At 41.6% G+C, this 72,089-nt stretch overlaps 4 protein-coding genes across 5 annotated transcripts; 2 read left to right on the forward strand and 2 right to left on the reverse strand.

Annotated features, from left to right (window-relative positions):
* The first annotated feature begins 19,817 nt into the window (after positions 1–19,817).
* Positions 19,818–21,392, forward strand: LOC134630259 (nuclear factor 7, ovary-like). Its single transcript, XM_063477416.1, has 2 exons — positions 19,818–20,073; positions 20,356–21,392. The coding sequence occupies exons 1-2, from the start codon at positions 19,818–19,820 to the stop codon at positions 21,390–21,392; spliced, it is 1,293 nt and encodes a 430-aa protein (XP_063333486.1).
* Positions 21,393–37,168: 15,776 nt separating this feature from the next.
* Positions 37,169–59,412, reverse strand: LOC134630365 (E3 ubiquitin/ISG15 ligase TRIM25-like). Of its 2 annotated transcripts, none has more exons than XM_063477585.1 (2): positions 59,331–59,412; positions 37,169–41,516 (listed from the first exon to the last, which is right to left on the reverse strand). In XM_063477585.1, the coding sequence occupies exon 2, from the start codon at positions 41,507–41,509 to the stop codon at positions 39,956–39,958; it is 1,554 nt and encodes a 517-aa protein (XP_063333655.1). In that variant the 5' UTR covers positions 41,510–41,516; positions 59,331–59,412; the 3' UTR covers positions 37,169–39,955. The 2 variants fall into 2 exon arrangements, with proteins under 2 accessions (XP_063333655.1, XP_063333654.1); XM_063477584.1 differs by lacking the exon at positions 59,331–59,412 and adding an exon at positions 56,357–56,665.
* On the reverse strand, positions 53,988–55,393 carry LOC134631915 (zinc finger BED domain-containing protein 4-like). Its single transcript, XM_063480486.1, has 2 exons — positions 54,846–55,393; positions 53,988–54,599 (listed from the first exon to the last, which is right to left on the reverse strand). Exons 1-2 carry the CDS (start codon positions 55,088–55,090, stop codon positions 54,101–54,103), a joined length of 744 nt encoding a protein of 247 aa, XP_063336556.1. The 5' UTR covers positions 55,091–55,393; the 3' UTR covers positions 53,988–54,100.
* A 9,438-nt stretch (positions 59,413–68,850) lies between the features above and the next one.
* Positions 68,851–70,425, forward strand: LOC134630329 (nuclear factor 7, ovary-like). Its single transcript, XM_063477531.1, has 2 exons — positions 68,851–69,112; positions 69,395–70,425. Exons 1-2 carry the CDS (start codon positions 68,851–68,853, stop codon positions 70,423–70,425), a joined length of 1,293 nt encoding a protein of 430 aa, XP_063333601.1.
* Positions 70,426–72,089: the final 1,664 nt, after the last annotated feature.

Here is a 72,089-nt window from a genome sequence, read left to right on the forward strand (position 1 = left end):
TAGAACAAAGACAATGACAATCTCAAACAAACAGTGAATCATTGAATCTTTCACAACAGTATATCACAACTCCTTTTTTTCTTAATCAGAGGATTATTGCAGCATTGTAGTTGGTATGTCACAGTCAAACTAACAATAATTGTAATATAAAAAAGTAAAAGTAAGTAAATAAGTAAATAAATTAGAAAAAGATTAAAGAGCAAAAATAAAGGAGATAAGGGGGAGCATGAAAATCATTAAAAGTGAGGTCTTATAAATAAGACATATAGCTTAAATAAGGAGCAAAGAGAGAAACGTTCTTCTAAAGATTTATGCAATTTACTTGCCCGGGGCTTATTTATTAGCTTCAGAGATTTACGCAACAGGGAAAGTTCATTTTTAAGAGCAAGCCATGAAGAGGGGATTTGGCATATCAGCATTTATGAATGTAATATTTTGTTGTAATAATGAGATCGTTTACTAAAAACTCAATATTTTTGTCCTTGAGGATTACTCCTATTTGAATATTCTGAAAAGACCAAAAACCAACATTTGTAGACCAGGACGATATTAAGTCACGGAGAGATTTCCACACATTTTGGATAGTTACACACTCATAAAACATGTGCTGTGTTGTTTCCAAAGTTGTTTTACAAATATAACAATTGCCTGACACAAATTTGAATTTTTCTTTCATGAATTCATCAGAGGGGTCGATGTTTTTTGTAGTTTTAAAATGAACTTTTTTAAATTTGGGGGGTTGGGAATTTTAAATATTTCGTTCTGATCAAAGAAATCTCAGATTTGTTATAATATTTAAGAATGAGTGAGTATTTTGTCCTGCTTGAATATAAGGTGTTAACCAAATACTTCCTCAAAAACTGATTATTGCATTTTTCATTAACAAGGTCTGGACCACCTAATTTAATTTTATGTAAATTTGGAGTTGGTATATTTAAAATATTGTTCTTTATCGCGTTGATAAAAACTTTTGGGATATTCTGTGAAACTTTTTTGTTGAGCTCAATTGAGCAACTCGTGCTATGTTTCTCATTAAACCTGTTTAATCCAAGTATATTTCTGTTTTCATCCATTATATGTGTGACAGACCAAATTTGTTTTGTCATTCATTCTTCCACAAACACAGATTTCCCCCGATTCAATATCACCCTGTTATTCCACAGTGGAACTTTGTGAGGACTAAAGATATGTTTGAACATTAATTTCCAGTTTAACAAAACTTGTTGATGAACTTTGGAGAGTTTTATGAGAATTTGATATCCCCAACTTTGTTGAAAATAAGAGATGGTATCAAGAACCAGATCTCATCATCATTGTTTAGCCAATTAATCTTTAACATTCCCTTCATTATTTCAAAATCACTTGCTTTTAAACCCCCCTCTTCATAGTCTTTTATAAAGTCCCTGCTTCTGATATAGTGATGTTTATTTTTCCATATGAAAGTACAATTAATTCAAAGATTCAACCTTGGTTAACATTATCCTGCCGAACAACGTTAAATCTCTGTAGCCAATTGTTTAAAGTGTTTTTGCATTTGTCAGTTGTATTCTGAATATTCTTTTCTTCACTGTCAGCCATGCATTTAGTTATCCAAATTCCAAGATATTTGATTTCATTTTTGACAGGTATATCATACAAGGAGGAGTGAGAACAATTATGGATACTCATGAGTTCACATTTGTCCAGGTTCAGGCGTAGGCCAGAAGCATCAGAGAAAATCTTTATTGTATCTAAGGCCAATGGAATTTGTTCTTTATTTTTTAGAAAGATTGTTGTATCATCAGCAAGCTGACTTATGATTAACTTGTGGTTATTTGTGTCTAATCATTTGATGTTAGAATTCATAAGAGTAATAGCATTCACGGAATAAAAGAGGTGAGATGCTGCAGCCCTGCCTGATGCCTCTTTCCACCCTGAACCTGGGACATCTGCCTTCTGAAAGAGAAACACAACTATTAATATCAGTGTATAACACAGTGATCATATCCAGAAATGCATTTCCAAACCCAAAATGTTTAAAAGTCTTAATAATAGAAGTGTGTTAGACAATCAAATGCTTTATGGAAGTCCAAGAACAACATCAAACCGTCATCCTTAATTAGGTGATTGTAATCAATCTTATAAACAGTACATTTGCATAATGACTGAAACCAGCCCACTGAAGGAACAATGGGCTGGGAGGTCAGTTCCTTCATCATAATTATGCAAATTCTCATGACCATTGATCAACAACCACTGACCAAAACCCACTGATCAAAGCCCACTGATCAATGGCCATGAGTACCATCCACGCTACGTCCAGATGAACAGATTCAACTTTTGGAGATTTACTTACCTGGATGATTGAGAATGCATCAAGACGTTTTAACCCACTTTGGCAAGGACTGCCTAAAGCTTGTATGTCAGTATGAGCAAACAGCACGTAAGATGGCGGACTACAGGAACCACCTGAGACTCAGCCTCAGATGCAGACAAAACAGGATTACTCCTAAAAGTCTGCAAATGTGCTCTTCAGTTAAAGGCTTAAAGGCAACAAAAACCCTCCAGAAGGCACAGCATCAGCTGCTTAATGAACGGGTGAGGCAAACAAATTTTACCATCGACATGCTAAAATCTCAAGAAGAGCGGATCCAACGGAGACTGACAATGCTTTTAGATGAGAATACTCTTAAAAAGGTGTTTGACTAACTGAGAAGGCTCATCTAGCACAGCACAAGAAGTCTAAGACCAGGCAACAAAGGAAGTTTGACTTACTTGTTGTACGTCGGAAACCACCACAAAATACGGAGAGTGTCCTCAGTGGCCAGAAGAGACAAGGATGCGACACAGAGGATGTGGACAAGTGGGTGAAGAATTTGCCTGACAGACAGCTCACCCAAACAGAGAAAAACATCCTTGCTAAAGGGTTGAATTTTGCTGTCACACCGAGACAAATCCCGCTAGTGGAGCTGATCACAGCCACAGAAACAGCAATTCGTAACAACAATATTGCAGAAGTGGAAGCAGAGCAACTACGGACGAAAGTTTCGGCCTGTCTCAGCAATGCAAAGCCCCCAGCATCCAACATCACCATGGAGGAGAGGAAGGCACTCACATCACTTAGTGATGACAACAACATTATCATCCTTCTGGCAGACAAGGGTAGGTGCACAGTATTGCTAAACCAGAAAGACTATCATGAGAAGATTTTGTCACTACTCAGTGATGAAAATACTTTTGAGCTCCTGAAACGAGACCCAGGAAGTGGCTACAGGAAGAGGGTGATAGACTGTCTGAAGCAGTTAGAACAAGACAAGGCTATTGACCGGACCTCATACCACAGGCTGTACCCAGGGGAGTCTACACCAAGTCTGTATGGTTTACCGAAAATACATAAACAGGGTGCACCTTTAAGACCGATTGTCTGCATGATCAACTCTGTCACCTATAACATCTCCAAGTTTCTGGCTTGAATCCTCAACCCGCTGGTGGGCAGCTGGATTTTGTTGAGAAGGTGGGAGATGTCATTATGGAGGCAGATGAAACCATGGTCTCGTACGACGTTACATCTCTCTTCACTTGCATCCCAGTCACGGAAGCGTTGGAGGTAGTCCATAAGAGATTACAGGATGACACCAACCTCAGCAACAGGACCACTCTCAGCATCGACCAAGTGTGTTTGCTTTTGGAACTGTGTCTTCATTCCACCTACTTCACATACAAGGGCCAGTTCTACAGGCAGAAACATGGGTGTGCCGTGGGCTCCCCAGTTTCACCCATCGTGGCCAATTTGTACATGGAAGAAGTGGAAAAGAGGGCTTTGTTATCCTACCCTTGAACACCACCAAGTCATTGGTTCAGGTATGTTAATGACACCCGGGTAAAAATCAAATCTCAGGACGTACTACACTTCACGGATCACATTAACTCGGTGGACCGACACATCAAATTCACCAGGGAGGATATGAAAAGTGGCAGGTTAGCCTTCTTAGACTGTGAGATTTCCATCAGTAATGGGGGACATCTAAAAGCTGACGTGTACCGTAAACCTACACATACGGATCAGTATCTAAGGTTTGACTCTCATCATCCACTGGAGCACAAACTGGGTGTCATCAGGACGCTACAACACAGAGCGAACACCATCCCCACTGACACAGCGGCCAGGGAGGCAGAAGAACAGCACATCAAGAATATCCTGAGTAAATGTGGTTATCCCAGCTGCACTTTTGTCAAAGCTGGAAAGGCACCTAAAGAAAGCTCCAGCCGATCCAGGAGAGAAGGACAACAGCTGCCCAAGCGAAAACCTGTAGTGATCCCATATGTGTCAGGAGTATCGGAGCAGTTGAGACGCATTTTTTCTAAACACCGGGTCTCTGTGGCTTTTAAACCCAAAACACGCTGCGCCAAAAATTGGTCCACCCCAAGGATCGGGTCCCCCGACACAAACAGAGTAACATAGTGTACGCTGTTAAGTGCCAGGAGGATTGCCAGGATTTCTACATCGGGGAAACCAAACAACCTCTGGCGAAGCGGATGGCACAACACAGAAGAGCTACCTCGTCAGGCCAGGACTCTGCAGTCTATTTACACCTACAGGCCAGTGGACACTCTTTCAGTGATGAGGATGTACACATCCTGGACAGGGAGGAACGCTGGTTTGAGGGCGGAGTCAAGGAGGCCATTTACGTGAAAAGGGAAAGACCATCTCTGAATCGAGGAGGGGGCCTAAGGGTACATCTGTCACCATCTTACAATGCTGTGATTGCAGCCATTCCCCAACTCTCTGTGAATGGTACTCATGGCCATTGATCAGTGGTTATTGATCAGTGGGTTTTGGTCAGTGGTTGTTGACCAATAGTCATGAGAATTTGCATTTTAACGATCATCATAATTATGATGAAGGAACTGACCTCCCAGCCCATTGTTCCTTCAGTGGGCTGGTTTCAGTCATTATGCAAATGTACTGTTTATAAGATTGGGGAAACCTGCAGTCAGCTGAGACGGAAGAAGTCACTTGGATGAGTGATGAAACGTTTCTCCCACAAAACGCTACGTCCAGATGAACAGAATCAACTTTTGGAGAGTAATTTTAGATCTTCCCAGAAGTGCTTATAGAAATTAGTTATTATTCCATCTGGCCCTGGTGAGCGATCAGATGTCATGTTCTTAATAGCAGAATCAAATTCTTCTATAGATAGGTCTTCATTGCAAATTTCCCTAAAATTATCATCAATTACTAGAATCCAATTACTGATTTTGTCAAAGAAGGAGGTGACATTTTGTTCTGAGTATGAGGACTTGTAAAATCTTTAAGGATGAGTGAGTATTTTGTCCTACCTGGATATAAGGTGTTAACCAAATACTTCCTCAAAAACTGATTATTGCATTTTTCATTAACAAGGTCAAGACCATCTAATTTTATTTTTATGTAAATTTGGAGCTGGTATATTTAAAATATTGTTCTTTATCGCGTTGATAAAAACTATTGGGATATTCTGTGATGAGGACTTGTAAAGGTTACTGTAAAAAGTAAATACTTCATTTGAAATGTGTTTATTGTCTGTACATTCCTCTCCATTGATTATTAGATTACATATAACGTTATATTCTTGTCTACGTTTTTCTAGATTGCAAAAATAGGCAGTGTTTTTTTCACCCTCTTCTATCCACTTGACTTTGGATCGCACATAAGCGCCCTTGGCTCAATAAAGGTACATTTCGTACAATTTAGATTGTAAGTTGTTAATTTTTTCTTTTTCTTCCTCAGTCCAATTCAATTTGCCATAAAGGTTCACAAGTTCTTTTACTACATTCGTTTCCTCTTCTTTCCTTTGCTTAATTTTTTACCGAATGCGATTGAGGATTTTCTGATTCTGCATTTAATTCTGCAGACACCAGTTAAAGGTTCCGGGAGAGACCATGGGTTAAGAGAGAGTGGTGAATCTTTTTGTGCTTGAGTTTTGGGGGTTTATAATATTGGGTTTAGTGTAAAATTAAAGTGTGAAATATTTATTAATATAAAAATGTGACGTGTATTTATTTATTCAAATTGGTATGTTGTATACTGTGGTGGAAGGTTGGGATTTAAGAATTTACCTGAGAGTGGAATAATGGTTTAGTCTGTGACAGCTGAACATATTTAAGGCTGCCAGTTGTCATTAGAGAGGGTTGATTGTGCTGTGAAGAAGCTCGACGAGTGAATTCTTTGTAAAGAGAGCTGTATGGCAAATAAATACTTTTTGTTCCACTACAGTTGCCTTGGTCCATCTCAATGTGTTTCCAGCCGCTAAGGGCTGCCCTGTTACACCCCTCCACTAAATAATATTCCTTTTTTTCTGCAGTGCATCAAACATATTGTCGTATAGATTATTTTTTTGTTGACAAAAAATTGCTTCCTAATATCAAGACTTGTAAATACAAAAGTACAGTAATATCTGATCACAGTCCACTTGTTTTGGAACTCAGCTTTCCGGATGAACCTTTTGTGTACTCCTGGAGACACAATCCTGCTCTTTTGTCAGATAAAGAGTTTGTGGAATATCTTTCCAAACAAATTGATATCTTTAGAAGAACAAACATTACGCCTGGCATGGCCTACAGTATAGTTTGGGGAAGCTTAAAAGCATTCTTACGGGGCCATATTATATCATAGTGTTCATATACTAGAAAACAGAAACAGAAACTCGTAATTGGATGAGCAATACTCTACAACCCCCTCTCCAGATCTGTATAAACAAAGATTAACTTTACAAACTGAATTTAATTTAATCTCAACCCAGTGGTCAGAGTCTATGAGTCTCAAATCTAGGGGAAGATGGTATGAGCACGGAGAAAAAGCATCCAAAATTTTAGCACATCAGCTCCGCAAATCAGAAGCAACTCGTATAATCCCGGAAATTAGGACCAAATCTGGACATGTCACCACTACCCCACAAAAAATGAATGAGAGTTTCAGAATATTCTTTTCCAGTCTCTATGATTCTGAATCTTTAAACACACCTGAACTGTTTGAGACTTTATTTTGATGGAATGACAGTTCCGACTTTAACCTCGGCATTCAGAGACCATTTGGAGGAGCAAACAAGAGTGGAAGCAGGGGCGATTTTAGCCCATTTTTGGGGGTGATGAAGCACCCCAAAACGAATCAAAGCACCCCCAAAGATTTCTTACTTTTTTTTTGGCAATATTTGCTGTTTGTGGGACACACTACTAAAAATATAAAAAGCATACAGTACGTAATTGAGATGGAACATTTTAACAACAAAATTTAGATACCCCCCCCCCCCCCCCCCCCTCCCAAAATGGTTTGTTCCAGCTCAGCTCTAGCTCCGTTGCTGCCAGAGCGATGGTGGCTGAGATGCAGCGGAGCGGAGGTGGAAGCGCCTGGCTTAAAACAGGACATATTAGCTGCATTTAACCTTCAGTTACTCTTTATATAGTTAGGTAGGAGTCAGGCCATGTTTCCTTTTAGCTGAAAAACATTACATCCAGGCAGGGGCGATTTTAGCCCATTTTTGGGGGTGCTTCAGCACCCCCAAAATGAATCAAAGCACCCCCAAACATTTCTTACTTTTTTTGACAATATTTGCTGTTTGTGGGACACACTACTAAAAATATAAAAAAAAAAAGCATACAGTACTTAATTGAGATGGAACATTTTAACAACAAAAGTATAGATAACCCCTCCCCCCTCTCAAAATGGTTTGTTCCAGCTCGGCTCTCCCCTGCTCTGGCTCTAGCGCCGTTGCTGCCAGAGCGATAGTGGCTGAGACGCAGCGGAGCGGAGGTGGAAGTGCCTGGCTTAAACAGCTGCATTTAACCTTCAGTTACTCTTTATATATTTAGGTAGGAGACAGGCCATGTTTCTTTTTAGCTGAAAAACATTACACCAGGTAACCTGCTGGGTTGAAAACGTGTTTCCCGACTATGTTTGCTACCCTACAATCCGTCTTGCTCTGTAGTAAAATCAGCAATATTTGACCTTCCTGTTGCTCCCATTGAAATTTATACAGCCTATTTAAAATCTAAAACTTAACATTGTCCGTAGCCTGCTGCTGTTACCACTGTCCTGTTTGAAATGGAATGAAAGAAACTGGTTATTTTCTCATATGTGCCGATATTGAACCCAAGGTACTAACTGACTGGATGCCCATTAACCTTATAACTCCTGGTGTGTGTGTGTGTGTGTGTGTGTGTGTGTGTGTGTGTGTGTGTGTGTATGTGTGTACGGGTTCGTACTATCCTGGTGGGGACCAAAATCTGACTTTTACTATCCTGGTGGGGACTTTCTGCACCGTGGGGACCAAAATCCAGGTCCCCTCGGGGTTGAAAGCAATTTTCACACTCAAAATGCGGTTTTACTGTCAGGGTTACAATTAGGTTATGGTTAGGTTTAGGGTAAGGGTTAGGGTTAGGCATTCATTTTTAATGGTTAGGGTTAGGGTAAGGGGCTAGGGAAAGCATTATGTCAATGGGATGTCCCCACGAGGATAGCAAACCAGACATGTGTGTGTGTGTGTGTGTGTACAGAGAGACAGCCAGGTTCATAATGGATATGAGGAAGTTTTTTCAAAAACAGGAGCCACATTCAGGTAAAAGTGTAAGATCAAATGATCCATCAATAAAGGATAATGTTGGATCAGTGTTTCAATATTTACATCATTTATTAGATGTACATGTGGTTTGTTTATTTGCCTTTTGGTTGAAAGTACACTGAAAGAGGACTTTTTTTATTAGTGATCTTAATAGTATTGTTTTTTAAATCTAATTGAATACAATCTATTTGTGTATGATTGTCAGTCCAAAGAGGGAGAGAGGAAAGAGGGGAACGTGAGGAGAAAGTACAAGGTCAGGAAGAACCAGGTAAGAAAACAGACAGGGAATACTAACAGGCAAAATAGAAACTGTTAAACTGGCAAAGAAAAACAAACAAACAACTAATTTTACTCATAATCTGGAAGTTGTGTTCTCCCTATATTAAAGCTGCTATACAGAATCTGCAAAACAAACTGGGTTGTCAGCCCTGGCACTGCATTACCATATTGAACTTCAGTCAGAGGAAGTCACGGTTGCCAAAAACTTTTTGAAGCTCAAGAGTGAGGCTGGTGCCATTCCAGATATGCTAACATTGTACAATCTTCTGGATAATCAGATCTTCCCCACACTGAAAACTGTTATTCAGGTTGCCCTAACAAACCCAGTTAGCAGCTGTAGCTGTGAAAGGTCTTTTAGTGTCTTTTAGTGTTTAGAGTCAGCTCCATACCTGGCTGAGAAGGACCATGGGTCAAAGCAGACTCCAGCACCTGGCCTTGATGTCAGTTGAGAAAGAGATGCTTGAGAGAGTTGACCACCAAAATGTGATAGACAGATTTGCCAACCTCAAGGTGAGGCGACATGGGTTAAAAGAAAAGAAAAAATCTGCAGAGCCATAGTAGTATCTGCACTAAAGATCTTTTCGTACATTGTATACATTGTACCATAGGCCAAGGTGTCTCAATTTTTAAAATTTTTAATAATATTTTGTACATTTCAAGGACTCTTCTATTTTTGGAGTGTATTTTTTATGTATCTGTATTATATTATACAAACACTTTAAAAGTGAATCTCTGTCCAAAAAATGCACTCAGTTTACTTTTTACTCACTATGAGCATCATTCATTATTCTCCCGCAGTAATTAAGGTTAGGATATGTATTTTTTTAAAAATTCCAATCCATTCTTCTTTAGCAGCATTTAAATAACCTTTATCAGATTTGATGGTTTTGTTACAGACTTTTCAAAAAAGTGTTTTGCTTTTCTTTCACAAATGTGGGGATTCAATTGTGTTAAAATGTACAAAACAGTCATGTCATGTTTTGTGACGAGGACCCAGGCACAGAGAGACTTGATGAATTTAAGAATCTTATGATTTAATAAAGAAATTTGCAGACTTGCACAGAGATGGTAAAATTATGATGACTGATAATGGAGATGAAGACAACAGACGATGAGGACAGGGAGGAACAGGGGTTTAAATGCACCAAGGAGACAGTCAGAGGGAACTCGGGACAACTGGAGACATTTAAGGATGCAAGGACTGACAGAGACAGGGAAGAAGTCTCATTGTGACGAGTAAAGTTTACCTTGCCTGGATGGGCAGCTCTCTGGGTGCTTAGCACCCCCAAAGCTCTGATCCTAGAATCGCCCCTGAGTGGAAGAAATTAAATTGGCGATTAGTTCAATGCAGAGGGGCAAATCCCCGGGTCCGGATGGTTATCCGGTTGAATTTTTCAAGACCTTTAAAGACAGTTTATCACCTTTATTACGAGACATGTTCATTGAGTCATTTGCTTCAAAATGTCTTCCCCTAACGCTTCGACAAGCGACTATCTCACTCATACTGAAGCCAAATAAGGACCCACTAGTGTTCGTCATATCGTCCTATGTCACTCTTAAAGGTAGATTTAAAAATACTGTCAAAAACACTTGCTCTCAGGTTAGAGCAATATCTACCGTTGTTAATTTCTCCAGATCAGACAGGATTTGTGAAGGGTAGGCATGGTTTTTTCAACCTGCGCAGGTTTTTGAACATATTACACACCGAGTCAACTACAGCCCCTGAAATTGCCTTATTACTCGATGCTGAGAAGGCATTTGACCGGTCGGAGTGGGAGTACCAGTTTTATACTCTAAATAAATTTGGATTTGGCCCTAATTTCATTTCGTGGATTCAGTTACTTTAATCCTCACCTATGGCACGTGTTAGAACAAATTTGTTGTTCTCTTCTTATTTCCCACTTCTCCGTGGTACGAGACAAGGATGTCCCTTATCCCCTCTTCTTTTTGTGTTATCAATTGAAGCATTAGCGATTAAGCTGCGAGCTGGCAATTGCATTAAGGACAAAATATCCTTATATGCTGATGATCTCCTGTTGTATATGTCAGAGCCTTTATGCTCTCTTCCCCGTGCTCTTGTCATTTTTGAATGTTTTGGCAATATTTCAGGTTACAAGTTGAACCTGCATAAAAGTGAGCTTGAACTTCTCTTTATAGCCAGGGAGATTTAATTTTCAAATTTTCAATTTAAAGTTAAATAAGATAACTCTTTATTGTCATTGCACAGTCATACATAGTACAATAGTACAATGAAATTGGAAAACTGTCCTACATCGGCACTACATGTAACACAACACGACACGATACGACACAACGCAACACAAACAACGCAACCAACACAACACAACACAGTATAATAACTTAGTAATAAAAAAGAATAAGTGTATTTGTATTGCACACTGTTATTATTGCACATTAATTATTATTGCACCTTGTTATAAATATAAATATTATTATTATTACTGTTTTTACCGTTGTTAACCCCCCCCCCCAAAAAAGTCCAGGTAGGTAGCCAGTCAGGTCAGCTATTTGCATTGATCAGGGCTATTGCCCTGTTGTAAAAGCTGTCCTTGAGTCTATTTGTTCGGGACCTCAGCAGCCTGAACCTCCTGCCAGACGGCAGCAGCTTAAACACCCGGTGTCCTGGGTGTGTACCATCCCGTAGGATGCTGCGTGCCCTCTTGAGACAGCGAGTGCTGTACAGGTCCTTCAGGGAGGGAAGAGGATGTCCAATGATTTTTTGGGCCATATTGATGACCCTCTGGAGTGCCTTTCTGTGTGCTGTGGTGCAGCTGGAGAACCACACACCGATGCAATATGTCAGCACACTTTCAATGGAGCAGCGGTAGAAGACGGTCAGCAGCTCCTTCTTCAGGTCCATTTTTCTGAGGATTCTCAGAAAGTGGAGACGCTGTTGGGCCTTCTTTAAAACCGCAGAGGTGTTAGAGCTCCATTGGAGGTCTGTGTCTATGTGCACACCCAGAACCTTGAAACTGGAGACCCTTTCCACACACTCCCCGTTGATGCCGACAGGCTGCAGCTCAGACTTCCTCCTTCTGAAATCAACTACCAGTTCTTTTGTCTTGGTGGTATTGAGGTCCAGGTTGTTATCTACACACCAATCTGACAGCCTCTGAACTTCAGCTCTGTACGCCGTCTCATCTCCCCCAGAGATGAGCCCCACCACGGTGGTATCATCTGCAAACTTGATGACTGCGTTGTCTGGGTGGGTACTAACACAGTCATGTGTGTACAGAGTGTACAGTAGGGGACTCAGTACACAGCCTTGTGGAGAGCCGGTGTTAAGCCTGAGGGCTGAGGAAAGATGAGGCCCCACTCTAACTCTCTGTACACGGTCTGAGAGGAAGTCTCTGATCCAGCGGCAGGTGGTAGAAGGAAGTCCAATTTCCAGCAGTTCAACTATTAGTCTGTCTGGGAGTATCGTATTGAAAGCAGAGCTAAAGTCAACAGAGTCAAATCAGAGTATGTGACCCATCTGGGGGTTAATGTTACCCATTTATATAAAGATCTTTACGAAAGAAGCTTTGTCCCGCTGCTTAAGAATACTGAGACAGATCTTCAGACATGGAACAGTCTACCACTGTCATTAATTGGCCGCATCAATTCGTCCTGCCATTAATTAATACTTCAATCTTAAATATGATCAACCTATCTCTAATAATCGGCTATGTACCACAGGCCTTCAAGCTGGCTGTAGTTAAACCTTTACTTAAAAAGCATCTCTAGACCCAGCTGTCTTAGCTAATTATAGGCCAATCTCCAACCTTCCTTTCATATCAAACATCCTTGAAAGAGCAGTTGTCAAACAGCTAACAGATCATCTGCAGAGGAATGGCTTATTTGAAGAGTTTCAGTCAGGTTTCAGAGCTCATCACAGCACAGAAACAGCTTTAGTGAAGGTTACAAATGATCTTCTTATGGCCTCTGACAGTGGACTCATCTCTGTGCTTGTCCTGCTAGACCTCAGTGCAGCGTTAGATATTGTCGACCATAATATCCTCTTAGAGTGATTAGAGCACGCTGTAGGTATTACAGGTACTGTGCTGCAGTGGTTTGTATCATATCTGACTGACTCCACAGACAAGGTACGCGAAGATATGGGAATAGGACAACGGTGGTAGGCTGTCTGGGTTTCCACTCCACTGCCTTTTTTCATACGGGTCCACATTACCGATGCACGCTATTTTTTCCATGTACCGTCTCTTGGCGTATGGGCGCAATCGTTCGCGATACAGCCCTTTGTCTTTTGCGCTGATTTTAAGCGTGGTTCTGGCAGTCCTGCTTCCAACACAGTGTGTTTGTTTTGATTTGTGGCCTTCTGACATGGCGCCGCGATCCCACAATGCACTGCGGCGTGACGTCAACTCCAAAGCCCTATTGTGGCAAAACGTGCCTATCAGCTTTGTTGAGTTCAGCTCTACCACCATAGAACTGTACACCTATAAACGTAACCCTTTGTTGTATGACTCGCTCAGAATCTGGGTGCAATGTAGGAAAAGGTTTGGGTTACACTTAATGTCAATTAAAGCACCTATCAGCTCAAATCATATGTTCCCACCCTTCATGATCAAGTCTGCTTTTAAAATATGGGAAAGTAGTGGACTTAGAAATATCAAAGACCTTTTTGTAGATGGAATTTTTGCCTCATTCACGCAGCTCCTGAAGCAGTTTAATGTTCCTCGGCAACATTTTTTCCACTATTTACAAATTCACCACTTTGTAAAGAGTCGATTTCCTTCTTTTCTGGAAGTACCTGAGGAAACGTCTTTGGATAAAATTATTAATATAAACATTCATAAGAGAGGGGCGATTAAAGAAATCTATGCTATATTACTAGATCTTCAATCTCCTTCTCTCTCCATCCTTAAAGCACAGTGGGAGAAAGACTTTGGGATGATTATAACAGATGAACTCTGGCAATCTTTTCTCCATAGGGTACACTCTTCTTCTATATGTGCCAGGCATGGACTCCTCCAATCTAATGTCCTACACCGATTACATATCTCCCAGGAAAAGTTAGCCAAGTTCTATCCAGGAGCTGGCCCCCTGTGTAACAGATGTAAAGCAGAAACAGGTTCACTCCTTCATACTTTTTGGACATGCCCCAATCTTCATAACTATTGGGTGTCTATATTTAATACCTTTTCAGAGATATATAACGTTAAATATGATCCTTCTGCTCCAAGGGCTATCTTTGGGATGATACCTCAAAACATCACTCTGCCAAAATACTATTCGAATTCTACTGCCTTTGCTTCACTCATTGCAAGGCGCCTTATACTTTGAAGATGGAAGCAGGAAGCTCCTCCCACACATGAACAGTGGCTTGCAGAGCTCATGAGGTTTGTGCATTTGGAAAAGATGAGATATACACTGGCACGTTCAACCACCAAATTTCTTAAGGCATGGCAGCCATTCCTGATGTACATGGAAACATTTAAAATGACCACCTTATCATGACCGGATACTGTATCTCACTATCGTAGTTAACTGTACACTGAATGTCCCTTATACATTTTATTTTTATATTTGTGTTTGTTGTTGTTGTTGTTTGTTTGTTTTTGTTTTTTGTTTTGGAGGGGTTTCTTTGGTTGGTTTGTTTGTTTTCCTTCTCTCTTTCTGTTATCTTTTGGGGGTATTGTAAATACTGAACAGCAAAGTACTGTATGTTCAAAGTTTTGCTATTAACATGCTGCTGTGACTGAAAATTCAATTATTTTTTAAACAGAAAAAGAAAAAAAATCACCTCGAACTACTATATAATCAGTGGGGAATTTGGTACTAAGTTCTTTTATAATTGTAGACATTTGATGCAACAAGTAATGCGTTACTTGTGCTTGCCCATCTCTGATGACTACACAGAAAACAAAAGGAACCACTGTGTTGAAATAACCTACGCAAAGCTCTGTTGTTATTTAAAAATAAGTCTTCCTGAGTTAAAGACCCTTAAAGTTCATTGGTTGGAAATTTTTTTTAACATATTTTATCTTTTTTGGGCGGCATTGTGGAGCCCTCACACCTCACAGGTACAGGAGTAATCCTCATGGAATTTTCAGGGCTTAAAACCATATTTAAGCTTTTTTAAAAACTGCTGCCAAATCAGTTTCAACAACTATCCCATGTGTTACAATCTAAAGACCAAATTTTTTGTGATGATTTTTTTCTATATGAGCAATTTTATATGAACAATGAGCTTTGTTCTTTAGATTGTGCAAACTATTATCTATACTTTTTAGTGGTCAACTAAACTGCAATGAGGTCAACATTAAAAGTGAAACATAAAATCAGTCTTAGAGCAGACTCAAACTCCAGTCCAGTTTTTAAAGGATACGTGGATTGTGTCAGGTTAGAAGGTGAATGAGGATCCCATATGTAGACTCATAAGGCAGCATGAACTGCATGTCAATCCTTTCATCTCTGAGATGGCTGCTCAGTTCAAGCTGTCAGCTCAGCAAGAAGCCAGCAGCAGCAGCAGGAGATCAGAGCAACAGTCTGCTAAACCAGGAGATGTTGCCTGTGATGTTTGTACTGGGACCAAACTGAAGGCTCTGAAGTCCTGTCTGGTGTGTCTGACCTCCTACTGTGAGACTCACCTGCAGCCTCATCAGACTGTTCCAAATAAGTGATAATAAGAAGTGTTTTACATAAATCTACACAGTTTATGAAAATGTGAAAATGTTTAATATAATCTAAAATAGAAGACTTTTGTAGTATAGTATTTTATTTAAAAGTAGAGTAATTCTGCCCTCCAAGAAGACGCCTTCTAGTGGAGATGATCCCAAACAGCAGCCTGCAGCCACAGAAGGGCATGATAGAATCTGACAGTGAAGCACAGTTGAACTTGTTTTTAAACCTTAAATATACATGTCGAGTTCTCCAGAATCAGAATGTGATGATTACAGATGGCTGTCCTCCATGATGCTCTGCTCCAGTGTAAATGACTGCGGCTCATGTTTTTCATTTTCATGCATAGACGGAATACAAAAATGACATGAAACTGGAACGTGTGTGTTTGATTCAAAATGCTTGCTTGGAAAAACTTTGAGAAAAACTTTTTGTAGTTTTACTCTGTGTTAGAGATCAGTCAATATGATAAATTCATTAGATATTCATTTGATCTTTCTGAGTTCACTTCAATAATTACTTCCTCCAAACCATCAACGTGTCTTTTAGACCCCATTCCTACAAAACTGCTCAAAGTTGTCCTGCCATTAATTAATACTTCAATCTTAAATATGATCAACCTATCTCTAATAATCGGCTATGTACCACAGGCCTTCAAGCTGGCTGTAGTTAAACCTTTACTTAAAAAGCCATCTCTAGACCCAGTTGTCTTAGCTAATTATAGGCCAATCTCCAACCTTCCTTTCATATCAAACATCCTTGAAAGAGTAGTTGTCAAACAGCTAACAGATCATCTGCAGAGGAATGGCTTATTTGAAGAGTTTCAGTCAGGTTTCAGAGCTCATCACAGCACAGAAACAGCTTTAGTGAAGGTTACAAATGATCTTCTTATGGCCTCTGACAGTGGACTCATCTCTGTGCTTGTCCTGCTAGACCTCAGTGCAGCGTTAGATATTGTCGACCATAATATCCTCTTAGAGTGATTAGAGCACGCTGTAGGTATTACAGGTACTGTGCTGCAGTGGTTTGTATCATATCTATCTAATAGACTCCAATTTGTTCATGTAAATGGAGAGTCCTCTTCACATGCTGAGGTTAATTATGAAGTCCTACAGGGTTCAGTGCTAGGACCAATTCTGTTTACATTATACATGCTTCCCTTAGGCAGTACATTAGAAGACATAGCATACATTTTCACTGCTATGCTGATGACACCCAGCTCTATCTGTCCATGAAGCCAGATAACACACACCAATTAGTTAAACTGCAGGAATGTCTTAAAGACATAAAGACCTGGATGGCCACTAACTTTCTGCTTCTTAATTCAGATCAAACTGAGGTTATTGTACTCGGCCCTGAAAATCTTAGAATTATGGTATCTAAGCAGATTCTTACTCTGGATGGCATTAACTAGAAATATCCTGTCTCAGAGTGATGCTGAAAAACTATTTCCAGGCTGAATTCACTATTATCAGGAAGTCCTAAAAACTCCCTGAAAAGCCTTCAGTTAATCCAAAATGCTGCAGCAAGAGTCCTGACAGGGACTAGAAAGAGAGAGCAGATTTCTTCTGTATTGGCTTCCCTTCATTGGCTCCCTATTAAATCACATGTCAGGTGTGTAACATTATTGGCTGTTCACAAGGGTGCAGGCAGACCATATTGACAAAGCACTTTCACATTACTGAACAAATGAAGTGCTGATTAATAAAAATTGACTCTGGTGGGACTCGAACCCACAATCTTTGAATCTCTCTGTACTTCTAAAAGTCCAATGCGCTCTCCATTGCACCACAGAGGCCCCTTAGCGCAATAGGAAGGTCAGCCAGTGCAGGTGGATTCAGGTTAGCAAAACTGGATGTGTGTCAGTCTCTGGCCTTTGGTTTGTAAAGTAACAGGGGCTTTGTCAGCATGTAATCATAACTGCACTATCAATGTTTATCAACAGCTTGTTGATTTCGGGAAGTCATATCTGCTAACAAGTAGTCACTCCTTGTAGGTGTGGACAGACTACAGAGGGCTGTTCACACTCATGTTAATGCCAGGTATGAACAGGGACTTTTTCACTATACATTTCTGCAGTGTGACATTGTGACATGTCTGCATTTGACCTGGAGAAAATCTCACCAATATTGAGCAAATGAAATGCTCATTAACAGAACTTGAGCCGTAAATCTCCAAAAAGTTGATTCTGTTCATCTGGACGTAGCGTTTTGTGGGAGAAACGTTTCATCACTCATCCAAGTGACTTCTTCAGTCTCAGCTGACTGCAGGTTTCCCCAATCTTATAAACAGTACATTTGCATAATGACTAAAACCAGCCCACTGAAGGAACAATGGGATGGGAGGTCAGTTCCTTCATCATAATTATGATGATCGTTAAAATGCAAATTCTCATGACTATTGGTCAACAACCACTGATCAAAGACCACTGATCAATGGCCATGAGTCCCATTCACAGAGAGTTGGGGAATGGCTGCAATCACAGCATTGTAAGATGGTGACAGATGTACCCTTAGGCCCCCTCCTCGATTCAGAGATGGTCTTTCCCTTTTCATGTAAATGGCCTCCTTGACTCCGCCCTCAAACCAGCGTTCCTCCCTGTCCAGGATGTGTACATCCTCATCACTGAAAGAGTGTCCACTGGCCTGTAGGTGTAAATAGACTGCAGAGTCCTGGCCTGACGAGGTAGCTCTTCTGTGTTGTGCCATCCGCTTCGCCAGAGGTTGTTTGGTTTCCCCGATGTATAAATCCTGGCAATCCTCCTGGCACTTAACACCGTACACTATGTTACTCTGTTTGTGTCGGGGGACCCGATCCTTGGGGTGGACCAGTTTTTGGCGCAGCGTGTTTTGGGGTTTAAAAGCCACAGAGACGCGGTGTTTAGAAAAAAATGTGTCTCAACTGCTCCGATACTCCTGACACATATGGGATCATTACAGGTTTTCGCTTGGGCAGCGGTTGTCCTTCTCTCCTGGATCGGCTGGAGCTTTCTTTAGGTGCCTTTCCAGCTTTGACAAAAGTCCAGCTGGGATAACCACATTTACTCAGGATATTCTTGATGTGCTGTTCTTCTGCCTCCCTGGCCACTGTGTCAGTGGGGATAGTGTTCGCTCTGTGTTGTAGCGTCCTGATGACACCCAGTTTGTGCTCCAGTGGATGATGAGAGACAAACCTTAAATACTGATCCGTATGTGTAGGTTTACGGTACACGTCAGCTTTTAGATGTCCCCCATTACTGATGGAAATCTCACAGTCTAAGAAGGCTAACCTACCACTTTTCATATCCTCCCTGGTGAATTTGATGTGTCGGTCCACCGAGTTAATGTGATCCGTGAATTGTGGTACGTCCTGAGATTTGATTTTCACCCGGGTGTCATTAACATACCTGAACCAATGACTTGGTGGTGTTCAAGGGTAGGATAGCAAAGCCCTCTTTTCCACTTCTTCCATGTACAAATTGGCCACAATGGGTGAAAATAGGGAACCCATGGCACACCCATGTTTCTGCCTGTAGAACTGACCCTTGTATGTGAAATAGATGGAATTAAGACACAGTTCCAAAAGCACACTGTTATCCTGTTGCTGAGGTTGGTGTCATCCTGTAATTTTTTCCGAACTACCTCCAACGCTTCCGTGACTGGGATTTAAGTGAAGAGACATGTAACATCGTATGAAACCATTGTTTCATCTGCCTCCATCTCTCAGGCAATGGCTAACTGGAAAACATAGTCGTATTTCTTTCTCTGAAGGGAAAGTTTCAAGGATGAATCGAAATGAAGGTGTCGACCGATGTAATGTGCTGTGTAATGCCTTTTGTCTGTGTTTTTGTCAGTTCGTACATAAGATATGAGGGCGGCGGTCATCGTTAGAGACCACTTTGTCGTTTGACCAAACTGCGCTCTCTCCATGCTGCAGCATCTGATTAAACCACTTCAAAAGACACTCATCGAGTGCTTGCAGTTTAACTTTTATGACATTACCTTAAGAACATTTCAGTCTGTACTTTTTTATATTTACTTGAGTAAAAAAGTTGAAACAATACTTAAACCTTTACTAGAGTATGTTTTAACAATAGTATTTCTATTCAGTACAGAATGTCTGTACTTTTGCCAACATTGGTCAAAAGTTCAAATCAGTAAGCGGTGCTTAATTTTCAGACAACTGGTCCAAAATTAGAGGTGAATAGGAGGAAGAAAACATAACAAAGAAATAAAATAAATTATAGCCTCCACACATTGTCTCGCTGTTTATTGAATTATTGAACAATAATGCATTTACAGTTTTTCTTTTCTCTCCATTTATCCTCCCAGTGTGGACATGTCTGCTGCCAGCTGTCTGCTGTCTGAAGACCAGTTTCTGTGCTGCATTTGTCTGGAAGTGTTCACAGATCCAGTCAGTACACCATGTGGACACAACTTCTGCAAGAACTGCATCACTCAGCACTGGAACAGCAGTCCTCTGTGTGAGTGCCCCATCTGTAAAAGGAAGTACTACACAAGACCCGAGCTCCATGTCAATACTTTCATCTCTGAGATGGCTGCTCAGTTCAAGCTGTCAGCTCAGCAAGAAGCCAGCAGCAGCAGCAGGAGATCAGAGCAACAGTCTGCTAAACCAGGAGAAGTTCTCTGTGATGTTTGTACTGGGACCAAACTGAAGGCTCTGAAGTCCTGTCTGGTGTGTCTGACCTCCTACTGTGAGACTCACCTGCAGCCTCATCAGACTGTTTCAGGCCTGAAGAGACATCAGCTGATCGACCCTGTTAAGAGCCTGGAACGAAGGATATGTTCAAAACATGATAAACCGCTGGAGATGTTCTGCAAGTCCGATCAGATGTGTGTCTGTGTTGTGTGCTCAGTTTCAGACCACAAGCGCCATGATGTTGTTCCTCTGAAAGAGGAATACAAAGTGAAGAAGGCAGGGCTGGAGAAGAAACAGGCTGAAATTCAAGGAATGATCCTGAAGAGACTGGAGAAGATTCAGGAGGTTAAACGCTCTGTGCAGCTCAGTAAGGAAGAGGCAGACAGAGAGCTGGAGGGGGGTGTTCAGTTCTTTGGTGATTTGATGGAGTCTATAGAGAGAGGTCTGAATGAGCTGACAGAGGCGGTCAAAGAGAAGCAGAGAACAGCAGAGAAACAGGCTGCAGACTTCATCAAGGAGCTCGAGCAGGAAATCTTTGAGCTGATGAAGAGAAGCTCTGAGATGGAGCAGCTCTCAAACTCAGAAGACCACCTCCAGTTCATCCACAACTTCTCTTCTGTGAAAGCTGTTCCACCCACTAAAGACTGGCCCAACACCAGTATCCATCTACCTTCATATGAAGGGATGGTGGTGAGAGCTGTGAGTCAGGTGGAGAAGAAGCTAAATGACCAGATGAAGAGTCTGTTTGAGGACGAGCTGAAGAGAGTCCAGTGGTACAGATGTTATGCCATGCTTGATCCTGATACGGTTCACCCCAGACCCCCCCAGTATAAAGGGAATGATTGTAGATGTGTGTTATCAAATCTGGGTTACTCTTCTGGAAGATTTTATTTTGAGGTCAAGGTTGACAAGTGGTCTGCGTGGACTTTAGGAGTGACCAGAAAGGATAATGTGAAAGGACAAGTCCAGCTGAGTTCCAGCAACGGTTTCTGGACTTTATGTTTGTGCTCTGATGGGTATGTAGTTTCCACGGAGCCGGCAGTCCACCTGTCCCTGAGGTCGAAGCCTGAGAAGGTGGGCGTGTACGTCCACTACGACGAGGGTCTGGTCTGCTTTTATGACGTCAGCACTGCAGCTCTTATCTACTCCTTCTCTGACTGCTCCTTCACTGAGAAGCTCTACCTGTTCTTCAGTCCCTGTTCCAATGATGGTAATAACATCCACACTGGTGGGTTCGGCTGCGTAATACAATAACCAGAATGATAATGATGTGCACACCTTTTTTATATTTATCAACTTTTTTCAAGATTTTGTGTCATAATCTTTTTTTTTGTGATGTACAAGCACTTCCTTTAAGCTCCTAAGACCCAAACTCTTTCATGGCATGCATTTTGAATTTCTCTTTGCTATTTGGGCTGATTGGGACCTGATGAATGTAAAAGAAAGAATTATGTGATTTTTTTTTAGCCTGATTTTTGTTTTTGAGGAAAATGAGATCCACATATGAGGACATTTAAATTTCGATAGAACAGTTGCAGTATCACGGCCTCGTAAGTGGACATCTGGCCCTTGTAGAGCAAAATTAAGTATTTTGAATGGTAAATGGTAAATGGCCTGTATTTGTATAATTCAATTCAATTTTATTTATATAGCGCCAAATCACAACAAAAGTCTCCTCAAGGCGCTTTTACACATTCAGTCATTCACCCATTCACACACACGTTCACACACTGGTGATGGCAAGCTACATTGTAGCCACAGCTGCCCTGGGGCGCACTGATAGAGGCGAGGCTGCCGGACACTGGCGCCACCGGACCCTAGACAACCCAAAATGTGATGTCCACATATGTGGACACCAGGTCCTAGGAAGTTAAAACTGTTTAAACATCACAGAAAAGGGAAAAGTGGAAAAAATATGGATTCTTTTTGTGTGTGTGTGTAAAGAATCGTCTATATATGGTATATCCTGGGTCATGAAGCCAGAGTTTTGAGTTTCTGTGGAATTTGAATCTTTGATTATTATTCTATGTTCTGTTTGGTTCTTAGTTTATTATTTACTTAATTGTCCCGTCCTGTTCATTTATATGTTGAGGTTTCTGATCTGGGAGAAGCAAATAAAAAGAATTGCTTTGTTTCAGCAACTCTTGATGAAGTTTCTTGACCAAATAACTGCAAATAAAATGTCCTTTTGCAAGGGAAGAAGTCGTAAGGAAGTCTGTTTGCAGCATTTCTGTTCCAGCCATCACAGATAAATAAATTCAGTGGTGATCAAGAAATAGAACTGGAAGCACAAAAGTGGTTAAGCTCCAAACCAGAACACAAATAACATTTACCAGCATCCACAGTGTCCTCTGAACCAGCACATTACAAACACTAAACGAAAAGCAAACTGTCAGAAACTTTGTTCCAAAGATTTTAGTGCTTTAAAATGGTTTTTATGACAAGTTTGTGTTTTTCTGAAAATGTGTACAATTAAAATTCTATAACAGTCATGATAGTTTTATTACTGTTAGTTTTGATTATGTACAGTGCTTAGGAACTTTATCAGACCAAGTGTTTTTAAATCTGCCAAAAAAAATCTGTTTAAAAGAAGAAAACTGTTTGGTAGGCAAATAAACAGAATTCACATTTTTATACCAAAATTTGAGCCATCACTCACCGTACACCGTCATCATTTTTGTATAAGTAGATGGGTTCTTTGGCCAACTGAATGACCATGAACCTAAAAGTATTTCATGTATTTATTTGTAAACATTGTTTTGTCTTTGCTGCTGTTGTGTCATTTTTCCTTTCACATAATTTGCGTGAAGACATCCTGTAAACGGAACCCAGTGGTGATGTCAGGAGGATTGGTTATCCACAGGAACACCACACACTTCACCATCAGTTGATCAAAAGGAAGAAGACGTTCAAAGAACACAAAGGTGTCCCAAAGACTCACAGGATTTATCTGTACAGTGAACTTGAGATGACCACCAACACTGGCATACACATTCACAGTGTGTATCAGTGTTGTTGTAGTGTGAAGATGTGGTTCAAGGGTCAATATTTACCAATAAACTTAATAAGTTTTAATCAAAGAATCATGTTGTCATAAAACCTTGAGGCAGAGATATTTGTAAGGAGAAAGGATTTCTTCATGTTTTGAGGAAGTGCTGAAGACTGAAGTGACACAACTTCAACTTTATGAATGACGCTGATTGATTTTATTACTTTGATATGATGTTGCATTTATTAATGATGGCTGCTGCTCCTGTCTCTTCCATCAGGTGAAGAATGCTGCTCATGCTCGTCTGGCAGGTCCTGCTTCTCCGGTCGCATCTCCAGCCGCTACTGCTCCTCCTGCAGTTCCTGTTGCTCCTGTGGGGACAGGAAAAACGCGTGGGAGCAGCGCCCTCTCGCATATGCGCGAAAGGGCGCTGCTCCCACGCCATCACATAAAATCCAGGCCCGTCCTCGCACGGGAACAAAATTACCCACTCTGAGCCCTTCCTGCACGCGTGCAAGAGCGCGCCACGCCCACGCCACCACGCAATCCAGTCCACCTCTCAGACACGCACCACATTACACCACTCCGAGCTCCTCGTGCACGCGCGCGAGAGTGCGCCACAACCAGCCACCACTCAATCCGGGCCACCTCTCGCACGCGCACTGAGGAAAGATCCATAACCTGGTCCGGGAGGGGGGATTCAGGAGGTTCAACGCTGGAACGTTGAACCTCACACTCTGAGCTACTCCTGCACGCGCGCAAGAGGGCGCCACACCCAGCCCACCACTCAATCCGGGCCACCTCTTGCACGCGCACAAGATTACGCCACTCGGAGCTCGTCCTGCAAATGGGCGAGAGGGGGCCACACCCAGCCCACTCCTCAATCCGGGCCACCTCTCACAAACCCACTGAGGAACGATCCATAACCTGGTCCGGGAGGGGGGGGAGGAGGTTCAACGTTCCAGCGTTGAACCTCATACTCCGAGCTCCTCCTGCACGCGCGCAAGAGAGTGCCACACTGGCCCATCTCTAGCACACGCAACAAGATCACGCCACTCCAAGCCCCTCCTACACGCGCGCGAGAGGGGGCCACACCCAGCCCACCACTCAATCCGGGCCACCTCTCGCACGCGCAGCAGATTACAACTCCGAGCTGCTCCTGCACGCGCACAGGATCACACCACTCCCACGCCACAAAAACACTCCGGTCCCCTCCACACTGTGTTTAGAAAAGTTTAACATTAACGTGGACACTGCATGTCCCCTTAACATTTCCACTTTAGCAAATGTCACTTGCTGAGCGGTCCTTACTGCACTCTTCAAAAGGTTTCAATCTGTTAATAATATGACGACATTCATTTGAACAAATTACATTCTAATTAAAATAATCGACCTGGTTTATGGCACAAATCTCACTTTTTTTCAGGAAAGAGAAGCATTAAACTGTCAGTGTGGGTTTTCACTGATGGATGACACAAATTCAAGTGTGCTTTTAATTATGAAATAAAATTAAAACACACACACACACACACACACACACACACACACACACACACACACACACACACACACGCATAGTTTCTGCAGCCAAACAACAAAAGATAACAGATCCTAAGAAACAAACATTTTCATTCCTCTTTGTTCGATTTTAGCAGTTACTCAGAGTCTAGCAGTAGGCAGGAAAATGAAAACAAACATGGTTTGTGTAAGAACGGGCTGTAAGATAGTACTTGCTTTGTCATATGACACTAAAGGGATTACAGAATGTGAGCACCCAAGTACAAATGCCTCTATCTACTAAGCCAAACGTATTTACTTCAGTAAAATTATTAATAATCCAGTAAGATAATACACGCAATGCAAAAGTTGTATTTTGTAACCGTTGTGTAAAAACCTGTACAAGTCCCTACTGTGTTTAGAAAAGTTTAACATTAACGTGGACACTGCATGTCCCCTTAAAATTTCCACTTCAGCAATTGTCACTTGCCGAGCGGTCCTTACCTGAGAAAATGATCATTTTTTCCTTTTCTCTCCTCTCTTTTTCTCCACTGTAATCCACAGCAACGTGTATGTAAATCCTGCAAGCACTTTTCAAAATGTTTCATTCTATTAATGTTGCGATGACAACATTCATTTGAACAAAAAGCATTCTAAAGGCGTCTGACACATTTGCTAAGCTCCACCCCCGGTTGATGTTGAGAAGCAATAATCAACCTGGTTTCTAGATTTCAAAATGTCATGTTCTTGTCATCTAAAGCTAAAGCCTACTATTGTCACAAGGGGGCGCTCTGATGCAGTTTTGCGTTACAACGTCCTTATGTCTCGTGCGCGGAAGCATTGTTTTTTTTTTCACTTTTAAAAACTTTATTTAGAACAAAGACAATGACAATCTCAAACAAACAGTGAATCATTGAATCTTTCACAACAGTATATCACAACTCCTTTTTTTCTTAATCAGAGGATTATTGCAGCATTGTAGTTGGTATGTCACAGTCAAACTAACAATAATTGTAATATAAAAAAGTAAAAGTAAGTAAATAAGTAAATAAATTAGAAAAAGATTAAAGAGCAAAAATAAAGGAGATAAGGGGGAGCATGAAAATCATTAAAAGTGAGGTCTTATAAATAAGACATATAGCTTAAATAAGGGGCAAAGAGAGAAACGTTCTTCTAAAGATTTATGCAATTTAATTGCCCGGGGCTTATTTATTAGCTTCAGAGATTTACGCAACAGGGAAAGTTCATTTTTAAGAGCAAGCCATGAAGAGGGGATTTGGCATATCAGCATTTATGAATGTAATATTTTGTTGTAATAATGAGATCGTTTACTAAAAACTCAATATTTTTGTCCTTGAGGATTACTCCTATTTGAATATTCTGAAAAGACCAAAAACCAACATTTGTAGACCAGGACGATATTAAGTCACGGAGAGATTTCCACACATTTTGGATAGTTACACACTCATAAAACATGTGCTGTGTTGTTTCCAAGTTGTTTTACAAATATAACAATTGTCTGACACAAATTTGAATTTTTCTTTCATGAATTCATCAGAGGGGTCGATGTTTTTTGTAGTTTTAAAATGAACTTTTTTAAATTTGGGGGGTTGGGAATTTTAAATATTTCGTTCTGATCAAAGAAATCTCAGATTTGTTATAATATTTAAGAATGAGTGAGTATTTTGTCCTGCTTGAATATAAGGTGTTAACCAAATACTTCTTCAAAAACTGATTATTGCATTTTTCATTAACAAGGTCAAGACCACCTAATTTAATTTTATGTAAATTTGGAGTTGCTATATTTAAAATATTGTTCTTTATCGCGTTGATAAAAACTTTTGGGATATTCTGTGAAACTTTTTTGTTGAGCTCAATTGAGCAACTCGTGCTATGTTTCTCATTAAACCTGTTTAATCCAAGTATATTTCTGTTTTCATCCATTATATGTGTGACAGACCAAATTTGTTTTGTCATTCATTCTTCCACAAACACAGATTTCCCCCGATTCAATATCACCCTGTTATTCCACAGTGGAACTTTGTGAGGACTAAAGATATGTTTGAACATTAATTTCCAGTTTAACAAAACTTGTTGATGAACTTTGGAGAGTTTTATCCCTCTACTGCATGACTTTTTAATTTTGGGGGAAAAAAATATTTTTCCCTATTTTGGGGGAGCGTTAGGGTCACTAACAATATATCAATCATAAAATTTGACGCCCTGCCCCCCCCCAAAAAGATATTGGTTTGTTGCCTCAAGGCAACACTGTGCGACAAGGGTAGTAAAATGTCAAGTTATTCTATAATAAGTTGTATTAGTACAACAAGGATGAACAAATAAATAAACAACAAATAAACAATGTAAACATTTTACAGAACATAAAACACCAAAATACATCCAACATTTGACCCTAACCCCATGTACGCGCGCGCACGCGCACACACACTCACACACATACACACCCACACACGTGTTGTGTTTCCATCACTTTAGGGGACATTACATTAACTTACATTAATTTCCTGGAGATTTATCCTGACTCTACCTATCACAAGTCCCTGCCTGAATCCTACCCTAACCCTGACTCAAGCCTTCACCCTAAAATTGATGATTTACCTTGCAATTTGTGCCCATAAAGTAGGCGAGACCTCAAAATGTGAGTGTGTAAAGAAATTTGTGTCCCCACAACAAGTAATACATGACCACACACACACACATACCCACACAGCAAAATTGGTATGGCCCAGATCAGGCCCACACAATGTGCTTACACATGGCCCACATACCGCAAAGAATGACGGCCCTTTGGTGGCCCAGACCTGGTTTGCCAGAGGTGGCCCACACATGGGCCAGCACAAGGCCAGTTTCAGACACACTGGTGGTCCTGTGCTGGCCCATGTGTAGATTCCCTTTGGCAAACCTGATCTGGGCCACCAAAGGGCCGTCATTCATTGCAGTATGTGGGCCATCTGTAGGTGGTGTGCAGCCACGGGCCAGTTGTAGACACACTGCTGGCCCTGTGCTGGCCCAGAACGGTTTCAGCTCTGGCCCCAAATGTCGGCCTAATGTGGACCTTAATCAATCCATGCAATAACAACATGTGCCAGAACATGCAAAACAGTGCACAAGTAACATGCCGAAACTCTGTTCAGACAGTGAATGGACTGATAGCACTTTTCTACTCTCCCAGATTACTCAAAGTGCAACATGCCACATTCACCCACTTTCGCTTAACTGAGTGCTTCCTAACTACATTCATACACATTCACACTCTTGACATGCAGACTGGAGGAGCCAGGGATCGAATCACTAACCTTCCGATCAGTTTGTAACCTGCTCTACAATCTGAGATATGGCATGCCATCGCATAAACAGTGGCGTCATTGCCAGACCTGGCACATATCTGGTTGACATACGTCTTGTCATGCCAGAAGTCAGCCAGCAGTGACGACTTGATACCAGATCCGGGCCAGACCTGCTTGCTATGTGGGCACTAACACAAACACAGGCACAGTTACTTTACCAACTGACCCCTGACCCCTGAGCTCCTAAGTGTCCCTCAAACCTCATTTAGGGATCCACTCCTCTACTTCACTGTCACTCCCTGAAAGCTCACTGTGCTCACTTTCTGAGGACCAAAAGTGCACATTCCCTTGGTTTCCTTCCATAAAAGGTACTTACATCCATGTCCTGTAATTATGAGTAGATTGTAAAGTAAAAAACATATACTATGATCATATAAATGCACACAAACACATCTGTACACACATATGCAAATGCATTATATTGCCTGAAAAAAATTGGGCTAACTGCGCAGTGTTGCCTTGAGGCAACGAATGAAAATTAACAGTTTTCCTGTATAAATAAATTTTAAAAAGTAGAACAAACAATCAAATATGCTTCTTAACATATTCATGCACATACAAGTATTTTTTAATATACATTTATTTCACTATAAACATGTAAAATAGTGATCTTTATCTTGCCTCCTAATCGAGATGTCTCTCATGTAGTGCAGCTTGCAGAAAGGGGTCCTCCCCCCCCAAAATGAAAGTCACACCACCTTCAACTCATCATTTTATTGGAAAGAGATGTGTCTGGTAGCATTATTTGAAAAAAAAAAGTTGGTTTTTTTTGAAGGGCCAGTGTAAGGCATGAAAATGTGGTTTGTTGCCTCAGGGCAACGCTATGCTGTAGAGGGTTAAGAGAATTTGATATCCCCAACTTTGTTGAAAATAAGAGATGGTATCAAGAACCAGATCTCATCATCATTGTTTAGCCAATTAATCTTTAACATTCCCTTCATTATTTCAAAATCACTTGCTTTTAAACCCCCCTCTTCATAGTCTTTTATAAAGTCCCTGCTTCTGATATAGTGATGTTTATTTTTCCATATGAAAGTAAAATTAATCTTATTGATTTCTTTTAATATCACTGGTGGGATGGCTAGGGAACAAGCTGGACAGATTAATCTGGACAAAGATTCAACCTTGGTTAACATTATCCTGCTGAACAACGTTAAATCTCTCTGTAGCCAATTGTTTAAAGTGTTTTTGCATTTGTCAGTTGTATTCTGAATATTCCTTTCTTCACTGTCAGCCATGCATTTAGTTATCCAAATTCCAAGATATTTGATTTCATTTTTGACAGGTATATCATACAAGGAGGAGTGAGAACAATTATGGATACTCATGAGTTTGCATTTGTCCAGGTTCAGGCGTAGGCCAGAAGCATCAGAGAAAATCTTTATTGTATCTAAGGCCAATGGAATTTGTTCTTTATTTTTTAGAAAGATTGTTGTATCATCAGCAAGCTGACTTATGATTAACTTGTGGTTATTTGTGTCTAATCATTTGATGTTAGAATTCATAAGAGTAATAGCATTCACGGAATAAAAGAGGTGAGATGCTGCAGCCCTGCCTGATGCCTCTTTCCACCCTGAACCTGGGACATCTGCCTTCTGAAAGAGAAACACAACTATTAATATCAGTGTATAACACAGTGATCATATCCAGAAATGCATTTCCAAATCCAAAATGTTTAAAAGTCTTAGTAATAAAAGTATGTTAGACAATCAAATGCTTTATGGAAGTCCAAGAACAACATCAAACCGTCATCCTTAATTAGGTGATTGTAATCAATCTTATAAACAGTACATTTGCATAATGACTGAAACCAGCCCACTGAAGGAACAATGGGCTGGGAGGTCAGTTCCTTCATCATAATTATGCAAATTCTCATGACCATTGATCAACAACCACTGACCAAAACCCACTGATCAAAGCCCACTGATCAATGGCCATGAGTACCATCCACGCTACGTCCAGATGAACAGATTCAACTTTTGGAGATTTACTTACCTGGATGATTGAGAATGCATCAAGACGTTTTAACCCACTTTGGCAAGGACTGCCTAAAGCTTGTATGTCAGTATGAGCAAACAGCACGTAAGATGGCGGACTACAGGAACCACCTGAGACTCAGCCTCAGATGCAGACAAAACAGGATTACTCCTAAAAGTCTGCAAATGTGCTCTTCAGTTAAAGGCTTAAAGGCAACAAAAACCCTCCAGAAGGCACAGCATCAGCTGCTTAATGAACGGGTGAGGCAAACAAATTTTACCATCGACATGCTAAAATCTCAAGAAGAGCGGATCCAACGGAGACTGACAATGCTTTTAGATGAGAATACTCTTAAAAAGGTGTTTGACTAACTGAGAAGGCTCATCTAGCACAGCACAAGAAGTCTAAGACCAGGCAACAAAGGAAGTTTGACTTACTTGTTGTACGTCGGAAACCACCACAAAATACGGAGAGTGTCCTCAGTGGCCAGAAGAGACAAGGATGCGACACAGAGGATGTGGACAAGTGGGTGAAGAATTTGCCTGACAGACAGCTCACCCAAACAGAGAAAAACATCCTTGCTAAAGGGTTGAATTTTGCTGTCACACCGAGACAAATCCCGCTAGTGGAGCTGATCACAGCCACAGAAACAGCAATTCGTAACAACAATATTGCAGAAGTGGAAGCAGAGCAACTACGGACGAAAGTTTCGGCCTGTCTCAGCAATGCAAAGCCCCCAGCATCCAACATCACCATGGAGGAGAGGAAGGCACTCACATCACTTAGTGATGACAACAACATTATCATCCTTCTGGCAGACAAGGGTAGGTGCACAGTATTGCTAAACCAGAAAGACTATCATGAGAAGATTTTGTCACTACTCAGTGATGAAAATACTTTTGAGCTCCTGAAACGAGACCCAGGAAGTGGCTACAGGAAGAGGGTGATAGACTGTCTGAAGCAGTTAGAACAAGACAAGGCTCTCGACCGGACCTCATACCACAGGCTGTACCCAGGGGAGTCTACACCAAGTCTGTATGGTTTACCGAAAATACATAAACAGGGTGCACCTTTAAGACAGATTGGCCGAATGATCAACTCTGTCACCTATAACATCTCCAAGTTTCTGGCTTCGATCCTCAACCTGCTGGTGGGCAGCTCTGAACACCACATCCAGAACACAATGGATTTTGTTGAGAAGGTGAGAGATGTCATTATGGAGGCAGATGAAACCATGGTCTCGTACGACGTTACATCTCTCTTCACTTGCATCCCAGTCACGGAAGCGTTGGAGGTAGTCCGTAAGAGATTACAGGATGACACCAACCTCAGCAACAGGACCACTCTCAGCATCGACCAAGTGTGTTTGCTTTTGGAACTGTGTCTTCATTCCACCTACTTCACATACAAGGGCCAGTTCTACAGGCAGAAACATGGGTGTGCCATGGGCCCCCCAGTTTCACCCATCGTGGCCAATTTGTACATGGAAGAAGTGGAAAAGAGGGCTTTGTTATCCTACCCTTGAACACCACCAAGCCATTGGTTCAGGTATGTTAATGACACCCGGGTGAAAATCAAATCTCAGGACGTACTACAATTCACAGATCACATTAACTCGGTGGACCGACACATCAAATTCACCAGGGATGATATGAAAAGTGGCAGGTTAGCCTTCTTAGACTGTGAGATTTCCATCAGTAATGGGGGACATCTAAAAGCTGACGTGTACCGTAAACCTACACATACGGATCAGTATCTAAGGTTTGTCTCTCATCATCCACTGGAGCACAAACTGGGTGTCATCAGGACGCTACAACACAGAGCGAACACCATCCCCACTGACACAGCGGCCAGGGAGGCAGAAGAACAGCACATCAAGAATATCCTGAGTAAATGTGGTTATCCCAGCTGGACTTTTGTCAAAGCTGGAAAGGCACCTAAAGAAAGCTCCAGCCGATCCAGGAGAGAAGGACAACAGCTGCCCAAGCGAAAACCTGTAGTGATCCCATATGTGTCAGGAGTATCGGAGCAGTTGAGACACATTTTTTCTAAACACCGGGTCTCTGTGGCTTTTAAACCCCAAAACACGCTGCGCCAAAAACTGGTCCACCCCAAGGATCGGGTCCCCCAACACAAACAGAGTAACATAGTGTACGGTGTTAAGTGCCAGGAGAATTGCCAGGATTTATACATCGGGGAAACCAAACAACCTCTGGCGAAGCGGATGGCACAACACAGAAGAGCTACCTCGTCAGGCCAGGACTCTGCAGTCTATTTACACCAACAGGCCAGTGGACACTCTTTCAATGATGAGGATGTACACATCCTGGACAGGGAGGAACGCTGGTTTGAGGGCGGAGTCAAGGAGGCCATTTACATGAAAAGGGAAAGACCATCTCTGAATCGAGGAGGGGGCCTAAGGGTACATCTGTCACCATCTTACAATGCTGTGATTGCAGCCATTCCCCAACTCTCTGTGAATGGGACTCATGGCCATTGATCAGTGGTCTTTGATCAGTGGTTGTTGACCAATAGTCATGAGAATTTGCATTTTAATGATCATCATAATTATGATGAAGGAACTGACCTCCCAGCCCATTGTTCCTTCAGTGGGCTGGTTTCAGTCATTATGCAAATGTACTGTTTATAAGATTGGGGAAACCTGCAGTCAGCTGAGACTGAAGAAGTCACTTGGATGAGTGACGAAACGTTTCTCCCACAAAACGCTACGTCCAGATGAACAGAATCAACTTTTGGAGAGTAATTTTAGATCTTCCCAGAAGTGCTTATAGAAATTAGTTATTATTCCATCTGGCCCTGGTGAGCGATCAGATGTCATGTTCTTAATAGCAGAATCAAATTCTTCTATAGATAGGTCTTCATTGCAAATTTCCCTAAAATTATCATCAATTACTAGAATCCAATTACTGATTTTGTCAAAGAAGGAGGTGACATTTTGTTCTGAGTATGAGGACTTGTAAAATCTTTAAGGATGAGTGAGTATTTTGTCCTACCTGGATATAAGGTGTTAACCAAATACTTCCTCAAAAACTGATTATTGCATTTTTCATTAACAAGGTCAAGACCATCTAATTTAATTTTATGTAAATTTGGAGCTGGTATATTTAAAATATTGTTCTTTATCGCGTTGATAAAAACTATTGGGATATTCTGTGACGAGGACTTGTAAAGGTTACTGTAAAAAGTAAATACTTCATTTGAAATGTGTTTATTGTCTGTACAATCCTCTCCATTGATTATTAGATTACATATAACGTTATATTCTTGTCTACGTTTTTCTAGATTGCAAAAATAGGCAGTGTTTTTTTCACCCTCTTCTATCCACTTGACTTTGGATCGCACATAAGCGCCCTTGGCTCAATAAAGGTACATTTCGTACAATTTAGATTGTAAGTTGTTAATTTTTTCTTTTTCTTCCTCAGTCCAATTCAATTTGCCATAAAGGTTCACAAGTTCTTTTACTACATTCGTTTCCTCTTCTTTCCTTTGCTTAATTTTTTACCGAATGCGATTGAGGATTTTCTGATTCTGCATTTAATTCTGCAGACACCAGTTAAAGGTTCCGGGAGAGACCATGGGTTAAGAGAGAGTGGTGAATCTTTTTGTGCTTGAGTTTTGGGGGTTTATAATATTGGGTTTAGTGTAAAATTAAAGTGTGAAATATTTATTAATATAAAAATGTGACGTGTATTTATTTATTCAAATCGGTATGTTGTATACTGTGGTGGAAGGTTGGGATTTAAGAATTTACCTGAGAGTGGAATAATGGTTTAGTCTGTGACAGCTGAACATATTTAAGGCTGCCAGTTGTCATTAGAGAGGGTTGATTGTGCTGTGAAGAAGCTCAACGAGTGAATTCTTTGTAAAGAGAGCTGTATGGCAAATAAATACTTTTTGTTCCAGCCATCACAGATAAATAAATTCAGTGGTGATCAAGAAATGGAACTGGAAGCACAAAAGTGGTTAAGCTCCAAACCAGAACACAAATAACATTTACCAGCATCCACAGTGTCCTCTGAACCAGCACATTACAAACACTAAATGAAAAGCAAACTGTCAGAAACTTTGTTCCAAAGATTTTAGTGCTTTAAAATGGTTTTTATGACAAGTTTGTGTTTTTCTGAAAATGTGTACAATTAAATTTTTATAACAGTCATGATAGTTTTATTACTGTTAGTTTTGATTATGTACAGTGCTTAGGAACTTTATCAGACCAAGTGTTTTTAAATCTGCCAAAAAAAACCTGTTTAAAAGAAGAAAACTGTTTGGTAGGCAAATAAACAGAATTCACATTTTTATACCAAAATTTGAGCCATCACTCACCGTACACCGTCATCATTTTTGTATAAGTAGATGGGTTCTTTGGCCAACTGAATGACCATGAACCTAAAAGTATTTCATGTATTTAATTGTAAACATTGTTTTGTCTTTGCTGCTGTTGTGTCATTTTTCCTTTCACATAATTTGCGTGAAGACATCCTGTAAACGGAACGTGGTGGTGATGTCAGGAGGATTGGTTATCCACAGGAACACCACACACTTCACCATCAGTTGATCAAAAGGAAGAAGACGTTCAATGAACACAAAGGTGTCCCAAAGACTCACAGGATTTATCTGTACAGTGAACTTGAGATGACCACCAACACTGGCATACACATTCACAGTGTGTATCAGTGTTGTTGTAGTGTGAAGATGTGGTTCAAGGGTCAATATTTACCAATAAACTTAATAAGTTTTAATCAAAGAATCATGTTGTCATAAAACCTTGAGGCAGAGATATTTGTAAGGAGAAAGGATTTCTTCATGTTTTGAGGAAGTGCTGAAGACTGAAGTGACATAACTTCAACTTTATGAATGACGCTGATTGATTTTATTACTTTGATATGATGTTGCATTTATTAATGATGACTGCTGCTCCTGTCTCTTCCATCAGGTGAAGAATGCTGCTCATGCTCGTCCGGCAGGTCCTGCTTCTCCGGTCGCATCTCCAGCCGCTCCTGCTCCTCCTGCAGTTCCTGTTGCTCCTGTGGGGACAGGAAAAACGCGTGGGAGCAGCGCCCTCTCGCATATGCGCGAAAGGGCGCTGCTCCCACGCCATCACATAAAATCCAGGCCCGTCCTCACACGGGAACAAAATTTCCCACTCTGAGCCCTTCCTGCACGCGTGCAAGAGTGCGCCACAACCAGCCACCACTCAATCCGGGCCACCTCTCGCGTACGCACTGAAGAAAGGTCCATAACCTGGTCCGGGAGGGGGGATTCAGGAGGTTCAATGCTGGAACGTTGAACCTCACACTCTGAGCTACTCATGCATGTTTGTCCACACCAACAAGAGGTGACTACTTGTTAGCAGATATGACTTCTCTAAATCAACAAGTTGTTGATACATGTTTAGTGCTTCTATAATCACATGCTGACAAAGCCCCTGTTACTTTACAGACCAAAGGCCAGAGACTGACATGCGTCCATTTTTGCCAACCTGAATCCAGCTGCACTGGCTGAGAAATCTTGAACTGACCTTCCTCTTGCACTAAGGGGCTCTGTGGTGCAATGAAGAGCGCATTGGACTTCTAAAAGAGCAGAGTGATTCAAGTCCTACCAGAGGCAAATTCTATTAATCAGCACTTCATCTGTTCAGTCAGGTAAAGGTGCTTTGTCAGTTGGTCTAGCTTACACTCTGCAGCCTTGTGAACAGCCAATCATGTTATACACCTGACATGTGACTCATGTAGCTGTTTCACTTGGCACTGCTGAAGATATGTGGTACAGTCACTGAGCTTCCTTTTTAATTTCAATCAGCTTAATGAACCACTAACATAAAATATGTATTTTACATGTAATCGGGAGTTGTGTTTTAAAACCTTTACACATTTTCAGAAAAACATATGACTGCATCTACTTTTAGATCATCCATATGATTTGTTTCTATGTCCAGTTTATGTGTGGAGAATCTAATGCATCAGCAGGGGTGCTGACTATCTTAATCTCAGTTATCTCATGAATTCATCATATTGACTGATCTCTAACACAGAGTAAAACTCTACAAAAAGTTTTTCTCAAAGTTTTCCAAGCAAAATTTGAATCAAAAACACATGTTCCAGTTTCATGTCATTTTTGTATTCCGTCTATGCATGAAAATGAAAAACATGAGCCGCAGTCATTTACACTGGAGCAGAGCATCATGGAGGACAGCCTTCTGTAAACATCACACTCTGATTCTGGAGAACTCGACATGTATATTTAAGGTTTAAAAACAAGTTCAACTGTGCCTCACTGTCAGATTCTATCATGCCCTTCTGTGGCTGCAGGCTGCTGTTTGGGATCATCTCCACTAGAGGGTGTCTTGAGCAGCTGCTTCTCACCTGCTCACACACAGTTACAACAAACATAACATAATTTGATTAGTATTTATTTTTCTCTAAATTTCCACTTTTAAAAACGGTTTACCTTGCCTTGTTTGGTATCATTCTTTTCAACTCAATCTCACATGTCTGAATTTACTGTTATTGTTTCATTTTGACATACTGTATTAATACAAAATCTAAAATCAGTCAAAAAACGTAAAATCAGAGTTGAAAAAAGTTATATTTTTTACTGTAACAAACAAACATTACCAAATCATTTTCTTAACTTGAAATGCAAATATAAATTGTTAATTTTAATAACCTATGCACAAGCTTTGCTAACAACAAAGTTATTTGCAGCTATTTACCTAAAAATGCAGCCAAGGCGGGGTTTTTTTTTATAACCATTTCAAACTATTTACAGAAAAATCAGGTGTTCTGCATCAAATAAGATGCCACACAAATTATTTGTACCACTCCCAAAAATAATTTCTGTCCGCTATACGATAAAGGAAAATATCACAAACCTGATACCTGCAGCCCTGAAAGCAGGAGGTGTATCACTCCTGTTTTCCACCTGATGACAGCTTTTACACTGCAGTCTGCCTTTGGTGGCTTTTTGGTGGCAACTGCAACATTCAGCAATCGCCTCATTGTTGTGACACACAAAGCAAAACTATCCACTACACTACCTGGTAACTACAGACTTCAAACACTTTAAACATCACAAATCTCTCACATCTCAAAACTCACACTCTCTCTGTCAGGAGATTTATTCTAAAAGACACTTCTTCAGGTGAGAGTCAGAGAGTAGAAACACACACGCTGCAGTTTTTACTTGCAAGGGCGGTCACAGAGCGCTCACACCAGAGTGGGGGCTCTGTGATGTGCGCGCTCTCTTTTTGCACTTGTCTTTATTTATACACAGAAAGAGTAATACAACAATGAATACATTTGTTCAGTGGAATGTTGATACGTGAGCATGTGCGTATGTGGTTGTGGTTGTGTATGTGTATGTGTGTGCGGTTTGTGGGAAGCAGCTCCTTTTCCTGGTAGGGAGTGAAACTGCTTGTTCAGCTCTTACTATCGCTGTGGGAAGAAACTGATAAGAAAAGAACAGAACAAGTCTTATAGTGAACAATCAGTCTAAGTGCTAAAAAGGTCATGATGCAATAATCTATCACATGTAAACTTATATCATTGAAAGCTTATACTGACTACTAAGTACAATTTTCTATTGACATTCCCTCTTGTTTGTCGTGTATAACTTTTAAGTGAGATATCAGTATGTAACATCTTGTTGTACATTTTCTGTCACACCATCATTAATCACACAAAGTCTTCATGTTCCAACAGGTCGGGGTCATCATCACCATCATTTGTCACGGCTATGTATGCAGCAACAGTGGAAACAATTATGCGGTTAATCGTGAGCTTTAAGCATGGCAGTATACATGTTACAAAGACACAAAATAAAAGTAAAAATATTCCAACTCCGATGAGTAGTCTTTTTAGCATCTGTAGCCAGGAGCCAGCGTAAAGCCAAGAAAACCAGTCACTTGTATCGCTTACATAGTCCTGATTTTGGGCCTGCTGGATCTCTCTCAAGGCGTTCAGGGCGTCAGTCATGTTTGATGAGTGTGCATTGTCTGGTATGTAAATGCAGCAGGTATTGTTGAAGAGGACACAAAGTCCCCCTTTCTCTGCTAGTATCATGTCCAGAGCTACTCGATGTTGCATCACTGCGATCCGTAATTTATCAATTTCTTGGTTCTGCTGTTTGTTGATTTTGCACGAAGCGTTCAGGAAAAGTCCAAAACGGTAGTCCAGAGTTTCAATTCTCAGCATGTTTTTTCCGGTTCCCACCCAGGGGAACAATGAATGGAGTACTTTCTGTCCGGTAGTCCATAACTTGAATTCCTCGGGTACGTCGCTCCCCCATATTGGGTCATGTGGCTGAATTTCAGGGGGCGTTGTTCTTCTTTTCCGGCGTACCGTAGAAGTGGTGTTTACTGCGGTCATCCTGAAAGTGTGGTCTGACAGGAAAATGGGCGCACATGTTCCTGTCCAGCCTGGTGGCAGTATGAAATATGCCCGTTGTCCACATAGCCAGGCCATTCCTTGCACCCAGTATGTGCCATTAGATGGTCCAGTTGTATTCACAGGGGCACCTTCAGCGGTCCAGTTGCAGTTAGTGGTGTTTCCAAGCGGCCTGTTACCTTTGTTTTGCTTATTTCACATGGAGTGGTTCTTGCCTGGTTTTTGGTCCAAGAACACTGAGAAGTGGATGGATGTATTCCGGTTTGTCACATTGAAGTTGATCCAGAAAAGTTGATCACATGCTCCTTTATCAAGTCCAATGTCTTCAATTGTGATTTTCTTGTGTTGAAACCCCCCCAGAAGGTTGACGTAAAGAGTGTAAAAGGTAGATGGGTTTGTCTCGTCGATGGTGATTTGGCTGTGTTGGAATCCAATGCCAGCGAAGCTAGCGGCAGTCATTTTTCCAAATCTAGTATCAATCAACTAATTTGCATATCAGCTCATAATGCGCTAAGTTGATAGGTCAACAGAAATGCACGTTCAAAATATTATCACAAAAGAGAATTTCCTTCATACAGTAAATTACTTGTGTTGCATCAATCAAACAGAAAGCATCTCACAATTTATTGTATTACCAACTAAATTTATTGTCTGATTACTGCTTGGTCATACTCTCTGTCTTTATTATTTTTTTCTTTTTCTTCTCTATTTTCACAAACGTTTCACCTATTGTCCTGCAAGCTGGAGAGTTAAATGTCAGCAGTGGATAAATTCAGCATTTGATAACAAACTCTGTTAAGTTTTTCCCTGCTTTAACACCAATGAGAGATACAGGCGCATGTATAGCGTGTGCTATAGTGTAAGCTGTTCTTCATTGCATGTATGTGTGTTAGTACGCTTGCATGCAGGGCCTGTGGGCCTGTCTCACCCAAAAGGGCATTTTCTTAACAGCTGCCTTTGTCTCGCGTGTGTTAAGAAAGGCAAATGTGCTTGTAGCAGTTGTGAGATTATTATGCTGTTATATATTACATTATAGTGAATCATGATACTGCTGTAGGCCACATCATACTTCTTGTGTAATCAGTATGTAGTTTTAGTTTGCATCATACTTCTGAGTTAAAAGAATGTGAAAATAATTAGATTTATTAGATAGGTTTGTATTATCCTATACTGCTAATTTACTGTGAGTGAGTTACACTGTTTCATGACATTTCATACTGCCGAGTTATGAAGAAAATATTGTGTTCAGAGAGTCAGGGCCTTTTTTTTCTGATAGTAAGGAGAACGGAGCACATTCCACGGGAGCTTCACCCCCACCTTTGTTGGAAGCAGAAAAACAGGGAGCCAAGGTCATAACTCAGGCTCACCGACAGTTAGAAAGAATGTGAATGCCCTTATTTTGACTTATTTATGTATATTTATTTTAGACCACCCCTTATTATCACTTTTGTGGAAAGGATTAAGGGAAAAATCACTGGTCAGCAGTAGTAATAATGAAGCTCTTAAATGGAAATGTGAAATTTAAAATCTTGACAAATGGAAAAGATAATATGGCTTTTTTAACTAAGCTCAAACACTTATCTATGATATTACACATGCACTGGTGTGGATTTGAACCCCATCATTTCGGCAGGTACTGAAGAACGGGTAGAGTTTCTCAGTGAAAGAGCAGCCGATAAATGAGTGAATTAGAGCTGCACCATTGATTTCATAGAAGCAAACCAGGCCTTCATCATAATCTATAAACACTCCCACCTCCTTAATTTCTGAATTCAGGGCTGGATGGCCCAATCTCCATTGCTCAGAGCAAATAGTCCAGTAACCATTTGCAGGGCTCAGTATGGTGCTTTCTCTCTTTAGGTTGCTCATGTATTTGACCACTCCTACTGTCCATGTACGATGGGTTTTAACATTAACCTCAAAGTAAAATCTTTGAGAAGAGAAACCCTGTTTTGACAAAACACATTTACAATTATCATTTGCAGACTGGGGGGCTTTGGGTTGAACTGAATCAGCGCCAAATGTCACCTTAACTTTGTAATCCCTAACCCTCTTCAGCTCAGCCTCAGTCACTTTCCTTATCTCACTTCTGAGATTCCTCTCCACCTGATTTATAATTCTCACCACCATCCATGTGTATGATGGTAGATGGACACTGATGTTTGTCCAGTCTTTGGTGGGGGGAGCAGCTTTCACTGAAGATAAACTCTGGATGAGGTCAAGGATGTCTTCAGGCCGTGTGAGCTTCTCCACCTCAGAGCTTTTCTGCATAAGTTCAGAAAGCTCCTGCTTTAGCTCCTTCATGAGGCCTTCAGCCTGTTTCTCTGCTGTTCTCTGCTGCTCTTCGATTGTCTTGATCAGCTCTTTCATGCTGCTCTTTGCAAACTCTATTAAAGATGTGAAGATCTGAACACCTTCTGCTGTCACTCTGTCTGCCTCTTCCTTACTGAGCTGCACAGAGTGTTTCATTTCCCCAATCTTAATCTTTCTTTTCCGGATCATCTCCTGAATTTCAGCCTCTGTTTTCTCCAGCCCTGCCTTCCTTGCTTCATATTCTTCTGTCAGAGGAACAACATGATGACACTTGTGGTCTGAAACAGAGCAGATAGCACAGACACACCTTTGGTCGGTCTTACAATAGATCTCCAGCGGTTTATCGTGTTTTGAACATATCATCCATTCCAGGTTCTTAACAGGGTCGATCAGCTGATGTCTCTTCAGGCCTGAAACAGTCTGATGAGGCTGCAGGTGAGTCTCACAGTAGGAGGTCAGACACACCAGACAGGACTTCAGAGCCTTCAGTTTGGTCCCAGTACAAACATCACAGAGAACTTCTCCTGGTTTAGCAGACTGTTGCTCTGATCTCCTGCTGCTGCTGCTGGCTTCTTGCTGAGCTGACAGCTTGAACTGAGCAGCCATCTCAGAGATGAAAGTATTGACATGGAGCTCGGGTCTTGTGTAGTACTTCCTTTTACAAACTGGACACTGACACAGAGGACTGCTGTTCCAGTGCTGAGTGATGCAGTTCTTGCAGAAGTTGTGTCCACATGGTGTACTGACTGGATCTGTGAACACTTCCAGACAAATGCAGCACAGAAACTGGTCTTCACACAGCAGACAGCTGGCAGCAGCCATGTCCACACTGGGAGGATAAATGGAGAGAAAGGAAAAACTGTAACTGCATTATTGTTCAATAATTCAATAAACAGTGAGACAATGTGTGGAGGCTATAATTTAGTTTATTTCTTTATGTTTTCTTCCTTCTATGTACCTTTAATTTTGGACCAGTTGTCCGAAAATTATTTTATTTAAATCTGATTATCAGCACTGATCAGTGCAAAGCAAATTACTAAATTAAAAAAATATATATCTGTAAATTGACACTGATTGTGGCTAATCTTTTAAACAACACAGCTACTCAGGTGAAATTATATTTAAAAAATTACTTTGGTTTTCTGTGGAGAATTCAGCTGTATGGAAATAAAACAATTCAGCCAAATATTTAATTTTATGTTAAATGAGTAAACTGGATGTTCAAAATTCCAATTAGTTAATCTTACTAAGAAAAGGCATCCAAACTGAGTATTTTTTTCTTGTTTCTTGTTGAACTACTGCTTTACCTGCAATAAAAGGTTGTTCCCATTTGATATCTGGATGCTTATGAGTCTACATTTGGGATCCTCATTCACCTTCTAACGTGACACCTATCCACTTATCCTTTAAAAACCAGACTGGCAGTCCTAGTGCATGAGTCTGCTATAGCAGCGGTCCCCAACCTTTTTTGCGCCATGGACCGGTTTATGCCCAACAATATTTTCACAGACCAGCCTTTAAGGTGTCACGGATAAATACAACAAAATAAAACTCGTACCGGTACCGAAAAAAAAAAGATTTATTCATAACACACGTGAAAAGACCCAGGAAAACCGAGTTAACGATTAAAACGATGACAAAATAATGCTGAAAACCGATGAAAACCCTGAAAACCATACATTTCACACCTGAGCCTCAACTCTCGTGGCCCCGTACCAAACAACTCACGGACCGGTACCGGTCCGAGGCCCGGGGGTTGGGGACCGCTGTGCTATAGGACTGATTTAACATCAAAACAAAACTCTTGCCATTCAAGTAATTTGTTAATTTATTTTTTATTAGTAGTAGGTATTTTACTTTTCCAAGGACATTTGAAGTCTGTATTGTTGCCACACCTTTCTTGCTATTATAACATTACTTTTTTATCACTGAGTTTGTCACACAGTGGAAATTTGTGCTTTTTTATGGTTTGTGTTGTCTTGATCTTAGTGTGTATTGGTGCGTACAGTACTGATTCTATTTGCATGGTTTTACCCTGATATTTATATTGCATGTTTTAGTGTTGTTGCATGACATTCTTTTAATCCACTGTGGACTGGGCGGACAATAGCAGGCACCTGTTGAGGTGTGGGCGTTGAGGTAGACTGCGTTTGCAGTAATCAAGAGCCCCAAGTGTGGAGTGCGGCTGGGGTGTGAGGCGACGTGCCCGTCAGGGAGAGACAGGGCCGAGATAGGAGTTTCCTCCTTGGCTTTCAGCCTGGCCTGGTCTCTATATCGGAAGAGAAATTCCTCTCCTGGTTTTAAATATAAGGAACATTTGCCTGAGCATGCCCAGACTGTAGGGGGAATTTATTGTATGAGAAACTTTGTATTGTATTATTTCTTCAATAGCATATATTTATGCCTGTTGGCAGGGATTTTAGCATACAGACAATGTTTTTTTATTGCAAGTGTCTTTTAAAATTGTGTTGGTTAATTCCGTTTTTCCTTCTCTGGAATAAATAGCGTGTTTAAGACTTTCTCAGTCTCTGTGCCATGAGCGCTGATTTACTTGCTCCCCTCCCCCTTGTATTTGAAAGAACTTTCAGGTGGGAGATTTAGATCTACCAGCCTTAGGTGTTACAGTCACAGCCCTACAATAGCATAACATATTAACAAAAATAAAGTTCAGCATGTATAACATGAGACAAACAATCCCATAAAATATATAAAATAAATAAAAATACACTAATGCTGTTTCCTCTGTTAATCCATCCACCAAACTAAGGAATGCAGTGTAATCAGTCCTCAAATATCAAGGAAATAACAAAACCCTAATAAAAAAAGAGTAGATTTTTGTTACTTAATTTTATTCAATTTTATTTTATTGATACACTGCCAAATCACAACAACAGTCACCTCCAGGTTCTTTATATTGTAAGGTAGACCCTACAATAATGTAAAAGAGAAAACCCCAACAATCATATGACCCCCTGTGTTCAAGCACTTTGGCAACAGTGGGAAGGAAAACCTGCCTTTTAACAGAAAGATACCTCCAGCAGAACCAGGCTCAGAGAGGGGCGGCCATCTGCCACGACCAGTTGGTTCAGAAAATTAGTACTGAACCAGGATTTTAATTTGGATAAGCATTCTGTAAGGGCAGAAGGTGGGAGGGAGGAATCAAGCCTGGATGAGAGATATAACTGGGTGTCATCAGTAAAACAGTGAAAGTAGAGATCAAATTACAGAAAATGACACCAAGAGGGAGGGTGGGACCAGTTGGAATGAGAGAAGGAAATCCTTAGAAGAAGCCTACGCGTCTGACCAAGATCAAGAAATAATGAACAAAATATGCAAAACAAAACTAGAATGAAATGAAATTATTAATAAAAAAACAGAATTCCTAGTACAAAGACTTCGCTTGCAGAATTTTGAACACAGTAACAAATCCGGTCGATTTCTAGCTAACCAGTTAAAAATAAAGAAAGAAAAAACAACTATATGTGCTGTTAAAGATCTATCGGGGAACACAATATATGACCCTGGAAGAATAAACAACATTTTTAGGGATTTCTATGAAACTTTATACTCACCACAAGTAAACCCGTCTAATAATGAAATTGATCAGTTTCTTGACAACGTAACTCTTCCAAAATTACTAGACAGTCAAGCAATGGCACTGGATTCGCCACTGATTCAATTCAATTCAATTCAATTCAATTTTATTTATATAGCGCCAAATCACAACAAAAGTCGCCTCAAGGCGCTTTATATTGTACAGTAGATAGCACAATAATAAATACAGAGAAAAACCCATGATGCCAGGTGAACTCCAGGAAGCCCTGACAAGTATGCCCAATAATAAGGCTCCAGGTCCAGACGGCTTTCCTGCAGAATTCTACAAAGAATTCTGGACAATTTTGGCACCAGTATTCCACGGAATGTTGCAAGAAATCAAGGAAAATGGCAGACTACCACCAAATATGAATTCTGCCAACATTAGTCTCCTACTAAAACCAGGCAAGGACCCTTTATTTCCCTCAAGCTATCGTCCAATATCTCTTATAAATGTAGACCTCAAAATAATCTGCAAAGCTCTCTCGAAGAGACTAGAGAAAATAACCCGCCTCTTAATTCATCCTGACCAAACTGGTTTCATCAAAGGTAGGCACTCATCAACAAACACTCGTAGATTACTTAATTTAATAGACTACTCATGCAGTAAAAACATTGAAACCATAGTTAACTGGAAATTTTTATTTGCAACTTTACACAAATTTGGTTTTGAAACTCTTTCATAAACTGGATAAGAATATTATACAATTCCCCAACAGCTTGTATCAGGACAAATGACCAGACATCCTCCAGCTTCTGTCTCCTGAGGGGCACCAGACAGGGATGCCCGCTCTCCCCTTCACTTTTTGCAATTTTTATCGAACCACTAGCGGCAGCATTTAGACAGGCTACAACAATTAAGGGCATAAAATGTAAGAACGTAGAACATAAAATCAGTCTCTATGCAGATGATGTGTTGCTTTTTCTGCAAAACTCACAAACCAACCTTTCTGAGGTAATTACTCTAATAAACTGGTTTTCAAAAGTTTCAGATTATTCAATTAACTGGCCAAAATCTACAGTTCTTCCCATTAACTGATCCTTCCATAATTCTTCTTCTGCCCCACTACAATCTGGAAATATTAAATATTTAGGTATTAATGTCTCTCCTAAGCTTTCAGACTTAACTAAATTAAACCACATCCCACTTCTAAAGAAAGTAGAAGGCGATCTGACTAGATGGAAATCTTTACCTATATCACTAATGGGAAGGGTCGCCACTATAAAAATGATGATCTTGCCAAAAATAAATTACTTATTTTTAATGATCCCTAACAAACCATCACAAGATTGGTTCAGATCTCTGGATTCATATATTTCTAAATTCCTTTGGAAAGATAAACCCCCGCGTATCAGCTTAAAAACGCTACAAAGAACCAAGGATAAAGGAGGATTAGATCTGCCTAATTTTCAACAATACTTCTTAGCCAACAGGCTTCAGTTCATTTCAGAATGGTTAAAACATACTTTCTTAGATGAGCCCTGGCTAGATGTTGAACAGGCACTATGCAATGATCTAGAGATTTCAGACCTACCATTTATCAGCTCAAACATCAAAAGACATGAATGCTTTAAAAGCATCAACATCAGCTCTTCTCTGACAGCATGGTGGGAGTTTCTAAAAATAACGGAGTCTTCATTAATCCCATGCAATCGTACACCTATCTGGAATAACCCTGACATATTACAAAACAATAATATGATTAATTTTCCAGAATGGAGTTGTAAAGGAATTAAATACTTAGAACATATATTAGAGGGAACAGAATTTATTCCATTTGACAGACTAGTTACACAATATGGGATCAACATGAAAAGATTTTTAGAATATCAACAAATTAAATCCATAGTAAAAAAGAAATTTAACCTCAGTCAAGCTGAATTACAAACACCACCAAGTGCGGTACATTTTCTTACTCTTAAATCCCCCAAATTATTATCTAAAATATACAGAACACTTTCTAAAATAGATGAATCAATATCCCTTCCTATTGCAAAGTGGGAAGCAGATTTATCAGTAAGCTTAGACCAAAACTTCTGGTCTCAGGTATGCTTAAAAACCTTTAAATTGATTAAAAATCCCAGTCTGCAATTAATACAATACAAAATACTACATAGAGTGCACTATACTGGTCATCAGATGTTCAAGATGGGCTTTACATCTTCCAACAACTGCTCACACTGTCAAGGCAATACACCAGACAATTACATCCACGCTCTTTGGTTCTGTCCACCAGTGCAGAAGTTTTGGCGCGAGATATGTAAAGACTTATCAAAGTGTCTGAAATGTAAAATTCCAACCTCCCCTTTAGTATGCTTGTTGGGAAAATTGGATGATGTCACTACAGAAACTAATACAGTCCACATGGTTTTTACTGCCCTATGCATCGCCAAGAAAACGGTCCTCATGAACTGGAAAAATAAAAATAATCTTAATTCTAGCCAATATAGAAACCATCTAATAGATCACATTAGTCTCGATACAGCCTCTGCCACCACATTAGATCATTCCCTCTGGGCTCCTTTGATCGGCTCCATCACCTAGCGGGGGTGGGGGGTCGTGGTTTGGTCCCGCCTTAGCTATTGTGGTTGATGTGGAGGTTGGGACGGGCTTAGGGCGCCTGGAGAACCCCTAGAGACGTTATCCCTGGAGGGCTCAACCCGGGGGGTTGTGGTCATAACCTGGTTAGTGGCTCTGGTCGCTCTTAGAGGGTGTTCTCCTCGTGGCTGCGTGCAGCGGGGCTGGGGGATGGTCTGTGCTGGCGTAGGTTACTGGCCTGGTAGCCTGGCTGCCCCTGAGTGGATCCGGGGCAGGCGTGGGGGCTTGGGGTTCGGGGGTGCTTCGTCTCCGTGCTGGGGCTCTGGCTGGGCCTTGGGGGCTTCGGTCCTCGTCGGTGTGTCGCCGAGGTTGTGGGCGGGTGGGTGCACGGGGGTTCAGCCCTGGCGCAGGGGGCCTCTGGTGCATCGGCCTAACTGGGGGGCTCTTCAACTGGCAGGGAGGTTGTTCCATCCTTGCAGAAGTCCACTCTGCAGGTGGGGGAGAGCCATAGGAGAGGTGGAGAATAAACTTAACCTGGGTGTCTGTTGTCTTGTGTTGTCTGGGAGATGATTGAATGTTGGGGTGGGTACAGTTCCCTCTGCGGTGGGGTAGGGTGGGCTTCCCTGGGTCCTGTAGGGCTCGGCGGTGCTGCTGCCGTAGGCCCCGGTCTGGATGGGCCTGGGCTCCCTTGCCTTGGTGGGTACCAGAGGACGGGGGTGCCTACTGGGGTCAGCGGGGGAGCTGGCCCTAAGGAGGGGCATCTTGCCCCTCCCTTCTTTTCCTCCCCATCCCCGGCTGCCTCCCTCTTCCCGCTCCACCACACCCACCCACACAAGTAGGGCCTTGGGGTGCGGGTGTGTCACCAGGGTGCAGGGGAGGCATTCCCCCCCCCCCTCTGTCCCCTTCTGGCCACCTGTGCCTCAATTTTATTCCACAACTTAGACATCCACATTATTCACACTCTCATAACACACACACATATATATAGGGCCTTGAGGGTGGGCACGTTAATGCCGTCCAGAGGACGGTCTGTGTATTCAACCCTACCTCTGTCGCCGGTGCCCACCTCTCAATTTTAAATCCATGTAGACATTGAGGGTTCTCGGGAGGGGCCGTGCTAACACCTGCTGCTCTCTGGCAGCAGCACCATGCCCTCCCTTGTTTTAAATGCACTTTAGAACAACACGCAGCAACACTACACATGAGCGGGAGGAGGGAGGTATGGGGTCTTCACACACCCCCGTTCTCTACTAGCCATCGGGGCGGCGGGCTGGGAGGAGGTGTTGGCTGTCCGATTGGCCTCCCTGCTGCTGCGGAGCCTGGGGCGGTCTGCTTGCCTCCACCCCGGGGGAAAGGGTAACATCTCTTGGGTCTGGGTGCCGTTTCCCCCTCTGGGGGCGAGGGTACCTGGACCCGGGGTATAGAGTATGTTTGGGGAGTGTGATTGTGTGTACATGTCCATGTATGTCTATCCCTACGTTGGGTGAGTGCTGAGTGTTTGTATATGTGTGCATGAGGGTGGGAATGCATGTTTGTGTCTGTGTGTGCCTGTTTGTCTGTGTCTATATGTCAGGTCGGGTCTTAGACTCCACCTCCCTGGGAACACCCAGGCCCTCCAAAGTGTGGAGGCCTATCTCCCCTCACCACACTCCCTGCCGGTAACTGATCCCCTCAGGGGTTGGTGCATTGGTGGTTCTTGGTGTCCGGGGCTGGGCGCTCAGGTATGCACCAGCTCACTCCCGGTGGCTACTTGGCGGGGCCTGGTGCCTGTCGCTCGGTCAGGCCTCTCCCGGGGCAAAGGGGGCCCTCGGGCCTCGGGGCCTGCGGCTCGGTTCACTCTGGCACAGCTGGCTGCCGGCAGAGCCCACGGGCACGCCAGTGCAGCCCCCTCTGGCTTCTGCTCCGTGGCTACTGGGTGACCCCTCGTCTGGGGATCTCCTCAGCCCTTCCCAGGAGGGTGGCACGGATGCCCCTCCGGTGGTACTCCTTGGGCTCTCGCACTCTGGGGCCTCTGGATGTCTGGAGCCTGGATCTCCTCCATGCCTGCTTCATGCCCTGGGGGACGGGGCTATGGCCCTCCACACCCTCTAGCAGACCGTTACATGGGGAAACCTTTTGTATACAAGCGCGCTGATCCACACAGGTGTGCACACGGGTGTTCACTGTTCGTAGACATAAACTACACCTTTCTTGGCTGCTACTTCAAAGCACATTGTGCGCTGTCTGTCCTGCGTGCTGCACAACAACATTCAATATTTAGTATTTACTGCTGTTTACACTTAGCTAGATTAACGTGATGGTGTTGTGTTTAGTATGTTGCTTTGGTTTTTTTTTTGCTTGTTTTCTCTTCTTTTTCTCTCAACAGGTGATCCAGGAGATTTTTTTTTCTTTGTCTTTGTAAGTGCCCTTTCTCACTGTCCCTTTTCCCTTCTGTTTTCTTTTCCTTCCTCTCTTTCTTTCTCCCTTTCCTATCCCCCAGTCATGTCTGTCCCATCTGTAACAACTGAAAATAAATAATAACAACAAAGGCTGATCAAATGGACCAATACGGCAATGCCATGATGATCCATTTGGCAAAATAAATCCATTTGGTATTGTGGAGTTTATAAAATTATTTTACGGTTACTATTCATGTTGCATTAGTTATCATTTCATTGACACATTTTTTGAAGCTGTTGATGTCACATTAAAGTCTGTATTTCAGGTGTTGTCATAATCACATAATGATTTTTCATTGCAGGTTTAACTATATTCATGTTATCCATATTGCTTATTAGAGAGTTGTTAATTGAATGTCTGAAGTTATGGGGAAGTGAGAAAGTTAAGCTAAAGTTAAGATGATTCCATATCTGCTTACAATACAACACATCACAGATAATAACATCACAGCATGGAGCATAGAGATCTGTGGGCCCAGCACGGCCTGCTGTAGGGGAATCTGCCCGGCAACAGGTGACTCGGAAGAGGTTCATTGAGGCCAAGACACACAAGACACATAATGGGGCCTGCACACATACACACACAGTTTCTCAACTTGTTTTGCTCAAAACTGCTACGTGACTTGTCCAGTGTACGTGACCGTTTAGCAATAACAGAGAACATCTGGAGTAGGGAGTAAAGGGTTTCCAAGGTCCGATGTACTGGAGTGTTCTTAGATTACGAGAATTGATACTTAGATTTCCAGTAAATCCAACTGCTTTGACGCATAATGCTCGTCATCAACTGTTATAAATACAACTGTTCATCTGTTGTTCTGGGGAGATCGGCTTTGGAAGTGTGATAATGCTCATCTTCCCCACATATATATGTGTTTAATAAAATCACTATTTTGACATCTACTGGGACCTTCAGTCGTTTGTCTTCTCCTCAAAATACGAACCATGATAGTATCCTTGTTGGTCTTCAGACAACAATTCTGACGGCTAAAGAACCAAATGGGACAGACAAAAAAAAAAAAAAAAAAAAAAGGAATGAGAGAAGGAAAACCGGATAAAAGACATGCTGTGGAAGACAGTCACAGATTCAAAACACATATGATTCAATACAGAGGCCTATAAACACAATATGCAATGCATTATGGGAATCCCCTGCAGCCTACACTTCTCACAGCATAACTAATGGAGGATTTGGAGTCCCCTGATCCAGCCCTAACTATATGCTCTAGTCTTAAAACTTTCCTTTTTGGTAATCTTAAAAGTAGAGATAATGTCTGTCTCCCAAATCCAAACTGGAAGCTGGTTCGACAGAAAACGCTTGAAAACTGAAGGCTCTGCCTCCCATTCTACTTTTAACCACAAGTAAGCCTGCAGTCGGAGAGCGAGAACTCACTCACTACCGGTATTGTTCCCTCCTTATTCAAGATTGCTTCAGGAAAAACCTTCCTTGGAACCTAACAACTTTTACAACCTCTGTCCGATTTCATTTCTACCCTTCATTTCTAAAATATTTGAAAAAATAGTTGCAGCTCAACTTCATTCACACTTGGTCAATAATAATATCTACGAGAGATTTCAATCTGGCTTTCACTCATGTCACAGTATAGAAACCACTTTACTTAAAGTTACTAATGATCTGTTAATCAGAGCTGACTCTGGTCTTCTCAACATTCTTGTTCTTTCACTCCATCTTTCTAAACAGACTTTCTTCTCTTGGTATCTCCGACACATTCCTAGCTTGGTTCCAATTATATCTCCTTGACCACTCCCAGGTTATTCCGCTTAAATCCTTTTGCTGTCATCTATTCCAGGTCACTTCTGGTGTAATCCAAGGTTTAGTCTTAGGCACTATTCTCTTTATAATTTACCTCCTCCCGCTTGGTACCATTTTCCGCAAATTTGATCTCCACTTTCACTGTTTTGCTGATAACACCCAGTCATATCTCTCCTGTAGGCCTGATTCCTCCCTCCCACCTTCTTCTCTTACAGAATGCTTATTCAAATCCTCCTTATTGGTACTAAATCCAACCTACTGAAGGCAAATCATTTCACTTTCACAACTGATAACTCCACAGTCTTCCTAACCTCAGGTTAAGAGCCTTAGTGTCATCCTAGACAGTTCACTATCCTATAATCTCATCCTATAAGCTCCCTGTGAAATTCCAAATAGTGTACAAGTTTCTTCTGCTCACCTTCAAGGCCCTTCGCCCATGGGGCGATACGGTATGAGGCTATGAAGTCATTAAGATAAGATGGGGCCTGATTATTTAAGTATGTGAGGAGCAGGATTTTGAATTCAAATCTGGATTTAACAGGGAGCCAATGAAGGGATATATATTTATATATATTTGAAAATTTGCAATAACGATATAACTGATTGCGAGACAAAATTCAACTCCACAACTTTACTAGCGCAAAAAAAAACCCCATCCATTTATTTTCACTTAAACAAGCAGCTGTTTTTTTATGTGCATTAAAGCTATATAAAAATTTAACAGTGCAAATGCAAATTCCTTGCTGAAAGTTTAACCAAAAGGCACTTCCAATAGAAATGGGCTGACATATCCGGGAGCATAACCATGTATAATATCCACTGAAGTTAAAAAGAGGTGCTTTGCAACATTAACTGTAGTGTGCCAAATAAAAAAGTGAAATACGTATTACTCAGACCATAAGGTGCACGGGATTATAAGACACATTAAGCGAAACAAAGCAGTCAGATAAATCAAACTATTCAACTCATTCTTCTTGCTTCCTCCACTTCTGTACCATTGATTCATTAATGCTGTATTCTATCACAGCTGCTCTATTCCCATGTTGTTGCAGTATATTAATGACTAACCTCGTATTGTGGATGGATTATCTCAGTTGTTCTCCTGACTGAAGTTTGGTCCGTTTACAGCATCCTGCCACGTGATTGCATTTGTCTCTAACCATCAGGAACCTTCACGTTAATTTTATCGAGTGGAAAAGTGTTAGCGTTCATCCTCCAGCTTCACTGTTTATGTAATGCTAACATAGCTGTGTCGCTAACGATCACGTAGCACATCATTATATACCACCTAGTCCAACTTCAGTAACCCTACAAACGTCACTGCTGTTTAGTTTCCTGTCTTCATTTATGTTGGAAGTGATAGCAGAGCTGTACGTTTGAATTTTTTCAGAAATCTCTCAGTCAGAACATGCTATATCATGATTATGGTAACTAGCGAAACTAGCAAGCTAACTTCCGCTAACTTCTAACTTCGTTAAATGTAATAAATTCTGTTTTCATGGATGCCTGGATGTTAAACTTCATAGTTACACCTGGTAAAGCAGCAACACTGATAATTTTATTAAAGATGAAAGAATTTAGACAGTTTTTAACTCTCAGTGATGCCGCAGTGTTCGTTTGACTTTGGGACTTGAAGGGGTTGGAGTTTAGGACCCAGATTACTCCCAGATTTACGAGCACCTTAGTCCGACAAATACGGCAATAACGATGGCCTGCTTGCATGTTCTACAAAAAAATGTGCTTTGGTGGGTATCTGACGGATAAACACCAAACAAGTTCCACATCACTGAAGTGGCACCATTTTTACAAACCAATTCTGGTTCATCCGTTTCACTGAACAATCTGCTTTCTCCATTCTATCGCAATATTTCATTTTCTTATTGTTGAATAATAACTGTACCGGTATTACCGTGAACGGTATAATATGGCCTAGCCCTACATCCAGGTGTTTATTTCTTTAAGACATTCCTGCAGTTTAACTAATTGGTGTGTGTTATCTAGCTTCATAGATAGATAGAGCTGGGCGTCATTTGCATAGCAGTGAAAATGTATACTATGCCTTCTGATGATAGTGCCTAAGGGAAGCATGTATAATGTAACTGAGCACTGAACCCTGTGGAACTCCATAATTAACCTTAGTGTGTGAAGAGGACTCCATTTATATGCACAAATTGCAGTCTATTACATAGATATGATACAGACCACTGCATCGCAGTACCTGTAATACCAACAGCATGTTCTAATTGATGTAAAAATGTTATTGTCGACAGTAACGAACACTGTACTGAGGTCTAGCAGGACAAGCACAGAGATGAGTTAAGATAAGAGATAAGATAAAACTTCATTGTTCCCACCGCGGGGAAATTACCACAGCTCAGATACAGATAGCAGAAGAATACAAAGAGTAAAATACCAAAAATATAAAGTCAAGAAATCCAAAATAAATAAGACAATACAACATACAATACAATATAAACAACGGTAGCTGAGTTAATGGTAACTTCATTGTCTCCAATAGGAAATGGATTTGCAGTATGTCCACACATCAAGCAACACATAAAAAAACAAAACAAAAAAACTGTCATTGTCAGAGGCCATAAGAAGATCATTTGTAACTAGGGAGGCACCGATACCACTTTTTTGGAAAACGAGTACGAGTACTTGCATTTCAGTACTCGTCGATACCGAGTACTTAATAAAAACATGATTTAAATTTACAGGTAACAGCTTTAGTCCTATAATTTAACAAAAAACAAAACAAAACAAGGGACTGGTTTGGAATTAAGAACATTTATTTAAAATGAAAAGCATGTTGTATGCAACATATTACAGAATAAATAATTCTGAAAAAAAAAAATTAAACAGTGACAGTGCAACTCAAGTATTTTTTTCAGTTTATTGTAAACTCTGCCGCTTTGAACAACACAAGGGGCATTAATAAACATCTTTGCTATTTAGTGCACAATATTTGAATAAACTAACAACATCCACCAACATAGAACTGTGGTAGTCAGTGCAACTGAGGTAGGTATTAACATCAAGTCTAAGATGACTCACTTAACGGAGCCTATTTAGAAAAAGTGAGTGGCAGTTTTTTTTAAGAAAAGTAGCTTTTCTGCATTATCAGCAGTCAGACTGTTTCTGTTCTCATCTATAATGTGTGACACTGAGCTAAAAAGCCTTTCACTTTCCACACTGCTAAATGGGGCTGAGAGGTATTTACGGGCTATTTTAGCCAAAGTGGGGAACCTGATTTTGTTGGCACCCCAGTACTTCAGAGGACTGTCTTCACGAGAGCATGGGGCCTCTCCAAGGTATGTGTTGAGCTCAATGGCAGCACCTGCTGCCAGCGGCTGTGCTGCCTGGGGCTGCTCCTTAGCGATGTCGTCAAATACAGTGTCTAGACTGCTGCTAGTGCTGGCCTGGGCCTTGAGGAACAGTTTAGCAGAAGGTTCTGCAGCTTCTGCCCGACTCCCCTCTGCCTCAGCTCTGGACATCATCTGCAGCTCCTGCTTCAGGTGCAGCTTGGCCTCTGAAGCAGTGTTGTTGGAGAAGAAGTGATCTTTATACCTGCACAAAATTCATAAATGTATTAATATGTGGAAAAATAGGACTGATTTTAGTTTCCCCTAAACCACTGTGACAAATGCCAGCCATTTGACATTCTGGTAGTAATAAATTATACTCATTATATATATATTGCATACATTTTTATTTGTGTATTTTAGTTACAAATATATAGTATTTCAGATGTAAAATAATCTTACATTTAGTACCGTAGTTTATCACTGAATACGTATAGCACACAGACTTTACCTTGGGTCAAGTATGGTGGAGATGAAGTACTGTGGGTCGGTCTCGACGTCACTGAAGCGCTTCTTGACAGCTGCCAGTAAGGTTGCTTTCATTGTCTTGAAGCCGTGGTCCTCGTCTGTTTCTCTGTTTAGAAGTCTCACTAGCACAGTCACAGCTGGGATGACATCAGAGGCTAGTGCGTCGTAGCTGCTCACTTTTTTAGTTAGTTCCTCAAAGGGGACGAAGATGGCAACAGTCGTCTCCATAAGAGCCAGTCAGGGAGTTCATGCTCGGACACATACACCCCCAGCACTCGCTTTTGCTCAATGAGGGACTGAAGCATGTAATACGTGCTGTTCCAGCGCGTCTGTACGTCCTGCTGCAGTCTCTTTATTGGCTGGTTGAGCTGTCCCTGAATGTCCTCGAGGCGGGAGTAGGCTAAGGCGGAATGTTTAAAATGCCCAACTATTTTCCGCCCCACTGCTGTAGCATCAGCTATGCTCCTCTGTGCTAATAAGCATGGGTAAATAAGCGTGGGTAAACTCTTTGTACTCGTTGTCGTGTTGGGATTTTAGGGCCTTGATTAAATTACTTGTGTTAAATGCGCTACCTTTTCAGCCTCCTCTGGACAATTCCGCTGAGCACTACAGAGATTGACAGACCACGTGACTTTCGCGCATTGCATGCCGGAAACCCGTGGCAAAACAATCAAAGTACCGCATCAAATGCAGGCATTTGCAGCACCACAAAACGTTCATTCGCCGGTTTCAATACCTTCTTGCTTTTTCTTTGCCCCCCAAAAGAGGAATGTACAAAACGAAGGAGAACAATGCCGGACCGTACAAAGACAGACTCGACGAAAAGGCAAAGAAAAGGTACGAGGAAAAAATCAAAGGAGTGAAAGGGTCAGACCCTTAGGAGCACACAGAGTGGACAAAAGACGTTAGCGTGCTGCCCAACTTTCACCACGCTCAGATTTATAATTATACGGTTCTTGGAGTGAGTGCATACACTCATGAAGTTTTTAGTAACTTCAGGTCACTGCAACAAGCCCAGGTACAGTTTACCGACGGATGGGTACAGGACCTTGAAATGCACCGTGTAGAACGAAAGACCATCGTAGGTATCGTAAGTTTACCAGTCTCACAAATCGTCTTCATAAATACACATTCGTTAACCGTTTATTAATATAACCTTTGAGCTCAACGGTAATTAATTAGTAGTGGAAATAATTTCTGGTACGCATTACAGAAATGTAGCAGTGACAATAATATTGTATGTTGTAATCGTACTGGGCAATTAGTGATACAAAACAACTGTTTTATCCTGTGAATAAAAGTATACGTTTTTGTCAATGTACCGTGGTAATAACAGAAGCGAAACGCAATAGTCTGTCAGTACAATTCACTATTTATGCACAATAAACAAAGGAGCATAGCGCGACAATTTCTGTTCAGCGCCAGACTTGCTTGTAACCTATATCACCAATTATGTTATGAAAAATGACGTATTAACTACTATAAAACACTTACCTTTGTGGAAATGCTTGGAGCAGACTAACATGTGAGCTGGAGTTTTCTGGGACATTATATTTGGTCTTTGAATGGCTGCAATCCAGGCCATCGGTCGGCTCTTTTTTACTTCGGAAACATGGCTTGAACAATTTCTCTTCAACGACGTAATCCAATAACAACCGATCTCTTTACCCGTCGGCTTCCCGTGGCTGTCATGCGACCGGCTATTGCAGTTAATAATACAACAGCTTCTTGCCATTTTTTGTTTCTTTTTATCGCTGTGTAACTGATTTCAATTGAAAGCCTGCTTGCGCTAGTACCTCTTGCCATGGATACCCACAATCCTTTGCGGTTTTACCCCTCAATGACGTCACATTTTCAATCTCTATATGCAGTCCGCGGCTCACTTTGAAATAGTTCCACACAGCTGACTTGTTTCGCCTGCCTTCTCCCAGCTCCGAGCTGCAGCCGGGGCCTGGGGGCGGGCACTCGCCGCCTGTGATTAACCCCTTACATGCCGTTCAAACATAGACAGGTCTCAGACCGTGGTATTGATCCCCGGTATCGGGGGACTTTTAACGAGTACGAGTACTTTAGAAAATGTGGTATCGAGGCCCATACCAGATACCGGTATCGGTGCATCCCTATTTGTAACCTTTACTAAAGCTGTTTCTGTGCTGTGATGGGCTCTGAAACCTGACTGAAAGTCTTCAAATATTCCTCTGCAGATGATCAGTTAGCTCTTTGACAACTACTCTTTCAAGAATTTCGAGAATTATATCTCAGTAGTAAATTATAAATTGTAAATGTTAGACTGTTATTAACCTTTTTTACCTCAAAGTGTATATTTACCCCCCTTACCTCAGTCTGTAAATATATATTTATTCTTACTCTTCCTATGTTTATTGTTGTTGCACCGAATGGAACTGGAGCATTGTCTGTTGTCTCGTCTCTCTATATATACTGTACTGTATATAGCAGAGATGACAATAAAGTTTACGTTGACTTTGTATTTCTTTTTCTTTTAGATAAAACATGTTTGAGAGCTATACCAGGTAACCAAGTACTTCTTCAGGCTTTTTTCACAGGAGCTACAGTGTCCAGAGTCGTACACAGTGAGGAGGTAAAATCATTAACCAGATAATCGACCTCTGTTGTAGAAGCATTCAGGTAGCTGCTCTAGATCTAGAGTGCAATTAAAGTGGTGGGTGGGTTCTTTTACATTTTGAGAGAAGCCAACTGAGTTTAATAACAGACTTACTGTCATATTAGTTGTCATTTTTATTATTGATATGCATGTTAAATAATAACCCACAATAACTCTGAGATGAGCACTAAATCAGATAAAAAATAAAAATTTTAGATAGAAATTGAAAAAAGCCCAGGTGGATGATGGAGGATATCAAATATGACCGTTTTTTGTGTTTTCCAGATAGGGTGGGCAAGGCTAAGCATCAGGGTTCCAAATGAATTAAGATTTTTGATAGTGTGAAGCAGAGTCTCCAATTCAGTGATCCTGGCCTCCAGAATTGCAAATAGGCTACATTTAGTCAGTGTTGGGAAGGTTACTTTTAAAATGTATTCCAATACAGATTACTATTCCGTTATGCTACTCAATGAGAGTATTCTGAATACTTTGGATTACTTAATATATTATCATGCGTTTAACCACTACATGAATGTACTATTGTTGTGTGATTTATTACTATTGCTGAACGCAACTCGCCATACCAGTACCAACTAGATTTTTAAATCTTAATATAAAATGAGGGTGGATATTAGATAAGGCTGCACTTTTTGCAGTGATCTTGTCTAGAAAACTATTTGCTAGCAGAGACAGAGAGAGGCGTTAAAAGGCTGCTCTAACGGAACTTATTGTTTCGGAGACAAACGCGAACACAGTGTACAGTCGAGTCTTAATAGCTTACTTACAACTGGACTACACTGCCCATGAGGCTACATTCTTTACGGCTATGTCTGTAACAGCCTGCCTATTGCCTTCATATATAATATTTTTTTTGAATAATAATTTTTAATAATATTTCTTCATGTCATTATGCGGGCCGCAAGTAGAGGTGACATGAGCCGCGAGATTGAGACACAGGCATTAGAGCCTCTTAATGCGTGTTTTGTTTGGGTTTCCACCAGCGTGGAATTACCAAATAAAAAATAATAAAAAAGAGAGGGCAGCCTAGCAAATGAAACGGGAAAAGACCGCCGTGTAATCCCTTTATTTCAACAAAGTGGCTGTATTCTGAATAGGCCTGCCACCTTTTTAAACGGTAACTGTAACAGAATACATTTAGTCATATTTTGTTTTTAAAGACATAACGGCGGTACATGTATTCCGTTACTCTCCAACACTGCATTTAGTACAAATATCATCGTTGGTAAAGGAGGCAGAATAGTAACTAAACAGCTCACACACTAAGTTGGCTAAGCTTACAAATCTCTAAGTAGACAGTGTGAATTCTGTGAAGTGGGTGAATCAATATGCTTTGGATAAAGAGCGTGACGATTACACTATGAAATAAGGAGTCATCTATAATGTTTTAATTAAAAATGGCTACTCCGATAAGCTATACAAAAACACCACTGTGTGTTGTAACATGAACAGGAAATGATACTCAACCGCAGAGAGCCAACACCAAGTGACAGCACCATATCATTATCAGATATTCGACTGCTGCCCTCACCAAAACCTTTCTTCTTTAAATTCTTGTTGTATTGTGAGTCTCTGCCTATCATTCTTAAGTGACTCTAAGAGTGCAGTCAGAACAAAGAACCACCATGGGAGCTGTCGTTTATAGCTGCTGCACCTGATAAATGCGTCACATCTGTTTGAATGTTTCACATTTGTGCTCAAGGGCCTAATAAAATGTCACGGTGGCAGTTTGATGTGGCAAAAATATCAATAACTAAAAAGCAGACATTTCTATCTGTCATTACCCCATCTTTAACTTTTCATACAGTTTGAATTAGTTGTACTCACCAGTTTCTACCAGCGAAGAACTCAGCCGTGTTATGTCGAAAATCCTTAAACGGTGAGAGAGCTTTTACAGCTGCAGCTCTGCTGCTGTTCAGTTCCAGTTTCGTTTAGTGCGCTGTTTTCTGTCACTCCACCTCTCAGTGTGAGGTGTTACTGCAGCATTGTCAGCATTTAAAACAAGTCTTAAATCACAGGTTATGCCGTTCTGTAGCGAAAGCTGATTGAAGCTAACGGAGAGTCTGACTAGGAGGTGTAGAGTAGTACATAAACATATTGACATAAAAATAAAAGCTTACTGTGGTGATATTATTGCTTAGATTGTTTATATAAAAAAATAAACAACAGTGTCCCAAGAACAGAATGCTGCGGCACTCCTTTTGTTACATTAATAAACACTGCCACTACTGGGCAAAGTCAAAACAGAGCTGGAGAGGATGGAACAGTTGGGAGTAATCAGTCGTGTGGAAGAGCCCACAGACTGGTGTTGCGGCATGGTCGTAGCCCCCAAAAAGGACAAAGAGGAAGTCCGCATCTGTGTGGACATGACACCATTAAATGAGTCAGTGTGTTTATAAGATTTGGGGAAACCTGCAGTCAGCTGAGACTGAAGAAGTTACTTGGATGAGTGACGAAACGTTTCTCCCACAAAACGCTACGTCCAGATGAACAGAATCAACTTTTGGAGATGTTTTCCAATACTGATCACTTGAAGTGCGTATAAATAGAACTGACATAGACATGTGGGGCGATCGTGGCTCAAGAGTTGGGAGTTCGCCTTGTAATCGGAAGGTTGCCGGTTCGAGCCCCGGCTCCGACAGTCTCGGTCGTTGTGTCCTTGGGCAAGACACTTCACCCGTTGCCTACTGGTGGTGGTCAGAGGGCCCGGTGGCGCCAGTGTCCGGCAGCCTCGCCTCTGTCAGTGCGCCCCAGGGTGGCTGTGGCTACAATGTAGCTTGCCATCACCAGTGCGTGAATGGGTGAATGACTGGATATGTAAAGCGCTTTGGGGTCCTTAGGGACTAGTAAAGCGCTATATAAATACAGGCCATTTACCAGGCCATTTAAATTATAGGTATTGACTCTGGTGGGACTCGAACCCACAACCTTTGAATCCCTTCCTCTGGTCTTTGCTAAAAGTCCAATGCGCTATCCATTGCACCACAGAGCCCATTAAATTTCAGCTTGTCAGCTTGGCCAAGCAGGAAAGGGCTGGAATTTCATTTTTGAAACATAAGGCCCGTCCTTGTGTTTTCAAATCTCTTTTTAAAAGAATCCAACACCAACATAATGTTAGTGTTTGGGGTTTTTTATGTTATGTTTGTTGTGTGTAACTGTGTGTGAGCAGGTGAGAAGCAGCTGCTCAAGACACCCTCTAGTGGAGATGATCCCAAACAGCAGCCTGCAGCCACAGAAGGGCATGATAGAATCTGACAGTGAGGCACAGTTGAACTTGTTTTTAAACCTTAAATATACACGTCGAGTTCTCCAGAATCAGAGTGTGATGTTTACAGAAGGCTGTCCTCCATGATGCTCTGCTCCAGTGTAAATGACTGCGGCTCATGTTTTTCATTTTCATGCATAGACGGAATACAAAAATGACATGAAACTGGAACGTGTGTGTTTGATTCAAAATGCTTGCTTGGAAAAACTTTGAGAAAAACTTTTTGTAGAGTTTTACTCTGTGTTAGAGATCAGTCAATATGATGAATTCATGAGATAACTGAGATTAAGATAGTCAGCACCCCTGCTGATGCATTAGATTCTCCACACATAAACTGGACATAGAAACAAATCATAAGGGGTCCCTGGATGATCTAAAAGTAGATGCAGTCATATGTTTTTCTGAAAATGTGTAAAGGTTTTAAAACACAACTCCTGATTACATGTAAAATACATATTTTATGTTAGTGGTTAATTAAGCTGATTAATTGAAATTAAAAAGGAAGCTCAGTGACTGTACCGCATATCTTCAGCAGTGCCAAGTGAAACAGCTACATGAGCCACATGTCAGGTGTATAACATGATTGGCTGTTCACAAGGCTGCAGGCAGATCTAAAGAGGGTGAGTTAGACAATATTGGTAAGGCACTTTCACATCACTGAACCAATGAAGTGCAAGTTAATAGAAATTGACTCTAGTGGGACTAGAGCAAAGAGAATTACTTCCTCTTTGCTCTTCTAGAAGGCCAATGCGCTCTCCGGTGCACCACAGAGCCCTGAGTGGAAGTAAAAGGTCAAGATTTCACAGCCAGTGCAGGTGGATTCAGGTTAGCAAAAATGGACGTGTGCAGGTCTGTGGCCTCGAGGGCAGATCTACCCTAAAATTATTCAATTAAAATAAGGTAGCATTAACACTTTGAGCTCAGCAACAATTAAAATTAAATATAAGTTTTTACATTAAAAAAAATTATAAATACTAGGGGTTTATGTTTCTTTGTGTGCTTTCAGATCAGTTGTGTCAACACAGTACGTCAGTGAAAAAATAACTGTAAATTCAGACATGTGAGGTTGAGCTGAAAAGAATGATACCAAACAAGGCAAGGTAAAAAATAGGTAGAGTACATAAAATCAAAATTCACATGTGTTTTGTAGTGAAATGTTTAATTATGTGGGCTACAGAAAATAATTAAGTTATAGACTATATTTATATGAAACGTGTGTATACTTACAGCATTTTAATCATTTTAACCATATGTAACACCTGCATATGTTTTTTGTTTGTTTTTTTAAAAGGTTTTGATTTTGCCACCGAATTAGATTTCCATGCCACCCTAAGAAAATTTCTCTAGATCCGCCCCTGCACAGGATTAATCGGCTGTAAGAGGAGAAGAGCTTCAACGTCATGTTCCTGAAATGAAACTGAGGGTTTATCAGACCAACAGGTGGCTGCAGACAAGTGTCTCTGTCAGTCAGAGAGACTTTCTCAGCAAAGCCTCTACAGAACAGCGGTGAGTGCAGCAGATTCAATTTAAGGATTGACAATTCAGCAATGATGCAACTTTCAAGCTTTTTATTCTGTGCTGTGTCTTGTCAAATTAAACTCTCAGTTGCTGTCAAAAGCAGAGGTGGCAAAATTATAAAAAAAAAATTGGAATTTTGTACAATTTTCAGGTATCTGTACTTGACTTGAGTGTTTTTTGATGCGTGCCATAGTCAGGGGTTCAAAGTGGGACGGTGTTTTTTCTTTCTTTGTTTTTCTGTTGACACAAACACCGGAACAACTGCAGGTGTCCATAAGTTACGGTATTTCAGCATCGAGCTAGCCCTACTGAAGAAGAGTGCGCATGGAGGGAATTATTTTCTTTTTAAGTGGCAGGTAATTTCAAATACAACGTTTCTATTGTAAGAAGTGCCACCTGGCAGTTTGCTGCCTTCTGCCGTGTGATTGGCAGAGGAGCTTTAAAAGGCAAGGCAAGGCAAATTTATTTATATAGCACAATTCAACAACAAGGTGATTCAAAGTGCTTTACAGAGACATTAAAAGCAAAAACAAATAAAAAGCATGATTTAAAATTGATTAAGACAAGCAAACAAACAAACAAACAAACAAACAAACAAACAAAACAGTATTTAAAATCAAAAATCAAAATAGTAGATAAAATCAGAACAGTAGATAAAATCAGAACAGTAGATAAAATCAGAACAGTAGATAAAATCAGTAGTTAAAATGTAAGTTTTGAAATTTAAGCTTAAAAGTGTGGATTTGGTGCTTTATTCAAAAGCAGCTGAGAACAGGTGAGTCTTTAACCTGGATTTAAATAAACTGAGTGTTTCAGCTGATCTGAGGCTTTCTGGGAGTTTGTTCCAAATATATGGAGCATAAAAGCTGAATGCAGCTTCTCCGTGTCTGGTTCTGACTCTGGGAACTGATAAAAGACCGGATCCAGATGACCTGAGGGATCTGGAAGGTTCATACTGGGTCAGGAGGGCACTGATGTATTTTGGTCCTAAACCATTCAGAGCTTTATAGACCAGCATCAGAACTTTAAAGTCTATCCTCTGACGGACAGGCAGCCAGTGTAAAGACCTCAGAGCTGGACTGATGTGGTCCACTTTTTTGGTCTTAGTGAGGACTCGAGCAGCAGAGTTCTGAATGAGCTGTAGTTGTCTGACTGATTTTTTAGGTAGACCTGTAAAGATGCTGTTACAGTAATCAAGCCTGCTAAAGATGAATGCATGGACTAGTTTTTCCAGGTCCTGTTGAGACATCAGATCTTTTATCCTTGAAATATTCTTGAGGTGATAGTAAGCTGATTTTGTTATTGTCTTAATGTGTTTTTCTAAGTTTAGGTCTGCATCCATCACTACACCCAAATTTCTCGCCTGGTTGGTGGTTTTTAGGTGTATAGATTGAAGTTCTCTGGTGACCTGTAATCGTTTTTCTTTGGCACCAAAGACTATTACTTCAGTTTTGTTTTTGTTTAGCTGGAGAAAATTGTGGCACAACCAGTCATTAATTTCCTCAGTGCATTTACCAAGAGCCTGTACAGGGCCTCGGTCTCCTGGTGACATTGTGATATATATTTGTGTGTCATCTGCATAGCTATGATAGTTTATTTTGTTGTTCTTTATAATCTGTGCCAGTGGGAGCATGTAAATGTTAAACAGAAGGGGTCCCAAGATGGAACCTTGGGGAACTCCACATGTGATACTTGTCTGCTCAGATGTGAAGTTACCTATTGATACAAAGTATTTCCTGTTTTCTAAGTATGTCTTGAACCAGTTTAGTACAGTTCCTGAAAGACCTGCCCAGTTCTCCAGTCGTTTGAGTAATATGTTGTGGTCAACAGTATCAAATGCTGCACTGAGATCCAGTAAAACTAAGACTGACATTTTTCCACTGTCTGTATTCAGACATATGTCATTAAACACTTTGGTCAGAGCGGTTTCAGTGCTGTGGTTCTGTCTAAAACCTGACTGGAAGGCATCATAGCAGTTATTCTGTGTTAAGAAGTAATTGAGCTGTTGAGAAACTGCTTTTTCAATGATCTTACTTAAAAATGGGAGGTTTGAGATCGGCCTGTAGTTATTCATTTGTGTCTTGTCAAGATTGTCCTTTTTCAGTATAGGTTTTATTACAGCAGTTTTTAGTGGTTCTGGAAACACACCTGACATTAAAGAAAAGTTTACGATCTGTAACAGGTCTGACTCCAAAGTCTTTGAGACCTTTTTGAAAAAACTTGTTGGCAGGACATCTAAACAGCAAGAGGAGGAGTTCAGTTGGCCTAAGATGTCCTCCAAGTCTTTGCTGTTAATAGGGTGAAACTGTTTGATGGTGTTTAAACAGTTTTTTGGTGGACACAGTACATATCCTGGATCTGCTGTTGATGTACCAATTGCTTGTCTAATCTTTTGGATTTTTTCTGTGAAGAATTTGGCAAAGTCATTGCAGGCCATGGTCGAATGAAGTTCAGCTGCCACTGACACAGGAGGGTTTGTTAGCCTGTCAACTGTAGAAAATAAGACCCGAGCATTATGACTGTTTTTGGTGATGATGTCAGAGAAGTAGGACCTCCTTGCACTCCTCAGTTGTAAATTATAATTGTGAAGTTTCTCTTTATAGATGTCATAATGAACCTGGAGGTTTGTTTTTCTCCATCTGCGCTCAGCTTTCCTACACTCTCTTTTTTCATTTTTCACCAGGGTGGAGTTTCTCCATGGAGACTTCTTCCTTCCAGAGATAACCTTCACCTTAATGGGAGCAATAGTGTCCATTACATTTGACATTTTAGCATTGAAGCTAGTGGGTGTGTGAGGTGAGGTCAGCTCTCCTCTGCAGGAATTTCCGGAGACGATAAACTCACTCTGGTGTCAGTGGGTATGATTTTCAATAAGACACTTTTGTTGTTTGATTCAGATTATTTAGTATTGTAGCTGCTCATGTTTAATTTGTCTGTTTAACATTTGTATTGTATTCCATTAGTTATAATTGTTCTCGCACAGCTCTCTTTATCCAACATCATTTATCACAACAGCACAGCGGTCACAAACTGTGTGGTTTTTCCGAACAGCAACACCTGGCACTAATTGTGTCTACCTTAAATACATTCCCAGAAACACACCAAACTGTAAAACACAAAAGGTGACCCCTATTTGCACACAGAAGGTAACAACACAAAAATGGCCCCTACAGGTCCAGCTGCTGTATTTCACAGGGAGAGGAAAGAAAGAGAACTAACTTCACTCAGAGATGGAGAAAGAAGAAGAGAGGTAGATTTAAAGGGAAGGACTGCTCAGTGAGGTTTGATTAACTAGAAATTTCAAGCTTACATGTAAGTCCTCATGTTTTCATATCAGATATTGTGTCAAGTCATGATAAATAGGTTCGTTTGCGGCCATCTGCTGCACATGCTCCACCAAGGTGTCACTATAGATGATCACATCATCCAGGTAGGCAGCAGCATGCAGCCACAGCACCCAGTCCATGAGGCGTTGCAATGTGGCCGAGGCTCTGAACAAGCCGAACGGAATTGTATTGAACTGGTACAAACCCTACGGAGTGGAGAAGGCCGTTTTTCCTTGGACTCTGCAGACAAGGGAACCGCCAGTAGCACTTGGTTAAATCTAGTGTCCAACTGGTCCAGGAGTTCATTGACCCGTGGCATGGGATATGCATCACAGCGTGACACTGCATTTACTTTGCAATAGTCTACACAGAACCGTGTAGACCCATCTTTCTTCACTACAAGAACTATGGGGTTACACCAGGCGCTGTGTGACTCTTTTATTACTCCCATTCTTAGCATTTCAACCAATTCCCTTTGCCTTTTATGTTCAGGAAGCCTGTAGGGCCATGAACACACCGTCATGCCAGGCCGCATCTCAAAATGATTATTATTCAGCCGCTCCACCAGCCTGTCAGCTTGAGGGTGGTAGACGTTGGTCCGAATCAATTTATTGCTCAATAACTCGCACAGTTCCTTCAGTGTGCAAGACATGAACGACGTGCCCTGGTCAGTCAATATTTCTTTTGGAATACCGACTCGGGAGATGACCTGAAACAGTGCCTGCGCCACACTCTTTGCAGAAATGGTACGCAGTGGCACTGCTCCAGGGTATCGCATTGCACAATCCACCAGAACTAATACGAAGCGATAGGCGCGTGCATTCTGGTAAAATGGCCCGATGAGGTCCATGCCGATGCGCTAAAATGGGATCTCCATTAATGGGAGTGGGTGCAAAGGTGCTTTTGGTATGGCCGGCTGGTTAACAAGTTGGCATTCCGGACAAGTTGCGCACCAGCAGCGCACATCTGCCTGGATGCCCAGCCAATAAAATTGGGTCATTATTCACTCCAGAGTCTTCTCATATCCCCTATGCTCTGCCATGGTGTATAGTGAGCCGCCTGGAAAATAATTTCCTGGCGGCTTTGTGACACCAACAACTGGGTGTGTTTCACGACTCGCTAAACTCGATATAACCTATCTTTCAACAATACAAAGCGCAGGTAGGTCCACATGGCTTCAGGGCACACCACATGACCATCAATGTCTATCACTTGGTCGAAGGCTGAGCGTAAGGTGTCATCACGAGACTGCTCCAGTGGTAAATCTCCAATGGTGGGAATTTCCAGAGATGACGGGACCTCACTCGAAAGGCCCACCCCGGCCAATTCGTACCCAGAATTAGAGGATTAGACATATATGTATATGTTTTTCCCTTACATTTTAATATCAACAGCACTATGGGATACTTGTGAATATCACCATGAACTCACTTCACCTCCACCCACTTGGCTTCAAGCAATGCCCTGGGACGAACCAAGCTTTGGTGCACAAGGGTCTGCGTACAGCCCATGTTCACCAAACCATGGTGTATACCCCCACTGAGTCCTTACAGGAATGCTGTACATCCCTCCCGGACCGGGGGAGGGTGCCGGAGCACCGGTGATGCAGAACACCTGCCCCACAACCGTCAGTGAGCACTACGGCCTCAGGTGTCCCGGCCGCCCGCATTTCTAGCACTCCTGCCCTGGCTGTCTGTGCCGCTTTCCATGCTTGGGTGCAGTGCTGGGGAGCGGAGATGAAGCGGAGAAAAATGTGTTAGTGGGATGGATCGAGGGGCTACGTCACAGGAGGGGGCGCAGGGATCCGTCGCCTCTGCGCTGGCATCGGCACTTGTCTGCCTGGCGGTTGGCTCACTCTTTCTGGCCTCTCCACTCTGGCTGCCAGATGATCTTCAGCGAGTGTAACCGCCACCTCCACGCTCGTGGGCCTGTGGCAGCGCACTCACCAGGCTGTGTCTACAGGCAGCCCTTCCACAAACTGTTCCAGCATGCGAGCCTCCTCCTCCGACAGCTCGGGCTGCAGCCACCTCGCAGCTGAATTGGGCTCAGGCAAACAGCCAATCATCCCCCCGTCATTCTAGGTCTGGAACCGCCAGCGATAATCCTCCAGGGAGAGGCCCAGTAGGTCCAGCACGGCCCAGCAGACAGTTCCCCCGCGACGTCGGCGGCAGACTCGGGCCCGCCGTCTGGGCCTCCCCCGCCAGTATTGGTAGTAGTGGCGGCGCCCACTCCACCAGAGGCCACTGACATGCCTCCGCAGTGGCCTGGAAGGTCTCCAGGAAGACCTGGGGGTTGTCCCCTTTCCCCATCCTGTGCATTGGCACCGTCAGTTGAAAGGGGGTGCAGTGACACCGCGGCCCAGACCAGCCGTGAGCTCACGGCACCACCCCTCCCCTAGGGACCACACCTCCGCCACACAAATTCTACATCCACACACACACACACACACACACACACACACACACACACACACACACACACACACACACAGTGGGTTATTGTAAGTTCATGGGAGACATCGAACAGATGGTGAGACTCCCCCAAAGATGATTCTGTTCATCTGGACGTTTTCAGTGGGAGAAACATTTCGTCACTCATCCAAGTGACTTCTTCAGTCTCAGCTGACTGCAGGTTTCCCCAATCTTATAAACAGTACATTTGCATAATGACTGAAACCAGCCCACTGAAGGAACAATGAGCTGGGAGGTCAGTTCCTTCATCATAGTTATGATGATCGTTAAAATGCAAATTCATGACTATTGGTCAACAACCACTGATCAATGGCCATGAGTCCCATTCACAGAGAGTTGGGGAATGCCTGCAAACACAGCATTGTAAGATGGTGACAGATGCACCCTTAGGCCCCCTCCTCGATTCAGAGATTCATATAAATGGCCTCCTTGACTCCACGCTCAAACCAGCGTTCCTCCCTGTCCAGGAGGTGTACATCCTCATCATTGAAAGAGTGTCCACTGGCCTGTAGGTGTAAATAGACTGCAGAGTCCTGGCCTGACAAGGTGTAAACAGCACTTAAACTTTTACTAGAGTACTTTTTTAACAGTAGTATTTGTACTTCTACTTCTACTTCCAAAATTAGAGGTGAATAGGAGGAAGAAAACATAACAAAGGAATCAACTAAATTATAGCCTCCACACATTGTCTCACTGTTTATTGAATTATTGAACAATAATGCAGTTACAGTTTTTCTTTTCTCTCCATTTATCCTCCCAGTGTGGACATGTTTGCTGCCAGCTGTCTGCTGTCTGAAGACCAGTTTCTGTGCTGCATTTGTCTGGAAGTGTTCACAGATCCAGTCAGTACACCATGTGGACACAACTTCTGCAAGAACTGCATCACTCAGCACTGGAACAGCAGTCCTCTGTGTGAGTGCCCCATCTGTAAAAGGAAGTACTACACAAGACCCGAGCTCCATGTCAATACTTTCATCTCTGAGATGGCTGCTCAGTTCAAGCTGTCAGCTCAGCAAGAAGCCAGCAGCAGCAGCAGGAGATCAGAGCAACAGTCTGCTAAACCAGGAGAAGTTCTCTGTGATGTTTGTACTGGGACCAAACTGAAGGCTCTGAAGTCCTGTCTGGTGTGTCTGACCTCCTACTGTGAGACTCACCTGCAGCCTCATCAGACTGTTTCAGGCCTGAAGAGACATCAGCTGATCGACCCTGTTAAGAGCCTGGAACGAAGGATATGTTCAAAACATGATAAACCGCTGGAGATGTTCTGCAAGACCGATCAGATGTGTGTCTGTGTTGTGTGCTCTGTTTCAGACCACAAGCGCCATGATGTTGTTCCTCTGAAAGAGGAATACAAAGTGAAGAAGGCAGGGCTGGAGAAGAAACAGGCTGAAATTCAAGGAATGATCCTGAAGAGACTGGAGAAGATTCAGGAGGTTAAACGCTCTGTGCAGCTCAGTAAGGAAGAGGCAGACAGAGAGCTGGAGGGGGGTGTTCAGTTCTTTGTTGATTTGATGGAGTCTATAGAGAGAGGTCTGAATGAGCTGACAGAGGCGGTCAAAGAGAAGCAGAGAACAGCAGAGAAACAGGCTGCAGACTTCATCAAGGAGCTCGAGCAGGAAATCTTTGAGCTGACGAGGAGAAGCTCTGAGATGGAGCAGCTCTCAAGCTCAGAAGACCACCTCCAGTTCATCCACAACTTCTCTTCTGTGAAAGCTGTTCCACCCACTAAACACTGGCCCAACACCAGTATCCATCCACCTTCATATGAAGGGATGGTGGTGAGAGCTGTGAGTCAGGTGGAGAAGAAGCTAAATGACCAGATGAAGAGTCTGTTTGAGGACGAGCTGAAGAGAGTCCAGTGGTACAGATGTTATGCCATGCTTGATCCTGATACGGTTCACCCCAGACCCCCCCAGTATAAAGGGAATGATTGTAGATGTGTGTTATCAAATCTGGGTTACTCTTCTGGAAGATTTTATTTTGAGGTCAAGGTTGACAAGTGGTCTGCGTGGACTTTAGGAGTGACCAGAAAGGATAATGTGAAAGGACAAGTCCAGCTGAGTTCCAGCAACGGTTTCTGGACTTTATGTTTGTGCTCTGATGGGTATGTAGTTTCCACGGAGCCGGCAGTCCACCTGTCCCTGAGGTCGAAGCCTGAGAAGGTGGGCGTGTACGTCCACTACGACGAGGGTCTGGTCTGCTTTTATGACGTCAGCACTGCAGCTCTTATCTACTCCTTCTCTGACTGCTCCTTCACTGAGAAGCTCTACCTGTTCTTCAGTCCCTGTCCCAATGATGGTAATAACATCCACACTGGTGGGTTTGGCTGCGTAATACAATAACCAGAATGATAATGATGTGCACACCTTTTTTATATTTATCAACTTTTTTCAAGATTTTGTGTCATAATCTTTTTTTTTGTGATGTACAAGCACTTCCTTTAAGCTCCTAAGACCCAAACTCTTTCATGGCATGCATTTTGAATTTCTCTTTGCTATTTGGGCTGATTGGGACCTGATGAATGTAAAAGAAAGAATTATGTGACTTTTTTTTTTTAGCCTGATTTTTGTTGTTGAGGAAAATGAGATCCACATATGAGGACATTTAAATTTCGATAGGACAGTTGCAGTATCACGGCCTCGTAAGTGGACATCTGGCCCTTGTAGAGCAAAATTAAGTATTTTGAATGGTAAATGGTAAATGGCCTGTATTTGTATAATTCAATTCAATTTTATTTATATAGCGCCAAATCACAACAAAAGTCTCCTCAAGGCGCTTTACTTGGTCCCTAAGGACCCCAAAGCGCTTTACACATTCAATCATTCACCCATTCACACACACGTTCACACACTGGTGATGGCAAGCTACATTGTAGCCACAGCTGCCCTGGGGCGCACTGATAGAGGCGAGGCTGCCGGACACTGGCGCCACCGGACCCTAGACAACCCAAAATGTGATGTCCACATATGTGGACACCAGGTCCTAGGAAGTTAAAACTGTTTAAACATCACAGAAAAGGGAAAAGTGGAAAAAATATGGATTCTTTTTGTGTGTGTGTGTAAAGAATCGTCTATATATGGTATATCCTGGGTCATGAAGCCAGAGTTTTGAGTTTCTGTGGAATTTGAATCTTTGATTATTATTCTATGTTCTGTTTGGTTCTTAGTTTATTATTTACTTAATTGTCCCGTCCTGTTCATTTATATGTTGAGGTTTCTGATCTGGGAGAAGCAAATAAAAAGAATTGCTTTGTTTCAGCAACTCTTGATGAAGTTTCTTGACCAAATAACTGCAAATAAAATGTCCTTTTGCAAGGGAAGAAGTCGTAAGGAAGTCTGTTTGCAGCATTTCTGTTCCAGCCATCACAGATAAATAAATTCAGTGGTGATCAAGAAATAGAACTGGAAGCACAAAAGTGGTTAAGCTCCAAACCAGAACACAAATAACATTTACCAGCATCCACAGTGTCCTCTGAACCAGCACATTACAAACACTAAACGAAAAGCAAACTGTCAGAAACTTTGTTCCAAAGATTTTAGTGCTTTAAAATGGTTTTTATGACAAGTTTGTGTTTTTCTGAAAATGTGTACAATTAAAATTTTATAACAGTCATGATAGTTTTATTACTGTTAGTTTTGATTATGTACAGTGCTTAGGAACTTTATCAGACCAAGTGTTTTTAAATCTGCCAAAAGAAAATCTGTTTAAAAGAAGAAAACTGTTTGGTAGGCAAATAAACAGAATTCACATTTTTATACCAAAATTTGAGCCATCACTCACCGTACACCGTCATCATTTTTGTATAAGTAGATGGGTTCTTTGGCCAACTGAATGACCATGAACCTAAAAGTATTTCATGTATTTATTTGTAAACATTGTTTTGTCTTTGCTGCTGTTGTGTCATTTTTCCTTTCACATAATTTGCGTGAAGACATCCTGTAAACGGAACGTGGTGGTGATGTCAGGAGGATTGGTTATCCACAGGAACACCACACACTTCACCATC

Source organism: Pelmatolapia mariae, linkage group LG7 (assembly GCF_036321145.2).
Source record: "Pelmatolapia mariae isolate MD_Pm_ZW linkage group LG7, Pm_UMD_F_2, whole genome shotgun sequence".
In the NCBI taxonomy this organism is placed as follows: domain Eukaryota; kingdom Metazoa; phylum Chordata; class Actinopteri; order Cichliformes; family Cichlidae; genus Pelmatolapia; species Pelmatolapia mariae.

Bases quoted from the DNA above. Each gene is read 5' to 3' on its own strand.
- LOC134630259 (XM_063477416.1), top strand. From the start codon at position 19,818: ATGTCTGCTGCCAGCTGTCTGCTGTCTGAAGACCAGTTTCTGTGCTGC. The intron at 20,074-20,355 runs GCAGCAGCAGCA...TTGTGTGCTCAG, and splicing joins GTCAGCTCAGCAAGAAGCCA to TTTCAGACCACAAGCGCCAT.
- LOC134630365 (XM_063477585.1), bottom strand. From the start codon at position 41,509: ATGGCTGCTGCCAGCTGTCTGCTGTGTGAAGACCAGTTTCTGTGCTGC.
- LOC134631915 (XM_063480486.1), bottom strand. From the start codon at position 55,090: ATGGAGACGACTGTTGCCATCTTCGTCCCCTTTGAGGAACTAACTAAA. The intron at 54,600-54,845 runs GTAAAGTCTGTG...AATTTTGTGCAG, and splicing joins TCCACCATACTTGACCCAAG to GTATAAAGATCACTTCTTCT.
- LOC134630329 (XM_063477531.1), top strand. From the start codon at position 68,851: ATGTTTGCTGCCAGCTGTCTGCTGTCTGAAGACCAGTTTCTGTGCTGC. The intron at 69,113-69,394 runs GCAGCAGGAGAT...GCTCTGTTTCAG, and splicing joins TCAGCAAGAAGCCAGCAGCA to ACCACAAGCGCCATGATGTT.